Raw genomic sequence first — 70,704 nt, forward strand, 5'->3', positions numbered from 1 at the left:
TAACAGTTTGATTTGTTTCAGGTATTTTCTAAAATCAAGCTTTATTGTTCTCGACTTTAGTTCACAGCTACCTGACTTTTTCAGTCGAGTTTCAAGATAAAGACTTTACATCACCCACTCTATCTATCTATCTATCTATCTATCTATCTATCCGAGCAGTTTAACCCATTTTTGTCACTAAGTATATCTCATGCATCATGTTATCCTTTTGTGTGTGCTGATTGCACATTTACACGTCATCAGTCCCAGTCAGATTCAAGCTGTACCAACATTTCCATCTCTGTAGCTCAACGTTATCATCTCTAAAGCACAACGTTTCCATCTCTGTAGTCGCAACGTTCCCATGTCTATAGCACAGTAAGAACATCATTTAATTTCACAGCCCCCACAAACTATTCACAGCAAGATAGCTTATCTAACGGCTTGAACCAACAAGAGTTGTTGGGTCCATCAAAGGAGTGTCCTGGGGCCACTCTTTCTTTAATGGCTTCAGGGGTGCCTGTTCAGACCTTTTTTTTCTTCAAGCATATGCTGTTATTGTCTCTCATAGAGATTTAGCAGTTAACCAAGATAGTAGAGGTCCTGGGTAAGATTTGTATGCACTTCATTTAGTGGAGAATATCTCAACTGTTATAGACTAATATGACCCCATTGAACAACGGGGGATGTGTGCCAAAGTCTCTACCCCGGACGAAAGTCCTGAAAATGACCACAACAGGTGACACTAATCACACTACAGGTGAATTGGACTTTTTCTTCCCTTTATAGATATCCTCATACATTTCTACCAGATTAATCTTCATATTAAGAGAAATACTTTTTGTATTGCACTGTCTAAAAAATAAAATATGCAAATTAGGCAATATCTCATTAAATATGCGTACATATAAACCCTTGAAGCTCCAGATTTTCTGAGGTGATCACAATGTTCACAATGACCATGATTATAAGGTCATAGAAGAGCGTAAGCATTCTGATTTGATATAAAGAAAATGGCTAAAAAACAGTCAACCTATTACATACAGGAATTGCCAGTTATTTATTAACCTAAACTTTAAAGGAACACGCCGACTTATTGGGACTTTAGCTTATTCCCCGTATCCCCCAGAGTTAGATAAGTCCATACATACCCTTCTCATCTCTGTGCGTGTTCTAACTCTTTCTGACGGCTCCACTGGTAGCTTAGCCTAGCACGGATCCTGAAGGTAATCGGTTCCAACTAGCCTACTGCTCCGAATAAGTGACAAAATAACACCAACATGTTCCTATTTACATGTTGTGATTTGTATAGTCACAGCGTGCACAAATAACAAGGTCACATGAGACACATCCATCTTCTAACCGTATATAAACTGGGAACTATATTCTCAGAAAGGCGAAGCACTTCTACTCTACTACTTTGTGTGCCTATTATTCCACATAACAGTCAATTGGAGAAATCTTGGCCTCCAAGAGCTCTGGCTCATCCGAAACGCAGCAGTGAAAAGATCAGTATTACTACTTCATGTCTGCATAGCGCTGGGAGACGAGCTCACACAGTGTCTTCCAGCATACATGCGCTGACTGGGTGCGATACAACCAGCAAAATATCAACCAAACTTGCAGCTCTGAACACTGTCCGCAAACCAGACAACTCTTCTCTGATTCTCAGTTTCAACTGTCCACAGCTAACAGAGAGTGCAATACAAATGGCGGAAACATTCTTGGTCAAATGTCTCAAACCATCAGCGGACATGGTGATATTTGACGACCTGCGCATTGCTGCGTTCGATAGTAATGCCCTTAAGATGGACTTTGAAAGGACCGCTTGCACCTCAACTAATGCAAGAAAACATATACAAAGAGCCTATTATCAACAGCAGCTTTGGGTCCAAGCACCATTTACAGACGCCACCTCGATCTTAAATGCAGATGCTTATGGTTTTGTAAGAAAGGGCAGTTTATTAGTCCCTGAGATTGTAATCTCAAAACCTGAAGGTTTGCCAGATCCCTGCTCGTGTGGCAAGTGTGCACACAAGAATGGGTGTTCCTGTCAGGTAGCTGGTATTCGTTGTTGCAAGTACTGCAAATGCAAGGGAGGCAATAGTTGTAAAAATCCTATCACTGAATGAGCTCTCATCATCATCATCCCCATACCTGGACTCTGTGTTGCAAGTTTTACCTTGCAACACAGGGAATAAACCTGCTGTTTTGTATTTTTCACTTTAAGTTAACATTCCAATGATAGCAAGGTTGGATATAAAATGTCTGTATATTAATCAAATGCTTGTTTTCTTTCTTTTAAAAAAGTCCCTTGTTTGTATACAATTGTATTTATAATTTTTCCATTCAATACAGCACAAAACAGGCCCCCCCCCCCCCCCCCACACACACACACACACACACACACACTGGATCTACAGAAACACAATTATAAATATCAAACCAGAATTCTTACACTTAGCCTACACTACATGGTCATTCTAAACATTGTGATCACCTCAGAAAATCTGTAGCTTCAAGAGTTTATATGTACGCATATTTAATGAGATATTGCCTACTTTGCATATTCTATTTAATTTTTAAGACAAAGTGTAATACAAAAAGTATTTCTCTTAATATGAAGACTAAACTGGTAGAAATGTATGAGGATATCTATAAAGGGAAAAAAGTCCCATTCACCTGTAGTGTGATTAGTGTCACCTGTTGTGGTCATTTTTGTGGGTAGAGACTTTGGCACACATCCCACGTTGTTCAATGGGGTCATATTAGTCTATAACAGCATACAAATCTTTCCCAGGACCTAGACTAAAAGGGAAAATAACATAAATTATGAAAGAACTGCCAAAATTATTGGGTCATATTGAGCTGTAAGGAGAAATGCCTTAGTTCATTTTAGCTCTGTAGAATCTGAGCTGCTGTATTGATCTGAGGTTTTAAAGGAAGTCCAAATCTAAATTTCAGTCAGTCTTTACTTTCAACCTCAGCAGCATAGCCTACAAAGAATAACTTAATGTAGTTTTCCACTTTTCAGGAATGGTATCATTAAAAGAGTGTAACTGTAACCAGTGGTGTAGTCTCCCTGGAGAAGTGAGTAGCAGTAGCCTAGTATATAACTAAGGAGAAATCCTCCTTTATTTGAATGGGTATAGGTCTGATGGTGATTATACTGTAAATTGACAAAAAAAAAAGATGTGGATATACTCCATTTTTGTCCGTGTGATCAGAAGAACTACTCCCTATAACTATATTTAACGTATTCCTCAGCAGAGGAGCTGTTCACAGCGAGCAGCTCTGATAGGAAGTCTGGCTAAACTCGGCCATCTTCAGTGTGTTTGCTGCCACCAGAAAAACTCCAGTTTATTACAAACTCATCGACAGCAGATGGTTGTTTTAACGTCGAGTCCCTGAACAAACATGTGGGCCAGCTGGAAAACGGCTTTAAATTAAACTGTGATGCGATTTAAATCATTTTAGAGGAGAAATGAGTGGGAAAAGCCGCTGAGCAGTTCTGTTCACGGCGGTGAGGAGGTGAGGTTTGGAGGCTCCACAGACTAAATGCAGAGAGCACCAGAGCTCTGCGGGACTTCAACATGAAGAGACACGAGTCCGGTATCGGCCCCGACACTGTCACACTGCAGCACGTCTCCCACATTTAGTTTGGAGGCTTTTATCAGCGAAGAGAAAACACAAAGTGGCATCCAGACTGCACAGAGGAGCCACCGACTGGGATGGACTGAGTCTCCACGGTTCTCATGGTGTGTTTAAGTGCACCGTCCTGCTCTGTACTTTTCATCAGTCCAGTAAGACTCTGTGTTAAAGTGAGTAGGAACAGAAGCTTGAGTAGAAAATGGCAGAAGTAGCTCCAGCCGCCTCGCCGGCCAAAGTAGCCAAGAAGAAGGTTTCCAAACCGAAGAAGGTCGGCCCCAGCGTCAGCGAGCTCATCGTTCAAACTGTGGCCGCTTCCAAGGAGCGGAGCGGCGTGTCTGCGGCCGCCCTCAAGAAGGCTCTGGCCGCCGGAGGCTGCGATGTGGACAAGAACAAGGCCCGCGTCAAGACCGCCATCAAGAGCCTGGTGGCGAAGGGGACTCTGGTCCAGACCAAGGGGACCGGGGCCTCCGGATCCTTCAAGATGAACAAGAAGGCTGTTGACACCAAGGCTAAGAAGCCGGTCAAGAAAGCCGCTCCTAAAGCCAAGAAGCCCGCAGCGGCCAAGAAGCCCAAAGCAGCGGCAGCTAAGAAGCCCGCAGCCGCCAAGAAGTCCCCGAAGAAGGCCAAGAAACCCGCAGCGGTCAAGAAAGCAGCCAAGAGCCCCAAGAAGGCCACAAAGAGCCCCAAAAAGGCGACCAAGAGCCCCAAGAAAGTGGTCAAAAAGGCCCCTGCAGCCAAGAAAGCCCCCGCGAAGAAGGCTGCCAAGCCCAAAGTGAAGAAGGCAGCACCCAAGAAGAAGTGAGCTGTAGTCCGTCTCATCAACAAACGGCTCTTTTAAGAGCCACCACATCATCCTCAGAGAGCATTTTCCTTTTTAATCGTCATTAACAGCACGCTTTATTAGATCAGGAGTAAACACAATGGTTATAATTTATTGAAATTATCAAACCTGGCCTACTTAAACGAGAAAGTTCTTTACCCTTTAAAACCCAAATATAAATATATTATTAAATATAAATATCACTTGTTTCAAAATCCCAGAGAAAGTGAGCATCAACTGTGGAAGTGCAATCAAATCTAAAAGTTAAACTGGTTTCACACATGACTGTAAAAAATTATCGTTTTATTGAAAGTTCTGGTAAACCAGTAAGGAAAACAAATCTTTAGTCAATCAAAAATTCAGTTTAAACTTAATTTTAAACCAAAACAACTAATATTTACTTCTATCCAGTGTATTTGCACAATTTTGATAATCCAGTAAAGAACACACATATTGCTACAAATTTAAAATCAATTTTATTAAAAACTGATACAGGATTGTCTTTTGGATAATTCAATTCATGTCTCCATACTCATTTATACACTAACTTCTTCATATTTTAAGAGTAGTACTTTAACAGGGTAAAAAAAACAACCTAATTTACATTTTTCCCCCCTTTTACATTATGGATAGAGCTCTTTTCATAAAGTGTATATATTACAGTATATGACTCTTATTTAAATCTCATGTACTGTATATGACCTCATGCTGATTGCATTTATTTCAGTTCATCCTATTATAGATACCCTGAACATCCTTCAAATTACTTTATTTAATGTTAAACGTTGGTGTATGGGTGATAATAGGAAGACCCTTTTAGATAAAGTGGGTGGCTCTTAAAAGAGCCGTTGGTTTAGAGAATTACAGCAGCGGGATGTTTACTTGGAGCTGGTGTACTTGGTGACGGCCTTGGTGCCCTCAGACACGGCGTGCTTGGCCAGCTCCCCGGGCAGCAGCAGCCTCACGGCGGTCTGGATCTCCCTGGAAGTGATGGTGGAGCGCTTGTTATAGTGAGCCAGACGGGAGGACTCACCGGCGATTCGCTCAAAGATGTCGCTCACAAACGAGTTCATGATGCCCATAGCCTTGGAGGAGATGCCGGTGTCGGGGTGGACCTGCTTCAGCACCTTGTACACGTAGATGGCGTAGCTCTCCTTCCTGGTCTTTCTCTTCTTCTTGCCGGTCTTGCTGACAGCCTTAGAGACGGCTTTCTTGGAGCCCTTCTTGGGCGCTTTGACGGAGGGTTCAGGCATGATTAGTTTTGATAGATTTTCTAAGTCGAATATAGCGACGCAGCGCAGAACGTTCAATTTGTATCCACTCGATGCAAATGTGACTGTGCTGTTGCTCGCACAGGATTGGTTGTCTCCTGAGTACGGGACTGAGCATGCGCTGAACAAGAAGCCGTTCCTGTGAGCAGATGTATTTACATATTTAAGAGAAGTAATGTGTTTGGTGATTGATGCATTAAGAGAATGTGCTCGTGTGTGTTCATAAGAAATATCACTACAGCATTAGTCTCGCTTTGCTACACCATTAACACGGTTGTGAACTATACATATAGATCATTTTCTAAAAAGCACTTGACTACTGTTAATACATTTAATAAAAAATAGGCTATTAGTGATGAGTTACTTTGTTTAAAAACCTGTTCAACATAATTGTATTATAACCTCTTTTATGGACGGTTATGCTAAATGATGAAAAGTGATGCCATGACTTGGATAGGCTAAATAAAAAAGCCTGTCCAGATGAATCAGTAATTTATATCAATATTTGTATTGATTTTGAAATCAAATGGGAACTAAATGCAGGTGCTGCTCAGTAAACTCTGAAGTCCAGTGGACACTCCTGAAGGCATCAAGCAGCTAACTGTGTTTATTGAGATCTGGTTTTGAGGGATATTATGAACTAATTTAGACTTTGTTTGGCTATTGTTGCAATGAACAGTGATGACAATTGGCCCCCCAAGTCATTATTTTATGACAGTTATCAAATACTTCAATAAAACAACCTCATATTAAAAAAAAAAAGTGATTCATTAACCAACAAGAACAGGAAGTTTTCTTGCTCTATGGTCAATGTGGATTATATTTCGAGAAGGCTAAATCGGAACAGAAACTAAAGTTTAACAAAAGCCTAAACAAACAGTAAAATGAACAATATTTGCCTAAGATGAAGTGGAGTAGAAATCTTTATTCAGTTAATTTAAAATAGTAGGCTTGTCTTTCTAAATGGCAACAGGCCTGTAGGATTTTTAGATATATTGTACTCGTTTGGTTATGGTGATGTTTCTTAAGTAGCCTAGGCTTAATGAGTTTCTCCTCTGTATGGTTTTAAAACAATAGCACATATTTTTCTTTCAGCGACACATGAGAAACATCTCTTTATCAGGAGAGTGTGTGGCTCTTAAAAGAGCCTTTTTGTGTCTGGGTTCCAGCAGTCAGCGAGTCTCCAGTTTTACTTCTTGGCGGGCTTCTCGGTCTTCTTGGGCAGCAGGACGGCCTGGATGTTGGGCAGCACGCCGCCCTGAGCGATGGTCACTCCGCCCAGCAGCTTGTTGAGCTCCTCGTCGTTGCGGACAGCCAGCTGCAGGTGACGGGGGATGATACGGGTCTTCTTGTTGTCACGGGCAGCGTTTCCAGCCAGTTCCAGGATCTCAGCGGTCAGGTACTCTAGTACAGCCGCCAGGTAGACGGGGGCGCCGGCACCCACACGCTGAGCGTAGTTCCCTTTGCGGAGCAGCCTGTGAACACGGCCGACTGGGAACTGAAGCCCGGCACGGGAGGAGCGGGTCTTTGCCTTAGCTCTGGCTTTTCCTCCGGTTTTTCCTCGACCACTCATTTTCAGATGCTCTCGTAAGTCTCGACTCAGAGAAATGTTTTCACAACGGCTGAAACCCTCCTTTTATGTCCGCGGAGCGCGGGAGCCGACCAGTTCCAGCCAGACCAACCAGAAAAGAGGCTTCCAGCAGAGCAGCAGAGGGCGGCCCGCTCTGACATTTTTGGCGGACTTTATCAAAACATTGTTCGCCAATGAGCAGCGGAGATTCGGGCGGTGGGTCGCTCCTTGAGGCGGTGCTGAGCTCCAGAGGAGCCCCTCACCAATCAGGAGCCGGAGGTCTGAAGCGGTCTCTCATAGCTCACATCCGGTCCCACAGTTTAAGAGCCGCGTGCTTCTGCGTTCGACTTCATATTTCTCCTGATCGCAGAAAGGAAAAGCCATGGCAAGAACCAAGCAGACCGCTCGTAAATCTACTGGAGGCAAAGCGCCCAGGAAGCAGCTGGCCACCAAGGCTGCCCGTAAGAGCGCCCCGGCCACCGGCGGCGTGAAGAAGCCTCACCGTTACAGGCCTGGTACCGTGGCTCTGAGAGAGATCCGTCGTTACCAGAAATCCACAGAGCTGCTGATCCGCAAGCTGCCCTTCCAGCGCCTGGTCAGAGAAATCGCTCAGGACTTCAAGACCGACCTGCGCTTCCAGAGCTCCGCCGTCATGGCTCTGCAGGAGGCCAGCGAGGCTTACCTGGTCGGTCTGTTCGAGGACACCAATCTGTGCGCCATCCACGCCAAGAGGGTCACCATCATGCCCAAAGACATCCAGCTGGCCCGTCGCATCCGCGGGGAGAGGGCTTAAACTGCTGCTGCTCTACACACCACAACGGCTCTTTTAAGAGCCACCAAATCATCCTAAAAGAGCATTTCTTTTTTGTTCTGTTTCTGTTGTAAAGACGAAACGCACAATCGTGTACTATGAAATATTGACACATGTAAGCTGAAGTCAAAGAAAATAGAAAACCCCAAAGCTATTTAACTGCAAACTCAAGGGGTCTTGTTTCACTTTTATCAATCAATATTTTAAAGGAAAACGCTGTTCTCTTCTACAGTCCAAATAATATGTAGGCTTTTATCTCCAAACATGTTATAGCTTATTTAATAGTCTAAATGTTTCCTAACAAGCACATAACACGATGGAAAGATCACGGAAACAATTGTATCATTTTATTAGTTTTGATATCAGTTCATGGTTTAATAAAAGGTCGAAATAGGGTTTAAAAAGTCGAACATAAGGTCAATTATTTTATTTATTTTTTATGATATCAACTAGTGTGTTAGTTCTGTGAAATGATTGAAGATAAAGAGGCGACTGTGACAACCATGCTGTTGTGAAAATAGACGTTATGGATCAAAGTGGCATTCGCTTTTGTCTGTTAAAAGAAAAGGAAAAAAAAAGAACATTTTGTCATTGGGAAAGATAAATTGTACTTTCTTGATCATGCACGCTACATAACATTACCTTTTAATAACTGCTAAACAACATAGGCCTTTCAGCTTCACCTCTGAAGGAAGTGTTTGCTGCAGCAGCTGTGAATGTAAATGCAGAGCTCCATCTACAGGCGCAGATGTGTCATTACAACCACAATTAGAAACCGCAGTGGTTAGTGAAGGCTGATTGGAGCATAAATACACCTGTATAGTATAATTATATACCTGTAACTTTTGGTGAGACAGTATCAGACAAAACCTCCAACACGAAGACAAAGAAACACTCAGATCAACTCTGTGAGAAGGGGACTGAAAAGCTCTCCTCAGAAGAGAAAAATGTCATTTGAAGTTAAATCCGTCATTAAAGGGTAATTTGTGGGTTTGTGTGTGTAAGTGACTGATGAGAACAACAATCTCTGAGCATTAAGGAACATCGCTGCAGTTGGCAGCAGCGAAACAACCTACATTTGTACATTTGTACACCTTCAATTTATGTTTTTACCACTGACATGCTCAGATTGTTGTTCCAAGTGTCTGACAACATTATGGAAAGGATCCCTACAGAGATCGACCTTTTTGTTAAAGAGTAAAATCCTTTTTTTAAACAGAAAAACATCCCCTAAATTGCTATCGCCAAACCCACCAGACTCCATTTAAATAAACAGTAATTGTATCATCGTAAAACACACTTCAGTCAAAGTCGACAGAAACAAACTACAACTATCAAAAGCCGTCTTGGTTCGTCTTTCCACTGTTCCAACAATCACCACAAGGTAGTAAAGTGAACTAAAGCTAGCTGTACTACTAATTTGTTATCTCTGTTAAAGAGTTAAGTACATAATATCACTAATACCAATAATAATAATAATAATAATAATATGTTAAGATAGGAAGAAGGAGAGAAATTCAGACCAGAACAATGATGAGTTCAAAATATGTACAGATTATATATAGATAATAAAACATCAACATTAGAAAGTTATACAGTAAACCAGTGTGTTTTATTGTGATGTAATGCAAAACAATAGTGGTGTTTTCTTATCATTCAAATCAAAGTTACACAGATTATTTGGAATGTGTATTTATGTATGGATTAGGATGCAAAATACATTTTAGTAAGCATAATGTTCAGTTGAACACTTTCATCAGCAAAACAGTCCCGCTGCAATTTCCTCTCCTCAAAACCAACACATTCTCACTCCAGTTGCGTAAAATACGGACACCTGGTCAGGTTATCAACGCTAAAAGTCTCCCTTAGCATCATATCTAAACGCGCTTTATCTAAACGTGCTTGGTCGGGACTATTGGCATCACTTTTGACGCTCTGGGTCAGGATGTACGTTTAACTGACATGCGGCACAAGAACAGGCAGCTAGGTTTAGGAAAAGATCGTGGGTGGTCTTATAACAGGTACGTTTCCGTGACACGCGGGACATGAATCCCGTTCTCCTGGGTGAAAGTCCTGTGTAGTTTGACCCATCCACCCCCCCAACCAACTTCCCTACGCGGAATTTCGGTCTATCATACTACCATGGATGTATTAAGAGAACTGGATACAGTGTTCGGCAGGAAGCCCCGTACGTTCCAATGAGAGTGCTCAAAAGCGCATAGAGCAAACATGGAGCTCGGCTCTTCCGTATTGTTGGCCCATAACGCTGGTTGGCTCACGATGGGCATGCGCACTAGCAACAATTTGTTTGCGTTGTCGTAGCAACCGGTAGCAACATGCGCGTTCATGAGCTTCTCTGTCGTGTCTCTTACAAGTGGCGAACTCATGAACTTGCCGTTTTCATTGTCTAAAATATTCACTAACGTTAAACACTGTTTTCGTTGTTCCCTATCGTTTACATGCTTAGCTAAATATAGATATAGATAGATGTATTTAGCTAGACAACCAAGGAGATTAATAATTATGTTGTGCTACTAGCTAGCTACCTACTAACTAGCGCTAGCTAGTGCTACTAGCTAGCTACCTACTAACTAGTGCTAGCTAGCTGTTAGCCTGCAGTTTCGTGAACAAAGCTCATCCATGGCTTCAGCTCTCATCCACGTTACAAGCTTTACAGCATACAGCCCTCGGATGTATCATAAGAGAGAACCAAGGCGATGTAATCACTATGTCTGTAGTAACGTTATGTAGGCATATAGCTAGCTATGTACAGGTCTTAATACAGCCATGCTAGCTACCCCTGATGTTAGCAACTAGCTAGCTAGCCGATAGCCCGCCAGTTTGGGAAACGCTAATGACGTTACATCCACATAGCTAACAGGCTTTACAGCAGCTACATACATCCCTGGGATGTATCATGACTTCATAAGATAATACCATGGACGTATTCATAGAACACATGGTGAATTACAACCATTAGCTATATCCATTTTTACAGCTAGCTACATGAGCTCGGGAGAACAGTCATGTGAGCGGGCGGGCGCAGTCCCGCGGCTCTGCTCGCGTCCACTATGCGCATTCATCATGCCAAATTTAATAATTCTGAATTCGCTACTAGTGAATGTTAAAAATGTTAAAAACGTAACGTTTTAAACATGGACCCTTTCAGTGTTCGGGCTGGTAAGTTGATATACCCAGAAACAAATTATCCGCTGAAATATAGACGTTTCTTTCGCCATGCAAAGTCTATGTGAAAAGTGTTTCTGGGCCATGGGGTGCAGTACCACCGATATCCGCTAAGCCCATGGTGGCTTTTAGACTCGCCGCTCTTCCTGGGGGCTTGCATACTACTCGCTACCGTTGTCGCTCTTAATACTACGTCATCTTAAAGTGCAGCTGCTGCGCTGCACGGTGCGCTCCATACACGCGCTGAAGGGGGCTTTTTGCGTTGTATCTGACGCTGAGAGGCGCTGCCCAAGTGTCCGTATTTTACGAGTTGGGAGTGAGAATGGGTTGTCATAACACACAACACCATTTAACTTGTGTTAATGTAGATGCATTGATTTGTTTTTTTTCTAATTTTGCAGCAGTCAGTGACTCCCTACAGGCAGGCGTGGCAGGCAGACGTAGGCCTGGGCAAACAGGTTGATGTTCAGCGGGTTGCCATCCAGACGGATATCCTCCAGGTTACGGCGGATGAAGTTGCGATCATGACTGTTACAAAAGGTGTCCTCATGCAGAGACTGAATGTTGTTATTCTGATTGGGGAACAAGGACATTTCTGTTGAAGTTTTCACAAGGAAAGTGTATTAAAGTGCATTAAACATTACACTAAAACTAAACACTTTACATAGCATGCCCTAATTAAAAATACAAAATTACAGTTTAAGTGCACAGGATTAGAGGATAATGGGATGACTGCCACCTAGGGCTGTCAAAATATGCAATAAATCAATTAATCGCATGATAAATAAAAATGAGCTCGATCATTTTTAAATGGAAATTATCGCGGCCGGAAAAATGGCCATTTTATTTATTGTTTTTGGTTGTGTTTGGTTTTTATTCAAGTGCATTTTTTGTTAACAGAGACTGAGAATCCATTTTATTTATTGTTTTTGGTTGTTTTGTTCATTTCTTGTGGATATTTAAAATGTCTTCCAGTTCCAGTGTTAAATATTCTTTAGAAATAAAAGTTTATTGATCTTTGAAAAGGTGTACCTGCATTATTATGTCATTATCATTATATTAGATGAAAATGGTCTCAGAATGTTTATCGCAATCATTTCTGGGACAATTTATTGTCCAGCAAAATGTGTTATCGTGACAGGCCTACTGCCACCTCGACCAAAGGCAGAATCAGGGAATTATTTGGTATCCTGTCTAATTGTTCTACTATTTTTGCCTCGTTTGAAATCTGCAATCATTTTGGCATGGCTTATAAAATGAAGATACGTAGTCATGTATATGCAACAGAATACATTTGTCATTTACTAGTAACTCAATCAAAGAGGCTTTGTTAATGTATTCTTGAATTTTATATTACACTAGCAAGGATGCAAAGCTCTCGAACGGTAATTCCCCAAAACTAGATGCTAAAGCAAAGAATGGACATTTATTTACCATTTTGTCCTTATACACTGTAGTCTTTATGTGGCGATTTACTATATCAGTTCCATGGATTGTGTTTATGTTACTAGTTCATTCTTTTAATAAAAAAAAAACAAAAAACTTACAAGCGGACAAATACTTCCCGGTCTGAAGGAAGTGAAGTGAAGCTAATGCGCAAGTGCCATAGACATGCATTCTAACTCATTTCCAGCAGGGGGCGACTCCATTGGTTGCTAAAAGAAGTCCGTTTCTATAGAAGTCTATGAGAAAATGAACCTGCTTCTCACTTGATTTGATATGAGAGTTTGAGCTGACTCAGGTTGGCCTTGGACCAGCTCTTAGTTAAGCTGTTATAGTTTTACACTGCTGGGTAACTTCCTTTGACACAATGAGCTCCCTTCTTCTCTCTCTTTCCATCTGTGTGCACTCATGCCCCAGACATGCTTGTTACTAACTTAGCTCTGGGGAGTTTATTCCCCGGAGTCCTTATATTTTGTTTTCTCGCCTCACAGTTTTCCTTGGATTAGTGTGGCACCCAAATCATGATTGCAGCTGCCGCTGTGGTCCTGCTTGGCGCCCTGCTATGCCCTGCTACACCCTGTAACGCCCTGCAGTGCCCTGCTATGCCATGAACTACAACAACTACTGTTTCTAGTCATAGTTCCATTTTCTTTATTGTGACTATAATTGCCACTGTTCATCAAACCCCCAACCGGCACCATCAGACAACCGCCCACCAAGCCTGGGTCTGTCCGAGGTTTCTGCCTAAAAGGAAGTTTATCCTCGCCACTGTCGCACTTAATGCTTGATCTTAGGTGAATTATTGGAATTGTTGTGTCTTTGTAAATTATAGAGTGTGGTCTAGACCTACTCTATCTGTAAAGTGTCTTGAGATAACTCTTGTTATGATTCGATACTGTAAATAAAATTGAATTGAACTGAATTGAGTTACTGCCACGTGGTTGTCACTTCAGGGTTCAAGGTTGTTAGATGACAAAACGTGTTTCATGCTTCTTGCTTTCGCGGCGGTGTTGACGACGATTTAACGAAACTGCAGCCTGGTGCGACATGCGGCCAGGCATGCAATCAAAGGAGCCCTTTTACCACGCTTTGACCGACTGACCCTGCACACCATCCACAGGAAGAAAAAGGGAGAAAACACTCCTTTTCTTCTCTATGTCTTTCTTATCAACACATTCCTGAATAAAACAAATTAGGAAACACATCATAGTGTAGCCACTCCTCTGATGTATCTCTGTCTCGCTGTGCATGTAACCACGCAGACACCACAAAGCAATGATTGGCTACAGAAGAGAAGAAGTTCATTCTTGGAGCCGCTCCGACCACTTCAGTATGAACGAGAGGACGGTTTGTGGCGATCATGTGTGCCATCCACACCGCCCTGAGCGAACCGAAAACAAATAGGATGAAACACGTTTAAATCGTCCTTTGATTCTGTAGCCAGGCTAGGTCTGGGTAGGCTGGGCTGGGGGATTTCTTTTCTATATATTTCTATGTCTGTGACTATGTTTTACAGTGTTGCAGTAGCTGTTGCTGTTAATACTGTTCTTAATTGATGTGACCTGGCTGCAAACTACCCTTTGGAGGCCTGATAAAGAAGAGGAATGACATGAATGTGCTTCTACCTGCAGGTGTAACACTCTCAAGCCCAGTGGTAGTGGTGTAGGAATGTAATCCAGGTTATTGTTGGACATATAGAGGAATTCCAGCTGGCTCATATCCTGCATGGGGAGAAAAGAAACACTCCCATAACACAGAAATACATGAAACTATCCACAAGAGGGAGCCCCACACCCACTGAATATGAACTATCTAGACCGAACAACCTATTAAATTTACTGAGTAAGATTTAATACATTTTTCATGTTTTTCATTGTTTTTTAAAAGGGGGGTCAGAGAAAGCAGTTGGATCCCACCATAATTCACCAGGGGGTTGCTGGAAAACTACTGGAACATCCATCCACGGTCTAAAATGTATTTTACGTTCTAACTATCCACAGATACTAAGATGTATTATGCTGTTTGATAGCGCAGGATTACAAATTATTGCCTGCAGCTGTATAGGTGTAGAAACTGCTGTTATTGGACTTTGTAAACCTTGCCATAAAAGTATAATATGTAACGGATTTTCCCAAAGATATTGTTAGGCAAATACATAAGTAATACCTCTTAATCATCCTTTATGACCCATTACAAGTGTGTGGTAGTGTTTATCTGAAGCAGGAAGTGACTCCACTGGTTGTAAAAAGAAAAAAACAAGATGTTGACAGCCAAATTGTCAAACTCAAGGCTTCAAAACAGTAGTCCACAAACCAATGGGAAGCTGCTACGTCCACTGTTTTTACGGTCTATGATGTGCAGAGACCCTGCCCTCTGCCTGTGTTTTCTCTTGGTCAGTCAGGACGTTTATGGGTGGTAACAAAGAGCCTTTGGGCCCCACCTATATTTCGACGACGTTTCATTTACTGGATTGTTCCAGTGCCGCTGGAGGTTCCGCCGGATGTCCCTCATTTTTGGCCGGATGTCCATTACTTTCTGCTCTCTTTGTGTTGGCGTTCTAAACTCTGGTGGATTTCTGAGGACTATGGTTAACTGCTCCTCGGATCTCTGCAGGGTAAATCCAGACAGCTAGCTAGACTATCTGTCCAATCTGAGTTTTCTGGTGCACGACTAAAACAACTCTTGAACGTACATGTTTCACCAAAACAAGTTCCTTCCAGAGGCTATTTTGCAGCGGCACCGTTGCTGTGTCCAGCGCTTAGCGCATCCCAAGACAACTGTGATTGGTTTAAAGAAATGCCAATAAACCAGAGCACGTTTTGCTCCTAACTCGAAATGTTGTGTGGACTAGCCAGACCTTCCTCCGCAGCGCTGTGGACATAGGTCTGGCAACGCGAGACTACTCCCAGCCAACAACAGCGTTCTCAATCCCGACCGCCACTTTGCCCCTCAGCGTTTCATACCGACACACAAGTGTAACTGACACAGACACGCAGACACAGACAGGCTGAAGCTCTGCATTCACTCATAATCCAATATTGTGTCACTTCCCGTAGAGGTGTGAGTGTGTTTATTTGTGCTTTAGAACATAAACATTGTAAAAAAAAAAATCATAAAATAACGTTTTATTCCTCTGACTCACTGCTTTTTCAGCGCTCCCTCTTTTTATTCATTGACTAGCTGGCTCAGCCACTGCTGCTCTCTCTCTCTCTCTCTCTCTCTCTCTCTCTCTCTCTCTCTCTCTCTCTCTGGCCGTTGGAGGAGGGGCCAACTTTGAACTTAGGGGATACTCACTACATATTATTGCTTTTAAATGCATATACATATACTACACATATGCATACACATGTTGGTGAACAATAGTATAAGTTGACCTTGTTCTAAGAAGTTTTTGTCAAATCATTAGTTATTTTCTCAAACCTGACAAAGCTCCTCCAGGACCACAAATCATGAACTGAACCGTTTTCAAGGGCTGAGTGACATAGTACGAATAAACCAATCTTGATGTGTAAAACAAGTTTGTATTTTAAGCATATATGCAGGATATTTACCTTGAATCCCTCAGAATGTACCCCACGACTGATCAACCTGTTGTTACGTAGATCAATGTGTTTCATGGTGACTGGCAGCTCGGGCATGACCTGCAGGTTGTTGTCAGCCAACAGTAACTCCTTGAGCTGCGGCAGAGAGCGAAACACATCCTCATCCATCCCTGAGATCTGGTTCCCTGTTAGATCAATGGACTGGAGTTTATCTGTAACAAACAACAACAGGACATCCTATTGTCTTTTACATGTCATTTATCTCAGAGTTTATAATAGCTGTGTCCAAAGGGAATCCTCACTGAGGTTGATAAAGTCTGTGTTCTTGACATGTCGGATCTTGTTAAAGCGGCCATACAAATGCGTGGTATCTTTGGGCAGGGGTGGGATCTGATCCAGGCCCATGTCATCACAGTACACACTCCCACGAATACACACACACAGTAGGCAGGTAGGCATACCTGCACACAGAGAGGGCGGAGTTTTAATACGTATGCAGAACAGGCACACAATTAGACACACAAATTTATATAAATACTTCTGATTTTTCAACTTTTGTGACAATAAATATAGACCCAGTTGATGCTTTGACCTACCCAGGCCGGTCTCAGGGCCAAAAAGACCTGGTCCCTTGAAGTCCAGGGTGACGGGAGCTGGAGGCAGGGTGGGCAGGGTCAACTCCTCCTCGTAGTGTTCAGCTGTGGGCTGGTTGGCTGGTGGAGGGGTTTCTGGTGCCACGGTGCCCACCTCAATCTGTCCTCCCAGGGCAGCCAGGAAGAGAGAGACCGTTCAAATAGTTTTATTACTGTGTAGATATAAATAATGTTGCTTTTACACCTGAGCCGTTTGGTCCGTTATAACTGAACCCTGGAGCGTTTCGTCGGATAGTCCTGTTTGTTTGGGGCGGTGTAAAAGCTCCTTCGAACTCTAGTTCGGACCAAACAACTGAAATCTGGTACGCTTGAAAACGGGGGTCTCTGTTCGCTTCCAAGTGCTCTAGAGTTCGTTTCACTTCAGGTAAGAATGTGATCTGACCCAAATATAGGATCTGAACCAAAAAAAGCATTTACTAGCCTGCAATTTCAACCTTGCACACAATTTCTGGACTTATATGAGGAATGATAACCTTCAAATATATAACCTGATATGACCACACATCGCTCGTCTGTCAAAGTTCAAGATCTGAGGATGTGAACTCCCGTCTTTAAGCCTTGGTAAGAAATTAAACTGAAAGAACCTGCATTCCTTACTACTCGTAATATAAAATATATAATGTATTGGCCCGAATATAAGACGTCTGAAATACGGGATCTAGACTTTCAAATGTCAATATACATTCACAACAGCAGATGGAGTCGCATATTTCTGTCTGAACTAGAGAGTAGAAGCCAAGCCTGACCAGAACACGACAGGCATTCTGTTTTCATGTCCAAACCAGACCCGAGGTCAAAGCAGTTAATGTAAATGAGTAAGGAGTTTGTGTGACCTTGCGTTCAGACCAAAAAAAGCAATCCGGCGATTTTCCACAGGGTTGTGCGGCGGTGGGAGTGTCACTGAAAAGGCCCATTTGTGTGACGTCCTGTTGTGTTCTTTAACCCCCCCAATGTAGCACAAGTGGACTTTATATTTCACAATGACTGTTATCCGTCAGATCGTTTATAGACCTAGACATTTACCAACCACACTTGAAGGCAGCTTCATTTCACGGAGAAAGAGAGAAAGAATAGAGACGGAGGGATTGAGTTGATTGAGAGGGAACAGTCAGCTGTTACACAAACTCCTGGGCAGTTCAGTGCTTGGGTTTTGTGTTTTAAAACCTTTCTTGTGACAGTGATAAAGGCAGTGATGTTTCCTGTTTACCGTACAGGATTCTCCTGCTGCCTCAAATCGGACTGACAAGTCTGATCGCGGGTTACATGATTGGCCACCGTACATTGCGGTTGTGTTTCTCCAAAAGTTGACTCTGTCTCAACTTTAGGCCACAGGCCGCTGCGTTTTTTCTCTTCTACCCCCTACGGCAAACCCCACAGTTGCTTAAACGCAGTACCCCCATTCAAATATATGGAAAGACCTGCTTCGGGACGCATACACCTACATACACAAGATTTGGTCTTCAAAAAGTATTTTTCCAAAATTGAGTCTTGAAAAACAAGGGGTCCTCTTAAAATCAGGGTCATCTTATATTCGGGTTGATACGATAATAGTGTTTTATCCCTTCCCTCCTCCTCACCTCTTGGTCCAAGTCGTCATAATCATAACTGTCTCCATAAATGTTGGCATCCAGGTTCTCCCAGTCCATTTCACTGGTCAGGTCGTAGTTTTCGAGGTCAAAAGCCTCATCATCTGGCTCACCTGGAGGGGCTGCCATGCTAGGGTGGGGGCCCAGGAAGACCAGGACCATGGCAAAGGCCATCATCAGAGACTGCAAAGACATCCTCAACTCAAACACGGGGACAGCCTGCTAACATCAAAAGAGGATAATGAATCATATGTTCAGTTACTGTGTCTCAAACAGGGCCGTAGCTAATATAGAGAAGACTGAGGATATGTTCATGGCATTTTTAGTATATCTAGGCCAGCAAAATAAATAAATCGTTGTATAAAAAATGAAATAGAAAAATTCTGAGTGTCTTTCATTTTGGTGTCCGGTCAGAATTTGCTGAGAGGGTTTTTTTTGTTTGGGGGACTCATGACTTGGGTATCGTCTCAATTTGATCGATTCCGATTCTGCTTATCAAAACGTATCTTATTGAATCTCAATTCCCATTCTTTGAGGTCATGTGCTTATTTCGCAGAAAAAATACGTATTTATATGTAACAGGCTGTTGAACCACGCAGAATGTGACCTCAAGATGCTCTGTACCTGACTCACAGTAACCTTTTGTCGGCTAAACTAAATTGCAATGGCCGTTGAAATGGCTGTAACCTCACAGTGCTCTTTCCCTGGCTCACACAATTTCGTAGGATATCATACGAATTATTGTGCATAAGTTTTGGTACGATATCATACAAACCCATTCATGAGAATGCGCTGCATGGAATTGTAGATGTTCAGGGACATGTATATACAGATCAAGATCATGTGATATCGTCAAAAGTTTCAGAAGATTTACTAAATGAAAACATTTCTTTTTTTTGTTACTGAAGAAAATGGTCTGAATTTGATGATCACGAGGCAAGGTATAAAGTTAGGTGGAGCAGCTCACACACTACTTTTAACTCACACAGACAACTTTTTTAGCTGGGACACACTACTTTTTAGCTCACATACACACATTTTGCGAGAAAAAAGTAGTGTGTGTGTGAGGTGAAAGTGGAGTATGTGCTTGCATTCCTGATATATGGCCCTTAGCAACTCATAGCTGCTAACCTCCATATTAGCACCGATCTTCCGCAGCCCGGGCAGCACGGTCTTCCATCATCGCCATGTTTGTGTACTCCAAAGTCACGTCGTGCAAGATTTCCTGTTTTGAGATTCGGGACTCTGGTTGTTAATGTAGTCTGTTAGTGTGTGGTGTGCTGTTCTGGCCAAATCATTGCTCTCCACACACTATACACTACGTTTCCAGATGAACAAACATTATTAAAAAATGTTCTCTCCCTCACTTCTTCTTTTTATCTTATCTATAGGAACAAAAATGTTAAATATATCATTGTCATGTCTGGGGTCATCTGTTAAGATTTGAAAAATATTTTAGTGTGGCCCGACACAAGATTGTTTAAGAGTTTGAATAGCAGTCCTGCCCGGGTCCTTTCCCTGATTAGTGAGCCAAAGAAGCATTGTTGGCTGTTTGGTCAGAATGCCAAAGGAATGTTTGCTTTGAAAGCTGACAGGACTGTGTTAATGTTGGCCTGCTGGGACACTCCTACAGACGTTAGTGCTGGGTTTGAAAAGACAGCTTTTACTTATATCCTTATGTATTTGTTTGTTTAAGCGGGACAGTGCACAGCTTCTTAGCTGTACCAGAGTTAGCTAAAAAGTCATTTACATCTATAGTCCTTGGGCAGGAAACAGAATAACATCTTGAATGATTACACGCCAGTTATTCTCATGCTACAGATTAGAGCACACAGGTCCATAACTGCTATGTATTTATATATGAATTGTAGTCATTAGGACCACTGACACTCACCCTACAGACTAGAACAGCACATAAAGTACTTAAAATGTTCCATATTGTATATACAAATATAAGTTACATGAGTGAACTAGAGCATGCAATACACAGTTCTGTCATTTAAGTATAATGTGTATTAAAACCTGTGAAAATAGAGCAGTTCTTAACCTCACACTGTACTCTAAGCTCTCTGCACACAGAAAGAATTAAGAATTCCAGCAGGGATTATATCAGCTACTGCAAGTGAGACAAAGATCGGAAATGAAGCAGGATTAATCGTTTTCATACAGGAACCACGTATTAACAATCGCAGCAAATGATCATCACTGTCATTGTGTCTGAAGTAACTCAGAACTTCTAAACATAAAACATGATCTTGACCCACCTGAATAACACCGAGAAACACATTAACATGCAATAATTGCAGATAACTTACTGCTTAGTTTCCGCTGTACGCTCCTGCAGACTCCACAACCTTCAGTTCTTCTAATCCTGTTGCTATTATTTGCTGCTTCATCCCCTGGGTGCTCTCAGACTGGTCCCAGAGTCCCGGCGGGCCCCTGTTGTTCACTCGGTTTCAGAGCAGCCTGTGGACAATGCGTCATTATACGGGGAGAGAAGGGGGGATGATGTGGCAGAAAAACGGGGGGGGGGTTGCAGGTCATTTCAGTCAACGTGTACTCAGCTGTCACCAGTGCCCCCTTCAAGACACACACACACAGGTTTGTGGCACTATCTTTGTTGGGACCCCTCATTGACATAATGCATTCCCTAGCCCCTTACCCTAACCTTAACCATCACAACTAAATGCCTAACCTTAACCCTTACCCTCACCCTAACCATAACCTAATTCTAACCCTAATCCTAAAACCAAGTCTTAACCCTCAAACAGACCTTTAAAGTTGTGGGGTCCAGCATTTTGGCCCCACAAAGCTGTCGGTACCCCACAAGTATACTGGACTCCCGGTTTTTGGACCCCACAAATATAGTTAAACAAGCCCACACACACACACACACACACACACACACACACACACACACACACACACACGTAACTGTCCAGCAGCATCTTCACATCTTACTAATCAAGGTTTTAAAAGGTGTAAAGTTATAGTTTGTTTGTAAAATAAAACAGTCCGTGATCTGTTTGCATTCACTGTTTCCGTCTTTTTTCTTTTACCTGTGTTGCTCCAATTCTTTTTTCTCGTTTTATAATAATTACTGTAACAAAGAAGAAAAACTCAAGGCAAACAGAATAAAAGAGATAAATATAGTATAGTATAGTATACAAAAATATAAAGTTGTTTTTTTTCTGGGTAATTCAAACAAATTCAGGAAAAAAGCCAAACTGTAAAGTTTACATTATTATCTTTAAAGGTCCCATGGAATGAACATTTCACTTTATTAGGTTTTTTAACATTAATATGAGTTATGGTCCCCCAGTGGCTAGAAATGGTGATAGGTGTAAACAGAGCCCTGGGTATCCTGCTCTGCCTTTGAGAAAATGAAAGCTCAGATGGGCCGATCTGGAATCTTCCCTTTATGATGTCATAAGGAGCAAGGTTACCTCCCCTTTCTCTGCTTTGCCCGCCCAGAGAATTTGGCCCACCCATGAGAGAGAGAGAGACATCATGGCTTGAAAACAAACAAAGTGGCAGTTGGTCAAGGCCCCCCCCCCCCCCAGATACAGTATTAGGGGACCACTAAGGCCTATATAAAAGCATCTAAAAAGCAGCATGTCATAGGACCTTTAAAGAACGTTATCCGTCTTTGAAGTGCAGTACTGAATGACAGTCTTGTACCTTTGCCTTTTTGCCGTTTTCAAAATGTTATTTTGCGCCGAATCAAATGTTTTATGGTCATGATTCATCTTGTAGCTGATTGGCTTGGTTCCTGAAACGCCAATGGAGATATTAAACGGAGAAAATCACTTCCAGAACCAGAGCCGTTCAAGAAGTGGGCGCTCACTGTTGAGCTCTATGAGAGTGTAGTTCAGAATTATGTATTTGAGTTTTTTTAAGCACAGGTAGAGCACACCACAATGAACACTGAAGAACAGACAGTGAAACAATTCAAGTTATGTATTGTTTGATATTTATTGCTATTATGCACACACATACTTGAATATAATGTTTCTACATGAAATATTTAAAAAGAAAATTGCTACTATTAGCATCTTAAGAACCACATATTTTCTGCAGGAGTTGGTGGTAATCGAAGAGCTAAAGAAGAGTAAATCTTGGGCAGAAACACAGCTCCAAATGAATGTTAATGCTAATGTTGCTTTGGATTTTTTGCATGTGATTATATTTGTAAAAAAAAGATTTTTAATTCAATGCAGCTTTCGTTCAACGGATCAAACACCAGCGACAACAGAATTTACTTTAAAAGTATAAAGTAAGATTTCCATTCTTCAATTATTCGGATATTTCGTTTAAAATAAATACCTTTCAATTAACTCTCCTGTTTTTATAGACGTGACAAAATAAGGGTAAGAAAAACAAAGGACAAAAAAGTAAAGGTAAGTCTTTCTGTGACAGGCAGTGTTTTCTTTTATACTTTATTTTTAAGTTTACCACTGATGTAATAAAGTACAAAGAAGAAAAAACAAGTCAATATCGATAGTTAAACCTACATTGTGTAATTATTTGAGTTGATTCTTAGGAAAAACCCCTTTGTTCTTTCACAAATATGTGCTCATTCATGTGTAATTACTTCCAACTAATTAAAGTATTCTTGTACGCGTAGAATCTGACATTCAGAATCATTCAGAATACATTGGAGCGACTCGCTCGAATGATGGCAGCCATGTAGCGCCTCCATCTTTAAAATACATTAGCCAAAGAGGGACATACCTCCATCTTTAAAATACATTAGCCAAAGAGGGACATACCTCCATCTTTAAAATACATTAGCCAAAGAGGGACATACCTCTGCATTTCGCCCTCTTACACCTATTAGCACCGTGACGAATGCAAGGGGGAGATTACGCGCCAGGGAAGCGAAAAAGAGACTTAAAATGACAACGCGACAGGCAAAGCAACAAGACCAAAGTTAATATTGGAGTGGCTAGAACAGCTGCGTGTAAACGATGGAGATACTAAGATCATTTCGGGTTCAGCCACCGTAGGAGGAAGGGCTAGAAAATATTCAGTTGATTGTCATATACAATTTCACCACTAGATGGGAGAAATTCTTACACAATGTAGCTTTAAATAACTTGTTACGGGTTACTTTTACATTATTCCCAAAAGAGGAAAGAGACCAACAGAGTAAGTCCCAGCAGGACAGCACAGAACAGATAAAGTCCTTATAGAGTCCGTGTTAATCTCAGTCCATCCAGAACAGGCAGTATTTTTAATGCTCTACACTGGTTGCAAATGGTGTTTTGGCAGGGTTGGCAGCCTTGGCAACCCCTTTCATCACCGTCTCTTCTTTGGATCTGTTGAGAAGCTCCTGCCATCTCCATTTTGCCAAAGGTCATGGCTCTGAAGAATTCTGACGGACGTCAACGGTCACAGGCCGATTCTTCCAAAACTACTGTTATTGATAAAGGCTGAGAAAACAAAAGGCAGAAGAATGAAACAGTCATGAAATCTCAGTTTCAGTAAAAACATGCAGACCAGAAAATTTGAGTAAATCACCATTACAATAACGAACAGTGTTGGCTTCATGTGACGTCCTGGTGGCTGAGTGGTTAACTACAATCACATAGCTGCAATGTCCGTGTTCTACAGACCCAATCACAATGTTTGTTTACAATAACTTCCGGGTAGGAAAGTCCTGCGTCCCCCATACATACAATTTAACGGCGCTGAGCAAACAGGGGCCAAAAACAACTGGATACACTCTCATCTCCTTCATCTAAAATGCATGTTTGACACTTTCATATGTCACTTTTCACTAACGTTAGCTTAGAGAGCTAATTTACCTGTTGGGCCACAGACTAAAGAAAAAGACACCAAACCAGCAGTCATTCCGACCAGCAGTGAGATGTTGCTGTTCGTAACGCTAGATTTGGTTTATCAAAGACGCTAGCAAAGCAACACAGTTTAATGTGGAGTGACTGTCAGACTCCGTTTGAAAAATAGCCTTCTAAATACTAGTCAGCAACCGGTCATATGGTAATTTAGGAGGCAATGTGGCCTTGTGTGCTCTGATTAATTTGGCATGCAGATAAAGTAAAAGTAGTAAGAAACTTAAAGTGTAAAGCCCATTTCAGACCAATGATTCGTGACGAGTTGAAATTTGCAGCTACTTGTAACGCTCCGGACTGCAACGTTCAGAAACCTGCCAGTTCACAAAATGCGACGAGACGGTCATCTCCGTAGCAATGACTCTCTGTACTTCCGTTCTAACGTCAGACTTTTCATGCTTTTTTTGTAGCTGGATATCATTTCTAGCATCTTTAAATATGAACGAGAATAGTGAGAATGAGATGCTTGCTACAGATGCATTTCTAGAAGTGATGAAACGATTAAAAAGTTCGCTGCTTTGTTCGAATGCCTCTCCCGCTCTTCAGTCACTCTCTAGCTCGCTTGACCACACACCGTGCTTGTGGAGCCCAAAACTTTGCCATTTCAACCAGTTGACAGTTTGTAACATGGAAATAAAATGGATTATGGATGATTTTTTGTCTATAGTTTGGTTTCGCCTCGTCGCAAATCTTTGGTCTGAACTGGGCGTAGCCAAACATAAGCATGAGCACACAGACCTGTGACTGGCGTGGCTGTTGGTGATATTGTTGTTGACTCCTTCTGCCATCTGCAGTGGGCGCTGGCTAGCGGCCTGGGTACCATCGGCTATCTCACTCTCCACAGAAAAAGGGTCCGAGTGGTTTCCAAAAAGACTACCTTGTCTCTGTTTAAGAGAAGAAAGCACAGCTATTGGGGTCTAAATGTACATCAAATATGTCAAAAACATTACACATCAGTATTGGGACTGTCAGTGATAAATAAATTTGCATCACATAGGGCTGGACGATCAATCGAAAACCGAATTGAAACCAACGTTTAGAACCTTTAACCTACGTAATTTTCCCATGTCGGTTGTTTCGGTTTTTAATTAATTACATTTTAATTAATTCTGTTAAAACATTCCCCGCTGTGTGTGTTCATGTACTTTCCGCTTAAAAACATGTTACATATACAGCCACGTTTGATCACGTGACCCCTGCCAACTCAGACTACATATAAATTGCTACGTTTTGGTCTAAAAACGAATATCTTTTGCTACGTTTACACCTCACATTCACACTGCTGTGGCTTTTCAGAGCCCTAAACCTGAGAAATTTGAAAACACTTCTGACCCTGTTTTGGTTTGGAATCTGCGAGGTTGTGTTGCAGCCTCAACGACCGCAAACGGAGACCTTTGGCAACACCGACACTTAAGCCAATGTTTTGCCGCCTGATTGGGTCTTCTGAGACTAAGCTACTAACGTTGCCATGGCAACTACCAGCAATGGGTGGAGTATACGTGCAGCCTCGTGTTTACTCTGGCACGTGCATGCCCAGTATACCAGAATGTTGATAGTTGTAGTTTGAACAAATATTTGTTCTTCTACTGGAGCTAAAAACACTTGTTTGCAGGATGATCGCTTCTGGCTCAAAACTCCACTTGAAAACCGAAACGTAGCAATGTAAATGTAGCCTGAGAAAAACGCATTCCCATAGTTCGGACACATTTTGGCTTCATTAAAGACGACACAAAGTAGTAAGGTTAGCCGACGAAAGGTAACTCTGAGCTGGTCGATCACCGTGAGGTCGCGACCATTTCAGCGGTCTTTACAGTTAAGTTTAACCAAAAAAACATGACCGTCATGCGGCGACGGCGGTTAAGACACCAAATGACGAGGATGATTAGGAACACCCGTTTCCTGGGTGAAAGTCTTCTTAACTTTTCCCTGGACATGAACTCATAGTCTGCCCTTTTACCCTGTAGATGCCCTCCCCAGCTTCATCAATAGCTTGGTCCATCTCATCTTCTGTCACAAGGTCTCCTGAGATGGCCCTGTGGAGCTCTGGAACGCCCTCCTCCTCGATGTTCCTCAACCCTGCCTGATGGACAGGGAGAAGCATATGGTCAGGGAAAAAAACAAGAACGAAATCCATTCAGGCCTGCAACGCATGTGTGCATGTTTGAGACCATCATCTGCAGCTCAATCATTTTATTATTTTTCTGCATCTCTCTCTTCCAACCATTGGGTCTCTGTAAATTAAAGAGTGTGGTCTAGACCTACTCTATATGTAAAGTGTACTAAGATAACTTCTAACTAACAAACACCAAATTGTGTATACCATCCCTTTATTTTCTCTCCCATCATACTACATAAAGCTGTTGGTATTTATTTGGATATTTAAATGTCTTAAATTACTTCTTTTTTTTTTTACAGTTTTACACTGAAACATCACTTCTATGCACATTTAATGAACAGTAAATTCTGTATTCTAGAGCATTATCATGTACTACACACATGCTGGTATTATCCTTACTATTGAATTAATCAAGATCTCTTTTCATGTCTCTAGAAAAGCTGTCGTAAAAGCAGTGTAATTCCGCCTTCATAGCTGACCGGATAGCCTTTATCGCGGCATACATAGCACCGATATTAGCTTGCAGGCTACCCATGGCATTGTGTTTTTGTTTTTTCTCTGTTGGGGGGGGCCTTGTAATAATTTGCCTTTAGGTTATTTTCCCCTTCCATCATTGTATTTAAATAAAACAGAAAAAAAACATCCTAATTTCAAGGATAATAGTCAACCAGTCTGAGTTCTCACTTTCTGCTTCCATTCGCCCTGATGCCATAACCGGAAGTCCTCTGAATTGATCAAGATCAAAGAATGATTAACTACACCTCACATACCATTAACTACTTACCTGTATCTCATGGGTGGCACTTTTCTTGGTGGGCCGGAAGCCATAGTACTCTTCCTGTCTCTTCTTCAATTTCCTGAAATAATCCTGAATTAGGAAAGTGGCATAGAACTTTCCCACTGTCACCTCATCATCTGTTTGAACACAAAAACACATGTAAATTGTGGAAAAGCCATCCTATTAAAATCCCCTGTACAGTGGCCATTTCAGAACACCTATATACACATATCAGGCTTTACATTATTATAGGTGTGTACTATGTGACAGAAAGCAAAGTGAATTGTATATGTGGCACAGTTGCATTTACCGTGGAAAATGGAAAGAAGTAAATAGACAGAAATTTGAAAATGCAATGAGGCATCTGTGCAAGTAGAAAATGTTCTGAGTGAAAAATATGCACTTATCTCAAAGTTTCATAATGAAAAGCTTACCTCCTATAGGTGGGATGACTTGATCCAGAAGTTTCATACTGGTGCGCTTCCAGATCTTCTTGATAATTCCCCTCAGCTCCTCATTGGCTTGTTCAAAATTACCTGAAATGAAAGAAGGATAATAAGACAAAAGGGCGTTACTGAAATTCAAGACATTTAAAAATTAGATTGGTAAAATCCCTTAATAACCAGTGTTAATGTAACAAAGCTACTAGTTTAACTGTATTTTCCAGTAGCGGTCACGTAGCGCAACTTTGAAAATCATGTTTCCAGTGGTGTAGGGTTAGGAACCGAAACCTGGTTCCAAATCAGAAAAGATTCCATGGTAAACACAATCTTTTTAAATTTTGGTTCCAACTACACTGTCACAGAATGACCAGGAGTCAGACTGGTGGTAAGTAAAACAGGCTTTATTCACAAATTCCAACAAGAGGAATGGTTAGCTGGCAGAACACAACACAGAACTTAGCTGGGGTGGTTAGAGTCTTAGGGAGGCAGCAGATGTCGAGTGGTAGACAGCAGGCAGTATCTTCAGGTAGGCAATGGTAACGCCGCAGGAGAGAGTCTAGGTGTCTTGTAGCGATGAGACCAGACAAAGTGTGAATGTGCGTGTGCCATATATAAAGATGGAGACTAATGAGGTGCAGGTGGTGAACTGAAGATGTGGCCTGATGAAGTGCAGGTGTGAGTAATCAGTACTGAGGAGATAGTGAACGGATGGGAGTAGTGAATGATGGGGAATGTGAACGAGTGGGAGGAGTGAGTGCTGGTGACGGTGGGACCCTGACATACACATGGCATTTCTTTTTGGATTGGACGGCGATACATTCTGTTTTGTTTAGGCAGTATGGGCAAGATGAATATAAGTTGTGAGCACATGAGTCAGCCACGTGCCATGGACCGCAGCTCCGATCGCCAACAGCTGTTTGCTGTCAGCGCAGCCGACAGCCGCCGTCTCTCACACTCGCACACACTCGCTACACAGTACACACACAGTCACACATATCATTCCAGCCTGATCTCACAGAATTCCGTGAAATGAACACGGCCCCTTAACTCAAAATCGGTGGCAGTTTCACAGAATCGCCAAAAATTCCGTAATGGGCCCACGGAAGAATTCCGTGAAATGAACACGGCCCCTTTAGTTAAGGAAACGGTCGTGGATGGGTTTATGTTTCCATGACACGCGGGACAACAACGGGACGGTTGGGTTTAGGAAAAGAAGAACGGGATGGTTGGGTTTAGGAAAACAATAACGGGACAATAACGGGATGGTTGGGTTTAGTAAAAGAAGAAAGCGATGGTTGGGTTTAGGAAACGTGACACGCGGGACACAATCCTCGGTGTCCTGGGTGAAAGTCCTGTGTTGTTTGACCCATCCACCCCCCCAACCAACCTCCCTATGTGGCTTTTCGGGCTTTCATAGTACTCGCTACCGTAGTCACTCTTAATGCTACGTCATCTTCTCATTGACTTTACATTGGCATTGTTTTCCATGGTGGCCACACGGTATTTTCCCACATTCCGTGCCACCACCACGTAATGTGGTGTTAACAGTTCGTGATCATTTCACGGAATTCTGGGAGACCAGGCTCAAACATACCACTTGGATCATTCTCAACCCAGTGGTATGTTTTTTCCAAGATGCAATGAATGTTCTTTTGACCGATCATGCATGAAACTACGTGACCTTCTGGAAATGAGTTTGTATACATTTTAAAACCATATTCACATAAATGACTACACACAAACATTGTTGATAACACAAACCTTCTGTCTTTATTTTCAGTGCTGTTCTAACCAGGGCAAACAGTGTGGCGTTAAAGGTGACTGTTCCATCACTGTTGAGAGGCATGTTCATGGAGACCAACCTCTGGAGAAACAAAACACAAACATGCAACATAATGTAAAAATCATTTCTGGTTTTATAAATGAATTACAAGAAAGAAAAAATCTATGCTTTTTTAGGGTTCTTTTGTTCAGTTTTCAGATCATTTTCCCTTTTAAATTTTTTGTAAAACATTCTCTCATTGGTTGATATCAAGTTTTTATGTTGTTCCGCAAAATTCAAATGCAGAAGAATTAAATATTTAAACATTTACACCACAATGAAAAATAATTGAAAAAACAACAACAAAACATATCAAGGTTTGTACCACGCACTGTTTTGTTTTTTGTAAGCTACCTAGCTAGTCTCTGGCCAAATAAACAGATGCTGACTAGAAGCAAGTTAGAAAGTATTTAAATACATTTATGTTGGTAAAACTATACAAGACATTGCATAATCTCATCTGGCTTGAAACACAAAGGCCTGCCTACTGATTTCATTCAATTCACTATAAACAACTGAACTGGAAGAACCACATAGAGGCCAGGTGGATTCTAAGTCTCTTATTTGATATCTCCTTGCTCCTTGAAACGAAAGTCGTTCTTGTCCACCTTTGTGAAGGCCGTCTCAAAGCTCTTATGCCTGCTGCGTGGATGGAGGATGGATCTCTGAGGAGCTATGAGTGAGGATACACTAGAGCATCCTTCCCGGAAGCCGTGCAGCTATTAAAGCCATTGCTAACTCTGACCATACAGCTAACAAATTCCCGTGACGCTTCAGAGGAAATGACGTCTCATCCTTCTAAAAACAAATTTCCTTGTTTCCTCTCTCCTCGCATTATATCCTCCATCTCTCCCATTCTTCCTCGGTGGGACGGACTAAGATGCGAGGTAGGGAAGCAAGTGAAGGAAACGGGGATGCAATTTAAGGACCTGGGACGTACCCATAGTCCTAACTCGCCATTATCTAGCTGAAGAGCAAAATACTTGAATACATTAGGATTACCATGTGACACCACACATCAGCCTGAAGTTTTCTCTCACCTTGCAGGCGATACGATGAGGACAAAACTTGCCAAAACCCAGAGGAGGAGGGATTCTTCGTAGGAGTGTCACCACATCAAGGTGCTTAATACGCCCCCTGTTCGAAAGAATACAAAATAATGAATTTGGAATACTTAGGTTAAAAAAAAAGTATGTAAATATACATATACATTTTTCTGCGATTCCTCTTATTTAAGAGAAGAGAGAATAAGATACACACACATACACACACACACTTACGTAGCCTCAGGATCATACTCTGCCCATATTTTCTTGAACTCATCCAAGTGCTGTGGCCCAAGGATAGACCAATCTCGTGTCAAGTAGTCAAAGTTATCCATAATGACAGCCACAAATAGGTTGATGATCTGTGAACGATAGAGGCAATACGTATATGTAAGTATGATTCACGTCATGTCATTCATGTGCTGTTTAAATGATTCCTTTTAATATCTCCTTCCAATGAAAGAAAAAAACACACAACCCAGGAGCAGTGACGTACAGTATAGAAACACTACGATGTTCCAATCATAGACTGTATATAAAGATGAACGACGTGTCTCCACTTCCTCCCACTGTACAAAAGTAAATTTTGGAGCCAGAGTCTGCGCAGTAATTCTCGGGCAGTGAAGCCGCGTTATTGAAGTCCCGCCCATACACCTGCCCGACCAAGTACGAGTCAATCACAGCTGTCAATCATGACGTTTTAGCCCATTTTTATAGCATCAAATTACTAATAAAAACCAAACTGATCAGAAAAATTAATACTATTATCTATCGACGTGAATTGGAAACAAATCTTCCCGGATCCCCCTAAGTTTGGGAGGAGCCCCAAATGTTTACGTCTGGCTCCGCCCCTGGCTAGAATGTAATAGGAGTGTATACGTTAATCTTTCAGATCTTTATTTGATAGTAGATCGATTAAATTTTACGTGTTCGATCACAATCTTAACAACCAACCAACTGATCGATGATTAATCGTTACCATCCCTAGTTTGGTCTCTGGAGACACTGTACTGTTTTCCCTGTCAGGCACAAATTACACATTAGGTCGATCTTGAGCGTGAGTGAAATGCGAGCCATCACACAGGTGGTGCAGACAGCTGAATTTTTGAACATGTGAAGGTTATGTTGTTATGAAGCTGAAATGGGAAATTGAAGTTTTAGGATGCTCTTTAATGTGTGTTGAAAGCATGTGAATGTGTGTTGTTTTACCAGAAAGGCACAGAGCATGTAGAAACTCATGAAGTAGATGATGGCAAAGTTGGATCCACAGGTGTACTCTTCCCCAGGTAAGTAGTCCGACTTGGGATCACATTTCTTCCCGTACATACACGCTAACATCACTTCATGCCATGCCTCCCCTGTAGCACATCTGCACAACAAAGAAAAGTACTTTATCTAAGGCAGTGCTCTCTTGATTGGGATCGTGCAACAAGGCAGGCCTGCTTTGTGCTCTTGTTTCCTACATCTTGCTTTTTAGCAACCTCATATATAGTCTGGATCAACGCAATATGTCCAGGATAACTGCCTGATGTCCCTCACCTCTGTGTGGCTCCCTGTGTGTTGCCATTCTCAAAATCCCTTTGCTTCAGGAAACAACAACAACCTTTGAGGTAGCAAGCTACACGCTGAAAATGGCAAGTTTTTAAGAAAATTTGGACCGTGCAACAAGGCAGGTCTGCATGGTTCTTTCGGGGAATGATTGTAAAGACTTACAAATAATATGTTTACGGCATTTACTCTCTAGAGGGGAGGTTTTGGGACCGATTGGTGGGTTTGCTGTGGACGAAGTACAAACGGAGATACACTGCTTTGTACATGGGAACCAATAAAAGGTTTAATTCAATAACAAGTTATTTACCTATTTTCAACAGATGTTTTCTGAACGTAGCTGTGCTGTTAGAGTTGTTTGATGGATTTTTCTGTAGCCTTAACAGAGGAAGACAGACCACCAACCTGAATAACAGCAGCACAGCCTGTAGGAATGTCTGGAAGTTGTTGTTTCTGTTGACGTATGTGCCGTCGACCAATGCAATTTTACCAAATATCTGCAGAAAAAAGAAGGTTATGTTAGGGTGACCTTGTTTGCACTGGGTGGTCTTAGCCCCCACGTGATCCATTACAATCATGACATGTACAAACTTGGAGGGTATAATCCTGCTTATACCATGGCATTTTGCCAAGAAATTGTTATATTTAATTAAAAAAAACAACTAATTTTGATCTCACTTTTCTGTTCATAAAATAATCATTAAAAATACAATATACATGAAATACAGTTCCTGAGCCTCTGAATTTCTGTTGTTTGCCTTGCTTGTAAACATCTAACTAAACAGGAAGAGTTTCACCATGCTGCTCGGAGTTTTGAAATCCTGACGGGGAAATAGAAATTAACTGATTGCTTACACTCTCATGAACAGAACAGAATGCTGCTTTCTGCTACACAATAATTTTACCACCATTTCTCTTTTCTTAAATTAAAGAGTGTGGTCTTTTCTTTCTCTGTCTAACGTTAATTTGACATCCAGATTCACAGAACCATTAGTCTGGATCAACGGAAGTACACAGTTACTGTACTGTTTGAACAGTTAACTTCATATAATATTGTATGTGGCATTTTCTTTTGCTGGGTGCAAATTTTCCACCAAAACAAGTTCCTTCCCGAGACTATTTTGCAGAGCCACCGTCGCTGCGTCCGGAGCTTAGCGCTGGCCAAGACAACTGTGATTGGTTTAAAGACATGCATTTTTTCTCCTATCCTAGAATGTATGTGTGGTGTAGCCAGAACCTACTCCACAACGCTGTCGAGACAGGTCTGGCAATGCAAGACTAACAAATATCAACAGATTTTAAATTACACTTGCATGGTTCATAATGACAAGCTATTTATCCTTTCCGATGTTGTCTGTCTGATCAAGTCTGTTCTGTCATACAATGATCTGGAAAAAGTCATCCATGCCTTCATAACCTCCCGCCTAGACTATTGTAATTCTCTCTACTTTGGTCTCCCTCTGACTCTGGTGGCACGGCTTCAGATGGTTCAAAATGCAGCAGCTAGGCTGCTCACGAACACAAAAAAGCGTGAACACATTAAACCTGTCCTAGCCTCCTTGCACTGGCTTCCAGTCCAGTCTAGGATACAATTTAAAATACTGTTGATGGTTTTTAAATCTCTTCACGCCCTGGCCCCCAGCTACATAGCAGATATCATTCATCCCCATGTAGCTCACAGGTCTCTCAGATCCTCCAGCCAAGGCCTCCTCCATGTCCCACGGCCCCGGCTTAAGCAAAAAGGTGACAGAGCCTTTTCTGTTGCTGGCCCTCAGCTGTGGAACCGACTGCCACCTGACATCAGAAATGCCTCTTCAATTGTGATATTCAAAGCCAGGCTCAAAACTCACCTTTTTACATTGGCCTTCCCGGTATCTTAATTGTCTTATCCTGCTATGTTTGTAAATAAGTGTTTGTCTTTTGATGTCGTTTTAGCCTAAATCACTGATTTGCAAGTGTATTTTATTTTTATTTTATGACCCTGTGGCTAATGCGCTATGTACAGCACTTTGGTCAGCGCGAGCTGTTTTTAAATGTGCTATAGAAATAAACTTTACTTACTTACTTACTTACTTTAGCTTAGCCTCACTGTTACTGTTAATACTCAGTGGCCATAATATAAATATCAATGGGTGGTGTGTGTGTGTGTGTGTGTGTGTGTGTGTGTGTGTGTGTGTGTGTGTGTGTGCGTGCGTGCGTGCGTGCGTGCGTGTGTGTGTGTGTGTGTGTGTGTGTGTGTGTGTGTGTGTGTGTACCTGCATTCCAACCACAGCGTATATAAAGAACAGCATGAGAATGAGCAGGGCCACATATGGAAGAGCCTGAAACACAACAACCAATGACGCTGTCAGACAGACATAGTTATTCTAAACCACAGGCTGATTTTTGCTGAGAGATAATACTAACCTGAAGGGATTTGATGAAGGTCCACAGAAGATTCCGTATCCCCTCAGAGCGATTCAAAAGTTTCACTAGACGCATGACACGAAACAGTCTGAAGAATGTGACTGATACGCTCATGTTCTCAGAAGACTTGTCAGAGAGAGGACACATTGGTCATTACATTGTGCCAACTCCGGAATTCCACCAAACTCAAATCCAAGAAAAGTTAAAGCAACTCACCGCAATTGCTTGCATGGGATCCACTGCCTGCAGAAACAAATATATTGTTTTTCTACTGCTGCACTCTGACAAATGGCTTTAACAAACACGTTTTTCATCCGGTTTTCTTGAACTGTTGTAATGCTCAGCTTCACCAAACTTTGTTAGTGTTAACACAACCACATCTGATCATTTCATAAAGGAAACTCTTGCATGAGAAGCAGAACAAGTGTGAGCTTGTTCAAACTAAATAAGATATTCTTTTGAGCATGGGTGTTATTAGTGCTGAACAAAAGCTAGACAGAATTATGTTCAGTGCCCAGTCAAGTGAAGAATAACTTAATTAAAGCATAATTCTGCCCAATGGTTTCATTTCAGTCGAATCCTTGTTCAGGCAAATTTCATGCAACATGTAAATGTCATGAAGTGAAAAAAAACTGAAGCAAGTGAATAGTTACAGTGCAGCCGTGGAGACAGTAAAGTCCTCCAGAGGAGGCCAGTGCTGCCTGTGGGAGGGAAACACAAGTCAAGAAGTGATGTCAGAGAAGAAAGAAAGAGAGCTTGCTGTTGTAAAGGTGTCTGTGGCAAAAAATAAATGACAATGAGAGATGAAGGCATGAACAGGGAAAGCAGAGAAGGACAACATTTAACGTCACCATTCATAAAACAAAAGATGAACATGTATGCACTATATACTGCATGGATTCTCAAGTTTATCTGGATGTATTCTGAAGACTTTCAACAAATATGTACAGTTTATGGTTACGATTCGAGTAAATTAGGCAAATGCAATGCCCCCAAATCTATGTGTGTTTAAATATGTGAAAGTTATGTGTAATGTGTGTGTGTGTGTGTGTGTGTGTGTGGGTGTGTGTGTGTGTGTGTGTGTATGTGTGTGAGAGAGAGTGAGAGAGAGACAGAAAGAGAAAAGAGAGAGAGAGCAGGGCAATGGTACTCACATCAATTTCACTCAACATCACGTCCACGACACTTCCAATGACGATGACAAAGTCAAAGACGTTCCATGGGTCTCCAAAATAACCCTTTGAAAAAAACGAGAGAAGTATGGATGTCACTCGCCATGATACTTCACTTGTCATGATGCATGTATGCATGCATGCATGTCCATTTGTGACTTCAGGTTAATAAAGAAATTAAAACATTTTTAAAGGCAGAAAACACATACACTGTTTTAGCAGTACTGCACGAATCATGATAATGTGAAGAGGTACACTTAAAAAGTATGCATGTGTATGTGGTTTGAATACCTTTTTGTGTTTGTGTGTGTGAGGTTTGTTGTCACTGTAAATGTGCATTTTATGGATCACAGCAGTTTAACTTTTTTGGTAAATTTACTATCACTAAAACACTGTTTACCTGATCAACACATTCTCACTACCAACTCGTCAAATACTGATGCTTGTGAACCCCCTATTGCCGTCATTTTTTACCGCATAGGGTAAAACCACTTAAGGTTAGGAATAGATTATGGGTGGGGTTACGAAATGTACATTTAACTGGCACGCGGAACAAGAATGGGACACAAACGCCGGTCTCCTCGGTCCCCCGCCCCAACCTGCCTCTATATGTCGTCGCTCTTCATACTGCGTCATCTTACAGCGCAGGGGTCGAGCTACTGCTATGCCCAGTGTGTTCCATACAGACACTAGGGTGTTTTGTGCGTCGGTGTCTGACACTGAGAACCACTGACCGAAGCGTCAGTATTTGACGGGTTGAGAGTGAAAACGGGTTAGCGTGATGTATTTGGAAAATGTAATAATACGTTCAATTTTAACAAACCTTTGCTTTGAAGGCCATGAGTTTAAGGATCATCTCCACAGTGAAGAGCACAGTGAAAATCACGTTCAACATGTCAGACAGGTGAGTGACATGAGCCGACTGATTACAGTGCTGTGGGTTAAAGAAGGACAGATTGAAAAAAATATTTTGCCACACCAGAATTTTTTATCCTCCACTATCAGACAGACAGACAGATAGATAGATAGATAGATAGATAGATAGATAGATAGATAGATAGATAGATAGATAGATAGATAGATAGAATGACAGATACTGTGGTATATGTATGTGACGTGTGTTTTGTTCATACCTGCATTCCAAGACACATGGTGTTGAGCATAATAAGGAGGAACATGAGGTACTCAAAGTAGCAGGAGGTGACGATGTACCACACCTGATACTGGTAGGGGTTCTTGGGAATATAACATCGCAGTGGTCGGGCCTTAAGAGCATACTGCACACATTGGCGCTGGAGGGGTTAAATAGAAGGGGGAGAGAGATGCAGGGCTTAGACAAAGTAAACGTGACAAATCAGGATGATGGGTTTTTTAAGGCTGATAGCAACAACAGACAGTTGAGACTAAAACAAAATCTAGCAATGATATATTAGATGAAACTATTTTTTTACATGAATAATACTTTTTGGCAAGGGTCTCTTAAATTTGGTTAGGGTTAGCTTTAGGTTAAAGTTTATGTTTTGGCATTGGCAAGGGCATGAAGTTTAACAAACAAATTTAGATATTTTCTTATATTGAGAGAGACTGTCCTCCCTCAAAAAAACGCTCCCATAGAGTTTGTTCAAGCAGGGATTAAGACTTCTATTTACATTTCTAGTGGCTGCACCCTCTAGTGGCCATAGTAATTATGATGGGAGTAAAGCAGGAAGTAAGTATAAGAGCGCCAAATGTCTGTGTGAGAAGGTATGTTTGGGTGGATGATAAATAAAAACAAACACAAGACTTTTTACCCAAATGTCACGTTCAGCGTCACGTGCATAATCGGAAGTGAACGTTTGATTTGAACCTAAACCACTAACCACTAACTATGTTAATGTTACATTCTCTGCATTAGATAATATGTCGTATTTCCTGCCACCACTAGGGGCGCTAGCTCATGAATATCTCCTGTGGGTTCCATTAGAGGGTAGGAATAAACCACCCATATCGTCGTATGGTTTGGAGGACTTTTTGAATTGAGATTATATCAATGTGTCTCTGCCCACAATTTAAAAAAACTAGATTAAATGTAGGTGCCTCATTCAGGCAATTTGGAAGAGCTCAGTCCTGACCTCAATTGTGACCTCATTTTCATTTCCAGTCATTATTAACATACCTGGTTTTTGTCCAGCTCACAGTTCTTATACTCCTGCTCTCCTTGCTCCTGGAAGGTGACGATGACGAAGCCCACAAAAATATTCATCATGAAGAAGGCGATAAGGATGAGGTAGATGATAAAGAAGATTGAGATGGCCACTCGGTTGTTGTACACTGGGCCCTTATCCTCTAAGTTTGAATCAATGGCTTTATATAGTAACCTATGTAAATAATAAAAAAAGTCACACACAAATCCAAACACATGCAATATACAGACAGAAAAAAGAATATTCACCCAATCAATAAAAAGGGGATTGTGGCTGTACCATTGATTAAACTATATGAATGTTTAGGTTGTCAATGCTGAAATTAATAGAAACCAATAGATAATTAGCACAGAAGAGATCACAACTCACTTTGGCCATCCTTCAAAGGTAGAAATGGTGAAGAGAGCCAACATGCCATTGAAGATGTTGTCAAAGTTTAGTTCTGAGTTGGTCCATTCCCTCTTACGGACCTCCATTTCATGAAGTGCTCCCTCCTGGTACTTTATATACCAGCCTCTGAGCCACAAAGTGGAAGGGAAAGACAGACAGACAGACAGCACTACAGTCAAGATCATCTGGGGGTGCTTTCATACCTGTGGGTCGGTTCATTTGGTCCAAACCAAGGGCATAACATTTTTTGGAATTTGCACTGCGATGTTGTCAGGAAGCCTATTCACTGAATATTCCGCCATCAGAGATTGCATTCTATTGCTGACAGGTGTTTCAAAATATCTGGGAACTTTTCCGGAGCTCTGAATGGCAGAGGATAGCTACAGATTTATTTATTTAAGATGTATTGGTGGTATTTACCTCAAAAGCACATTAAGCTAAAAGCAAGGTGACTTCTTCGGACTTGCGAGTGCTGTCAAATGGATCGTAGCCTATGCGGTTTGCTCACATAGCCTAGTGGTGTGGTGGTGAAGTGCAGTCATGCTGCGTTCATGAGCGTAGGGTAGGCTCAGGTCTACGTCCCGTAGTAGCCTATATTTTATATTTTAATTTAACGTCTTTAATGGTAAGAGACCGCACAGGGATGGATAATGAGCGTTGTTTAAGATTAAATTACAATGCCACATATGGCATACACCTTCAGATATGAGAGACCCCCTCAGATTTTTGACTTTGTTGCTTTAGGGTTTTAGGGTTAAATGGCTAGAGGTGCCCAGGGCAAAAACTAAACTAGGAGAAACGCAGCATTACTGTTCTAATAAACACAACAACATCCTTACTTGCATGTTTCCTCAGTCATTTTGTCAGGATCTGTGCAGGCATAGAACTGGCCCTGAGAAGGCAACAAAAGAGTATTTATGAGAAGGCAGTAGACAAAGGTTTACATTACCAAAATACAGAGCTAAGCAACATTTTTGCCATTTTATTTCTTTGTTTTCTCACTTTGAAAAGTTGGACTCCAATGCAGGCAAACATGAAGTCCAGTAGCATGGTGACCAGCACAATATTTCCAATGGTCTTTACAGCAACAAACACACACTGGACGACATGCTACAAAGACAGAGATAATACAGATGATGAATCAGGTCAATGTTATGGCCATTTATAACTGCAGTTTATTGATAGACATCTTATACCTTGAGTCCCTTGGCTCTGTTGATGGCCCTTAGGGGCCGGAGTACCCTTAACACCCTGAGAATCTTCACCACCGAGATGGCACTGGATCTAGATTATACAAACACAGGCACATCGCATTAACCGATTTAACCGTTTTCACTCCATGGTCATTTTTTGTCGTTAAGTCTAAAGGTATTTTCAGACGGGAAGTGATTGACGCGCCTAGTAATTTATTTCCAATAAGAGGCAAGCGGGCAATCGCTTGACAGGCAGCGCGACAAGCGGCCACAATCCCATGAAACTGTCGCAATAGAGTTGCAAGAGTTGAATTGTCTTTAACTTTTCCCTACCCGACACGCAGTGCAAATCAATGCTGTTTGTGAGTTCCCTGAAAATGAGTTATAATAACAATTATTAGGACATCAACAGTGGGGCTTTCGCATGTCAGAGCATCGACATAAGACTGGATGTATTGGGTAACGTTACATATAGTTTTAACCTAAATTAGGCTATAAAGCTACTAATATGCTAACTTTATCATCTATCAACAAAAACTGTGTCTGTGGTTAGCAAAGACTATGATTTGGCACTATATGTTATAAATCAACCTGTGATTATGGATAAGTGATACCACAGTCAACTAATGTTGACTGTGGTATGTTGACAGTTGTACAGGCGTAGTGCACAGAAATGCCATGGTTACCACCAACCACGCACAGAGCGTCTGGCATTTACTCGCGGCGCATTGTCTGCTATTAACATGAGGAGCGCAGTGAGACCCCGCAGATCCAACGTGTATGCAGCCGAAGTATCGCTTACTGTCTAAAAAGACCTAATGGTGTGATAACACATGGCATTGCTTTATCAAATCCAGAAGTCAACAAGAAAAAGAGCTCTTTGCATGAGAGAGGTAAGTCAATAGGAAGTAATGAGGTACATTTTTTAGACTCCACTTACTCCATGCCCATTGAGAGGAGAGATACACTGACCACCAGAAGATCCAAGATATTGAAAGAGTTCCGACAGAAAGACCCTTTGTGAAGAATGGCACCATATGTTGTCATCTGAAAATGAATACTTGTTGTCCATTATGAACACCACAACTGTACTAAGAACAAGTTTCTGTGGTAGGTATAACTTATAGCTTATAGACATCAACAAAAAGCCAAAACAAAAAAGCAGAATCACAAACAAAACATAAGCATTGCATCTAATTGCATCTCATAAGGTTGTCTAAATGTTCAGAGAATTTGGGGCTTACATTTTAACTAAATTGTTTGTTTTCAACCTGAATCCTATTTTTTCATGCTGTGGTGTCTAAGTGACTGATGTGAACAAAAATCTATGAAGTTGGTCAAATTTTGAGTGAGAAAATTGTGACCAGCAGCCACAAACTGGGCTGCAATATAACCCTATTGGGCATATGTGCAATCAATTTCCATTCACTAAAAGTGTTTTGCCACTGACAGGCTCAGGTTATTCAGGGAAACAGCCCCGAAATCACCATCGCCAGTCTCCATTTGTCACCCATATATATCAACAATATCAACTGTGGTACCTGTAATTACCTTGAGCACAATTTCTGCTGTGAACACCGAAGTGAAGACTATATCAGCATAGGCCAACACCTAAAAATGTCACATTATTTGTAAAATCATTAATAATATAACATATATACTAAATGCTTACAATGTGAATGAAAACTGAAATGTTTCAATTGCAACTTTTAAATTACAATGGGACTGGCATGCACTTGTCACCTGGTTCCTGAAGGACATGGGATCGATGGGATCCTCAGCAGCTAAAGAAATTGATGACAGTAGGATGAAGAGGAGGATGATGTTGGTGAAAGTAGTAGCATTGATAATACGATGGCAGAGCTTCCGGAACCTGAAATGGTTAAAAGACATGTTCATGACAACGTGAGAAAAAGTACTTGTGATATTTCTCGGACAGGCAGGGACACTTTACAAAAAGTTAATCTGGAACCATAAGGCTGCGTTTACATAGACTGCGGTGGTCCTCAGACGGTCCAGCAAAAACACAGGTCTTTCCATTAATTTTGAATGGAGGTAGCGCCTTTAGGTGCTGAAAAAAAACGCAGCGGCTAGCGGCGAAATCTTACGACAGATTTAACTTTTGGAGAAACGCAACCCGACGCCTGTACAGTAAACGAGAAAACATCACTGCCTCTGTCACTACCATTTGGGGGTTAAATAACAAGACAGGACATCACACAAATGGGCCATTTTTTAACAACCTAAAAACTGTATGTGATAGGTATAAGTAAAAGATAAGTATTACAAACATGCAGTTTGGCCTGGCTCGCATGAAGCAGTCAATTAATCTGATATAGCTGTAATAATATGCTTGTAATATGTAAATTTGTGTCAAATATTATATTAAATATTGATGACATTTATTATATTTATAATTTTCTGCTTTTTTGGCAATATCTATATTTATGTCATTGTAATCCTGAGCCCCACCCCACTTTCATTACATGTATTATCACTACATTTTCATTACCATCAATCCCCAACAATCACCGTTATCATACTTGTTCTGAGGTCCAAAGATGAAGAACGAGCTGGCTTCTGGCATCGGCACTGCTTCCTCCTTCAACTGCAGATCTGCCATTGGACGAGGTCTAGGGCTTTCTGGGATATTAGGGTCCTCCTCCTCATCATCACCTAGCCAACAGAAAGAGTGATGGATTAGCAGAAGACTTTTGTACCTCTGAGTTTGGATTAGTATGATTACAAATTCAGTATGGAGCCATTGGGATTTACCAGGAAAGTCTGCTGGAGGGAATGGGTCTTTGATCTCATTGACATTAGACTCAAACTCGTCGATTTTGAGCTGCAGATTTGAAAATGAAATAGTTGAAAGGTAAGAAAGGGGAACAGATATATTGGCTGATGAATGCTCTTGGATGTCTCACCTTGGCAGTTGTAGGGATGCCCTCTACACCCTTGGCCCTTTGCTCAGCCAACTTCTTTGCCAGATTGGCTTTCTCCTCTGATGCCTTGTCAGGCATGTTGGCCCTATAAATCAACAGAGTGGTTGATTCAACTGGTTGATTGCAATGCAATATTTTACTTAAATCATCATGTTGTTCTGAGTATAACAACTTTATGTTACATATTGTAATTTTACACCATATTGTACACAATCATTGTAGGAATGATATGAGATGGCTTTACAACAGGGTTCAAGCAGCTTTTAGGCCTTTTTCTATTGTTTGCTAGCAGATGTAATTGACGAGGAGGCACCTTCCCTAATACAAGTCCATAGAGAGCGATTCATTTTCCCCTGCAGTGGGGGCAGGACTTACATTCACTCTGTCTCTATAGTTAAGATTGTAGTAAGTAAACTTGGGGTGGCAGTAGCTCAGTTGGGGTGGCAGTAGCTCAGTAGGGGTGGCAGTAGCTCAATTTGGGGTGGCAGTAGCTCAGTCCGTAGGGACTTGGATTGGGAACCGGAGGGTCGCTGGTTCAAGTCCCACTACGGACCAAAGTACAGCGCGTGGATTGGTAGCTGGAGAGATGCCAGTTCACCTCCTGGGCACTGCCAGGTGCTCTTGAGCAAGGCACCGTACCCCCCCAACCACTCAGGGCTGGTCCATCACTGGCAGCCCACTCACTCTGACATCTCTCCATTAGTGCATGAATAGGTCCTGAGCATGTGTGTGTGTATTTCAGGCCTGTGTGTAGTGATTTCTAACAAACAGAGTGTAAATTGTAATTTCCCCACTGGGGATCAATAAACAGTATAAATATAAAAAAAAGTACAGAACATGAAAAGATAGGTTTTGATGAACTAAATATGTTTTATTTTTAACATTTAGGAAGACTTACCTGAGTGCTTTCTTGCGTTTTTTCTCCTCTGCTTTTTCTTTCTGTGCCAAAGTCAAAGACTCAGCCTCTGCCAAATTATCAACGGCAATGGCCAGGAAGACATTTAGAAGGATGACTGAATGACAGGGGAGTCAAAGATTATGACAGTGATTTGACCTGAACTGCGGTTGTTATGGTTGGAGTTTAATCTTGGTTAAATACACTGACACTCACTCTTTAAGGATACAATTTCCACAGACAAAGAGGATGATGAAGTAGATGCTGACTAGAATACCCGGCATGCTGGGTCCTCCATGAGCCATGATGCCATCGTACATGACAGCATTCCAGTCCTCACCTGTCAGGATCTAAAACACATATAATTTAACAATACTACAACAAAATACAAGTTTTTCACCAACAATACCGTGACCTTTCAAAGCTGCAGCTCGGGTCTCTTCGTACAACAGTGAATAATTAAGTTTTTCATTCCCAACTCGTCAAATACTGATGCTTTGTCAGTGGCTGTCAGCATCAGATACCAATGCAAAAGGCACCCTTTAGCGACAACGGTAGCGAGTAGTATGAAAGAACGAAATTCTGCGTAAGGAGGCAGGATGGGAACAACGGAGGACTTTCACCCAAGAGACCGGGTTCTTGTGCCGCATGTCAGTTAAACGTGCATTTTTAACCTACCCACAATCTTTCCCTAACCCTAACTAAGTGGCTTTACCCTGCACATTGAAAAATGACGCCAAAAGACTTTTTGCAGCACTGGGAATGAAAATGTGTTGGCATTTCAGGAGAAACCTTTAAATGCCTCCAGCAGGGTTGCTGTCGGAAGTTAAACTGCAGCACAGAATATAAGCTAACATTAGCATCACATTAGCCGCATTAATTTCTATCATAAGGAAAACAATCAGAGAAAGAAGTTAATTTACTGCATAATTAAGATATATATATTTTTAATATTTCAACTCTATTTTTGAGATTTTACATTTATTTCATCAATTCATGATTAGTGGCCCTGATTGTACCTGGAACACAGTGATGAGGGCCTGAGGGAAGCTGTCAAAGGTGCTGCGGGGTTTGGGTTGGTTAGGAAAGTTGAACTTCCCTCCAAACACCTGCATACCCAGCAGGGAGAAGATGACAATGAAAAGGAAGAGGAGCAGCAACAAGCAGGCAATGGAACGGACCGAGTTCAAGAGGGAAGCCACCAGATTACTGAGAGATGTCCAGTATCTAGGGCACACAACATCAAATGAATAGGTCATCAGTTATTCTGCCAGTTGTATTTAATCATAAAATGTGGCTACAACAAAGGATTTGTAACTTACATATAAATATTAGGGGTATCACGATTTTCCAAATCCCTGATTCGATTTGACTTTCAATTTTAACGTCACGATTTGATTTGACTTTCAATTAAAAGGTTATTTTTAGAAAATGGTTGGCAAAATTAATAATCTCAAAATGAACAAAGTGCAATTTAATGCACCATTAGTTTAAAGAGGTGCACATGAACGCACTATGAATTCCCGTCATAGCCCGCATGCTTTACCTTCATTGTTTGTTTCCATAACTCACTTATAGGGAAAAGAAAATGTTGCCACACCTGTGACTTTAGGGAAGCCGGAGGATTTTCCAGTTCTGCTGTTTCTCTGTTATCTCCAACTCTGGTAGTGGCCATGGTGTCGGGAAAATAGCAGCTGCAGGCTACTACTTAGCTAATGTTAACCTGTGTGTTTTTTTTCTTATTCAGACGTCCGCAAGTAGGTGGGGATGGCCGAGCCTGCTCTTAAAGCTATTGTGCGCAACTGTTTTATACTAATAAACGTCCGTTACATTTAAGCCATTGCAAAATGAGTTGATACATAGCTAATTAAGCCTATCAGCTCCACAAAACTCTCTCTGTATTTCTCAGTATGGCTATGTTTTCAAAATTATGTAGTCCAGTGACATTCGCGTGCAGAAGCTCGAGTGATGCGTTTTACGTCACCGCTGAGAAAGGACAACAGCAGTATTCAGCTTTGGAAATGAAGAGGACATAGACATTACAAGGTAATTACCTCTTCTGAAGAGTCCATCATCCCTCCTTGATTTGACGGGGTAAACACTACTAGCAACAGCGTGGAAGAGGAGTGGGGATGGTGCTAGATCACCGAAGGCTTGCGTCATGTGGATGCGGCAGCAGTGTTGTCATTACTTAGAATTCCTCATGGGGGCGACAGAAACTACGCACTATAGCTTTAAATTCAAAAGCTCATTTTGATCGATTTTCAATTTAAAATCAAAATCGTGACACCTCTAACAAATATATATGTCACCTGGTGACTTTGAGCAGGCGAAGCAGGCGTATGCAGCGCAGCACAGAAATGCCCATGATTGACATGATGCCCATGTGGACAAGGATGAGCTCCATAATGCCAGTGGACACCACAAAGCAGTCAAAGCGATTGAATAGTGAGATGAAGTAAGAAGGTAAGCCTAGAGCATACATCTTCATAAACATCTCCAGGGCAAACATAGACAGCAGAAGCTTATTGGCAGTGTCTGTTGATGGTTGGGGCCAACAGTATGAAGAGGAAGGCAAGAGACATAATGAGAGAAAGAAAAAGACAAACAAATATAGTTATTTATAGTTTGTCAGTAATCAACAGCAAGGAAAATATGGAGTTTGGAGCATGCCACATAAATAGTTTTATACATTTTTAATTATAATTAACATCCTTCAATTTCTGTTTTCAGCCTTGTCTTGTTTAGCCTAAAGACACATTTTTACTCAATGGACTTTTTAACGCACTAATCTGTTATGTCAATCTGTTATCATATCTATAATTGTGTATTTGTTAATTGCTGCTTGTTGTTGTCATTGGTATGTTCTTTTTGTGTTTTCTTTGTACTTTTTCATTTTTACATTTCAATGTTCTTTTATACAGCACCGTAGTGCTTTTTTGTACAGCACTTTGGTCATTTTAAGCTTTGTAACCTTTGAGTATCAAAACATTAAAACTGAGGCAACGAAAAAGTGAACTACTGTTGGAGTTGGTTCTTTGGCTTTTTAGTTGATTTAAATCCAGCAGCAAAATCCCTTACTGAATCAATTTAGGTTCCACTTACAAACAATATTTATAAATTACCACAGTTATAAGTAACCAAAACACAAAAACCCAACTGAGGTCAGCTGATCAGCTTTTGTTGACTGGGAAGGTAGAAACACTAACTGTCATGTACCTAACACAAGATAAAATGCATGTTGGCATGTAAGGTGTGTAATGCTCTGACCTTGCCAGTTGGTAAGGCTCTGAGACTGTTTGTGGTGTTCGGTTGCGATGGCCAGCGTATTGAGGAAGACGAATATGATCACCCACCAGTAGAACAGTTTGGACTTTACATAAAATCTGCATTTACGACGTAACCAACGATTCCACTTACGAGCCAGCTTACTGCACAGAAGAGGTAGAAAGACAAGTTGAAAACGACCCATAAAAAATTACATAAAGTGAACTGTTCCATACTGTAAAGAGTACTACAGTAAAATGCACTACTGACTAGTAATAGATGATCAGCTGCATTGTGTCCATTTTGCCGACACTTCCGGTCTCTGATCCTCCATTTTCTGTGATAAGCAGGCCTGATGAGAAACACAAACACACACACACACACACACACACACACACACACACACACACACACACACACACACACACACACACACACTCAGCTTTGTTCTTTTATAGAAGCATATTTATACACCAACTACATGCAGATACACCATTGTACAATTAAACATATTTTAGAGCATTAAAGCACTACTTTGCTAAATCCCAAAAAATAACTGCTGTAAAAATCTATTTTTTTTCCCGATTAATAATCAAACTATCAAGAAATGGTTACCTTGTTTTTTGAGAAACAAAAGGCACTAACACTTTATAATAATAACGATATATGAATTATCATGAATTCCTGCATGAAAAAGCATTAAATTCATTCATGGCCTCTGAATAGTGTAGTGTAGGGGGGGTCCTTCACCACACTCATGTAGTGTAGTGAAGCTCAACCACACAACGTGGCACCACATAAAAATTATATTGACATTGACATTAGGACTGTGCAATTAATCAAATTTTAATCAAGATTACGATTTTGGCTCTTAGCTTGTTAAAGTTATTGCCAACGTTACCAGTTAGCTAACATTAGCCTGTTAAATGTTAACAGTAACATTACAGTTAACAGCTAACAAGTCAGCAGTCAAAGTTTACATTTACAGTAAGTGAGCTAACAATAATGTTACGTTTAGAGTCAAAACTCTGCAACAGCTCAAATCATGTCACTGATGTTAACCACTTACTTACTTTCCAATTAAGTTTAATAACTGTGATTTCAATATTGGCCAAAATAGTCATGATTATGATTTTGTCCATAATCTTATTGAAATGTATAGTGAAGTCAATCTACTAGTCATTTCTGACAGCTGCAAAAACATTCCAGGCAGTTCATTGGCATTTTATTCTATTCTCTTATTTATTCACCAGCTATTGTATTCTGTGTCTTGTGTCTTACCCTGTCCCTCCTGGTCATTGTCCATGACCTCAGCCTGAGTGATCCACTCCATATAGCCCTTGAGGTCCTCATCTAGCTGCTGGGTTTCCCTCAGTTTCTGAAACTCTCCACGGGACTTGGCCTTTTCTCGCTCTTTTGTGAACTCACTAGTGGGAAACAAGACAACCAATCTCAACTAAAAAGACAGAACACACGTAGAAGCAATGTGAAGTGCAGACACTAAAGATGGCTAAAGAAATAAATTGGTAGTAGTTAGGTTTAGGGTATTCATACCCACTGAGCACACCCAGAACCAGGTTAAGCACGAAGAAGGAGCCAACCAAGATGAGTGTGGTGAAAAAGATCCATGGCCATTCCATTCCTATTGCATCATTTACCTGTCAGACAAAGCACACCTGTATGTATTTATTAAATAAATAGGTAACTACATTTTGTAATAACTTTTGTAATAATTGGTGAATGATTGGTGGAACTCGCTGTTACCATGGAAATTTTAACCGCACCAGCAAATGGCTAGCGAGCTGCTACCATTGAAGTCTATGATCGTTTTTGTATACAGTCTTGTACCTTTGCCTTTTTTGTTGTTTTCAAAATGTTATTTTGCACCCAATGACATTTTTTATGGTCATGATTCATCTTGTAGATGGCTGGCTTGGCTCCAGGTTTCAAACTCATTAGTATTTAATGAAACGTCAACAGAGATATGCTCTGTAGCTTACCCAGTATAGGATGTCGGTCCAACCTTGTGTGGTGATACACTGGTAGACAGTCAGCATAGAAAAGCCTAGGTTGTCAAAGTGGGTGATTCCTTGATTTGGGCCTGGCCACCCAGCTCGACACTCTGTGCCATTGATGGTACACCGCCGACCATTTCCTGCTTGGGCACATGGAGCTGGCTTCTCATTCTCCACTGTAGCAATGATATCTGAAGGCCAGGGGAGGGTTATGGTTAGGTTGATCTTTGTGTGCATGTATTGTACACATGGTACTGTAGCACCTATCTGACTTTTCCCCTCCCAATGCCAACTCCACCTAAATTCAGTATTGGTACAGAGTACAAATCTCCTACCAGTGCTTTTTACTTCTAAAATGAAAATGTATAAACTTCACCATGATGGAACTGAATGGGATCACTTTTCTATCTATCTATCTATCTATCTATCTATTCCATGAAACTTACTTGTTAATCATAAGCGAGTATGTTCATACACTCTCTTTTTAGGATTCTGCACATTTTCTACTATATTTATGTAATTGCATTATTACAATTATAATATCTGACCAAGCCTTCAATCCTCTTCTACTGTCAGATAGTACATTTGTGACATACATTTGTTCCCAAAGTGCCAATGCTGCAATCTGTCCACACTAATGACTCACATTAGAAATGCTTTCCATTACGCAGGGGTACGTGCCAAGGGCACCGATTTCCACACTACTCTTCCCGCTTGCAATAGAACTACTTGCAGCATCTGTCCGTCAGTGACAAGCGTTACGGAGCAATATTACACAGAAGATTTTCCAATACGCTGATGATCTCCTTCTGTATGTTGCTAGCCCAGTGTCCTCACTACCTCATACACCTTGTCTAATCTGAAACAATTTGGATAGTTTACAGGCTACAAACTGAATCTGCAAAAATTAAACTTTATCCTTAAATTCAGGGGCACTCAGTGTTCTGGTCTCAGCCTTCCCATACAAAAGAGGAAAGTATTTAGGTGAAGTTTTCAAATGCTGTACTAAACTGCTGTAAACTAAACTTCATCCCAGTAATGGACCAGTGCAAGCAGAAACCACATTTGACACGGCAAGTCCTTGGGTATCCAGCAATACACGTGCCAAGTGTGAAGTAGATCGGATAAACAGTTCTCGAGATATGCAAAGGACAGACAGCCAGACACACACACACACACACACACACACACACACACACACACACACACACACACACACACACACACACACACACACACACACACACACACACACACACACACACACACACACACACACACACATTTATAGTTAGATTACTGCCATATATAACCCTGTTGTGCTGCATACTGTACTTGTGCCTGTGTAGTAGCAGGTCTTGTGCATTTTGCACTTGAAGAGCTCCAATCCCATAATGGAGTAAATGGTGACCATGAAAAGGACCAGTAGGGTAATGTGAAAAAGAGGCAGCATGGACTTCAAGATGGAGTTCATCACCACTTGAAGGCCTGAGGGGGAAAACATAAATATATCAAATCAGTATTTGTAAAAAAAAAAAAAAATCATGTACCACAACACAATAGGTTTTCACCAAGCAAGCAATCAATCCCCTACAGTTAATAACTGTAGTGAAATAAAACATTGCCTCTGGCTGCCACATGACTGTAGAACATTGACATAAACCTTTATTCCTACTATGAATAAAATAACAACAAAAACAAAAATGAACTTTATTTGTTACAGCATGATGAAATTATATTGTTTAATTGTGCAAAGTCTCTGATTCAACGCCAGAGCAGTTACTCACTCGGGACTCCAGAGACCAGTCTAAGTGGTCGGAGAACTCTGAATGCCCGCAGAGCTTTCATGTCAAAGCCTCCACCTTTTTCTCCTACTGGAGCCTCCACTCCACTGATATGGTTAATGGCATCCACAACCACAGTGAACAAGCTGAAGAGATAAAAACAGAAAACATGATTTTTTTTTTTTCTCTGATATCAAGATATCAGATGGTTGCCAACACAGTTGCTTTGGACATTCATAGTTCCCAGAATACACTGTAAGAAGCAGGGAACATCTTCCCTGACTATTTGCAAAATCCAAAGAGAATGGAACCAAGTCCTCCATCAAACCCAGGGACCCTCTTGGCATGAGCAGACAGAAACACTGAGCCTTCATGCTCCTAACACCACTCTTTTGCAAAGTAATGAGACAACATAAACATTGCCTATATTAATATGGCCATTCAGAACATTAACATACTGAACTAAAGAACTAAGTGGGCTCAACACAACTTATCAACTTACCCAACGGATACACAAACAAAATCCAAAATGTTCCAGCAGTTTCTTAAGTATGCATCTGCATGAAAAAGAAATCCATAGGCAACAATCTTCAGAAAACACTCTATCGAGAAGATGATGAGGAAGATGTACTCCAGGCTTTCCTGTAAAACAACAACAGTGGCTTTTGTTTGAATCTGTGTTACTCGTATATTGGCGTCAAATAACTTATAGTAGTGTTATTTCATGCGTAGGGTTTTGTTATAATTTATTGACAACATTATGATATATTTATACAAATAAAACATGTCAAACTGTGATAGGATAAAGCTATAAAGTTCTTGAGTTATTTCCATTGTTGTACTAGGACTTAAACTGTTGGTTGAGTAGTGAAATCACCTCCCCTACTTATATTTCTTCATGAGAGTTTAATGTTGCACGTCACACAAATCTACTCCTGTCTATTCATGTCATTTACAAACTCACACTCCAATGATGTATTGCCTCTCCCATTCCAGAAGAAGCTATTTTAAATGCATACCACACAGGCCGTGCCCTTCAGGAGATTTAAACTGATATATGAGCCTAACATTGTCCTTGGATCCTTGTCCTTAGTCTGGAGGCGTCAACTTTGCCCATCACCTTCTGCTCTCTGTGCGTTGTTCCGGGAAACAACAACGAAATGTAACATGTAGTTACATTTCTGGGGAGGTATACACATAAGGCTGCACGTAAGGTAACGTGTAGTTACATTTCTGGGGAGGTATACACGTAAGGCTACAGCGTAGGGTCTGTATCTACACGTACGGACCTACTTACTTACCTACGGCATAGATTCAACGCAGAACCATAAATCAAGTTTAAGAGGGAGGCATTCTAGATACTGGCCACTTAAAGCCCAAGAGAGTTAAATCATTAATAAAGGCATATTCGCACAGTGTTAGTATTACCTCGTGACCTCTAGTCATTTGTAATAATTACGGAGATTGTCTGTGATCTTATCCCAGTGCGAATCATTCATGTCTGTAATTTGTAAAGTAAAAATTCCCCCGCAAAAGACCTGCATGCCTCCAGGTAACCAACCCTTGGGGTACAGATAAGTCAGTAAATTTGAGTAAAATCACAGGCTACGCTTATCCCGTGCTAATGCGCCACACAAAACTCAGATTTAGGGGGCTAATTTCTAATTCACACAAGGTCCCCAGATGATACTAATCCCGGGCGAATAGGGCTTTAGACTTGAAGCCATGTCTGTAAAGTTGAAGCAGCGGGTGCTTGCACCACTGTCCCACTGAGATCCAAGTTAATGCAGCAACTAGATCACAACTCGTCCCAGACGATTAGGAAATCATTGCAGACCAGAGGCCTGTACTACGAAGCAAGATTTGGCGTTAACGAGGTAACTTCAGGTTCAACCCAGGGTTTTGTGTATCACGACGGTGGATCACTTTTTACCAGGTTAAATCTCTGTGGTAACTTATGCTGAACACCTAACCAGCTCAGGAGCAGGTTATGTTGAAGATTAGAGATCAACCAGTGTAAAAGCACCGCCTACTGACCAATTAATACTCGATTGATAACGGCGTCACCGTTCTTAGAAGATCCGGTGGAGCTCGGTGCGCGGAGAGAGAGAGGTACGCTCAGAAAAGTTAAAACAGTTAGAGACCGACAACCACGTTAACATTCCCTGATGGGTATTTTTATGAAAGATATAGATTTTCAGCGGAGGGAATTACGTATAGGCTATTTGTCGGCTTCTTGAGCCATGTGTTGCAAATGCCACACATTGGTTTGAATTATGTTTTTATATTTTTTATTTTCTCTCACGATCGCCTACCACTGCCAGGGTTGCAACTGAAATAAAAGCCTAAAGCAACGACAGTTTATGGAAAGCACAAGTGTAATTATGGTCAGATCTTGTGCCTGACTGATGAGGAAATGATATTGATTAGCGTTGTGATTTACGCATAACAGCATCGGCTTTTTTTTGCCAGCTTTCCTTCCTGCGTTTTGCCTGTAAAACCGTGACTGTTTTCTTCATATTTATGTAGAATTATAGTTTGCTCTTCTTATGTAAAATATGCGGTTCTGGTAGATGTTTGCGATTGGTCATGCTGTGCAAACACCGCCTCTTTTATGTGAACGTGCGCATCGCTGGATTGGGAAACCCTGGGTTGATTGAAGTAGTTGTTAACCAGCGTCATGACACAGGTTATGCGGGACCGCGGTTGTTAGGTTAGCTGAAGCCGGGTCACTGAAATCAATCCAGGGCATGTTGATCTGGATTCGTAGTGCAGGCCTCTGGACAAGGTTTGTGTTTATCTAACAAATGTTTGTTCTTCAAGAATATTGAAGAATATATGCAGTGTTATCCTAAAAAAATGATGTATGGAGTAATATAAAAGTAATCCCTCTCTATCATCTCTTACGACCCTCTAGAAGTGGGTGGTGGTGCCTGGAAACTTTTCATTTTATTTTGCTGAGTGCGGGACGTTTATGGGCTTCAGCAAAGAGTCGTTAGCCACCCAACTTCTAACCCATGAAACTTGGCTCAAGTGCTAAGAAACAAATTGTTTGAAGTAGGGATGCTAATTTAGATTTTATTTTCTAACCATCACACAATACCACCCACCCCCTCCTATCAGTTACTGCCATCAGGTTGACGTTACAAAGTCCTGTTTTTTTTTTCATCCCCACTGCCATCACCACACTGAACAGTCACACTTAGCATAGGCAACATCTCTGTCTGTTTAGCATTTTGCACTGTTGGTATTGTCAGTGTTTTTGCACTGTTTCTTCATGTATCCAATGTGTTTCTTATATGCATTTTATTATTTGTATTTTTATATATTATTTGTTGAAACCTTTTTAAAAACGTACAATAAATGAACAATGATATATGGGCTGTCCTCAAGGCAGCCCAGGGTACCAACTTTGGGAACCACTGGCCTAAACTACAGCATATTTTAATAACAAACACAGGCATGCTGACGCACCAAGTTGCTGTTTGTGTTGTTGCTGTCTTCCTCAGGCATGGGCAAGTACACAGCCAGGGCCACACAGTTGGCAAAGATGGCCACGAGGATTATGATTTCAAAAGGTCTGAAAGAGATTAATAGGAAGTTTCCATGCCAACTAGATGTCCCCACATCATGATAATTAAACAACACTTTGACACACTTACACATACACCTACAGCTGTGCTACAAATAGAACAACAAACATCTAAAGGCCAGTTCAGACCAAAGACTGGCGAGGAGACAAATCCGTTTTAGAACGTTGCAGTGAAAAATTGCATTTCAATTGGCCCATCTCAGCTCGACTCCAGTCAACAGAAAAGTCAGCTATAAACAATCGAAATAAAATGATCCATAATCCATTTTGTTTCTATGTTACAAACGGTCAACTGGTCGAAATGACAGAGTTTTGGGCAACACACAGTATATGGTCGAGTAAGCGAGTGACTGAAGAGAGAGAGCGTAATCGGAAAAATAAAATGTTTTCGCCAATTCATCCCTACTAGAAATGTAACTGTAGCAAGCATCTCACTATCACTATACTAATACAGCTACAAAAAAAAGCCTGAAAATTTGAAGTCAGAAGTACGGGACTCATTGCTATAGAGGTGATACAACATCTTAAGCGTCTGGTCTAAACTGGCAGGTTTCAGAACGTTGCAAGTAGTTTCGTGAATTTGCGAATCTTTGGTCTGAACTGGCCTTACCATTTAACTATTACTGAAATTAAATATGGTCTGCGGTAGCAACAATCACATAACATGTTTGATCCAGCCGCCCCTTTGACTAAGGCCCTTTTACTACTGCAGGATACTTCCACTCCACAATACTGATGCATGCCCTGCGGAAGGGATTCCTCAGTGTCAAGAAGAGGAGAGAGCGTGCAGGCCTCGGGTTGCCTCCTGTGGCCATCAGCTTCTTTAGCTTCTCCTTTTGTTTTCTCTTCAGAGTTTCCTCATCCATGATGTAGGACGACAATGGTGGACTGCTGCTGTCTGCCATTGTGGCTTCAAGAGTTTGTTGAACCAATTGTACTTTAAATTGAAGGTGGTATTCCAAAAGGTCTGTCAAAGACTTCAAAATCCTGTTGACTAAGTCTGTCCATTCATCCGTAACCCTTCTCAACTTGTCTCAATCATCTCTGTCACACTGGCTCTCTCTGATGGTTTGACTGATCTCCCTCTCTTTCTCTGTCTCTCTCTGTGGAATGGCAGCTGTCCCCTCTACTTGTAAGGGATTGGTTTACTCAACAGCTGTTTGGTCAAGAGAATAAATATAGACAATGAGCATGGCTGTTGTGGCACGGGGTGAAAAAAGAGGCATTTGCACAGATATAGTCTGGGTATAGGATATGTTTTAAAAGTGAATGTGCCCTAGACAGGGAGGGGTAAAAGTACAGGGCATGACAAAAATAAAATAATTTATAAGAGTGATAACACGGTACTGAATGGTAATCTGTCATCAGCCCTTGACAAGGAGGGGGGGGGGGGTGTTGTTATCTCTCATAGTGCCTAGACCTTGCCACATGCTTCTGGGATTGCCCTCTTGGAATTGTAGTTCCACTTTCTTTCTGTTGTCCATTTTGGCCTCCTTTACTGCTCTTCTCACATTGTAAGCTGCTGCTTTATGATTATCCATGTAGGTTTCCAGACTGCAGCCCTAAGTTGTTGCAGTGAGTGTGTTTATGGCATCCCGGATGGTTATGGTAACGCGCTCCCTCAGCTACAGCCAGAACCTGGAGCGCTACACAGGGGCGGAGCCAGACGTTGGAAACATTCGGGGCTCAGCCCAGAGAAGGGAGATGTTTTTTTTCTATTTACGGCATTATATTTGATAATAGAATGCCTACAAATCTGTACATCATTTGGGGGGAAACATGATAGTTGTCAAAGAAAAAAAACATCTAATTGTTCTCCAATTGCCTAGCCTAGAAATCTAGATGCACCCTAGCGGCAGCACATTTAATTTGCAGCCAGGGGGGTCTAAAAGTTTAATCTATCAACTAGCTCCGCTACCTTCTTCCCTGCCTGGTTGTAGTGCTATTGTATTGCGTGCAGAGGGAATTTGAATTTATCCCCCCCCCTCGGATTGAGCCCTGTCAATGGTGAGTTCCCAGACCCAACATCTTGATGTTGGTCTGGCTTGTCAGGCTACCAATTGTCTTCATTATTCTGAAATCAGAACACAACAAATGTTGATGATGACTAATTGTCAATGCTGCCACCTACAAAGGGGCAAAACATGTCTGTTACTAATCTTGAAATACATTTTTGTTACACTACGCTGGAGTAGAGTTCACAGAATGAATGGCAGTATTTCCTCAGTAATAGAACTTTTGCTCTATTGATTTGTCAGAGAGATTGAAGGGAAATGACACAAAGTCAAAGCTATTTTACAACCCTAAAAGATCAGGGGCTTTAGAGATAGCATTCGGTGCTCGAGCCCCAGAAGCCCCCCCACCCCTCACTGCCCCTGGCGCTACAGGAGCTATGGCATGCCATGGATGGAGTGCTGCATGGCCAGGCTGCCAAAGAACTTGGGAAGGGAGAAGGCGCCCAAAGTCCTGACGTTCCTCTCCTGTGTGGGAATGATAATGAATGGAGACTACATCTCCTGTAAGGACCTGACACTGCTAATCAAGCACATGGGGATGTCCCAGGCAGAGCTCCAACGACTGCAAGATACAGCCTTCCCCAAAATCTGTTGGTGTGGCGTCTCCATGATGCCATTCCATTCATGATGATCCACCTTCCCAAACCGCCTAGCAAAAGGGTGTTCCACGAAAAGGACGTGGACGAGGCAGAGGGCAATGACGAGGACATTCCTCACAAAGCAGCTTTGTGGCTGCAAACTAAAAAAAAAAAACATTGGACAACACAATAATTGGCCTTTGTGGACCTTGATCCAGCCACAACTCAGAGAGAAGTGGCTGTGTGAGTGCAGTGACTACTTTGTGTCTACCAGAAGCCTTAAAGCTTTCCATCTTAAATACAATGCTGTGAATAAGTAAGTCATTTGGGTTAGATTTTGGTTAGGTTGGTTTGAAGATAATTAATAAAGCACAGTTCCTTCAGAGTAAGAGACAGGTGTAAGGCGTAAGGAGGGCAAAAAAATACCCCAAAAATGTGAAATACACATAATTTTGTCTATTTTGTTGTTTGAGAGCAAAAAATGTAAGAGACAGTTGTTGATAATGTCTGTTGGGTCATTTTTGTTGTTTTAAATCAAAGAAAAAAAACACTTGGTGGGAATGATGTTAAGGTGCACTGGCCCAGAGGTAACCTGGGCCAAACTAGACTAGACTTTTGTACATTTCATTACTTTTGTGTCATTTAATTGACGCTTTTATCCCCAGCTCTTATCTGCATTTTGACAGACTAAGATTGCAGCTACTGATACGTAAGACACATGCAGCTTTTTGTCGACAGTGTGGAGAATAAGCTGCATACTGTGATTCTGGATAAAAGTGAAGGCCTAATGAAAAAGGCTTAACATGGCGTAATAGTAGTTGTCTGTTAACTTGCATGGAGGCAAGTAGTTCTAGTGCCTAAACATAACCAAACTGCGACCGTTTCACAACGTTAACCCTTGTGTTGTCTTCCTGTTGACCATGCAACATTTTGTTGTTCTTTTTCTACACTTTCCTAGACGTTTTTGTCAATTTTATTAACATTTTTTGTCACTTTTTTTTCATTTTTTTGTCACTTTTGGGGCATTTCTTTAATTATGTTTTTGTAAATTTTTTAACAAGTTTTTGGTTGTTTTTTCCGATGTTTTTTTTCCACTTTTTTCCAATTTTTTTTACACGTTTTTGTCACCTTTTGCGATGTTTTTGGTGGGTTTTTTTTATCTTTTTTTAATTTTTTTTCTGTCGATTTTTTTTCCTGCATTTTTTTTTAGCTTTTTCCAACATTTGTCACTTTTTTCAACGTTCTTTTGTCGTAGTTCTGATATAGAAAGTTTTTGTAAACAGGTCAAATTTGACCCGAGGGCAATAAATGGCATGTGTGTTTATTGTTTTCTATCCTCAGGATTCTTTGACAGGAGCTGCAGAGGAGCCGAATGATCCAGATGTTGTTTTGATAAAGGAGGAAACCGTAGAAGAAGAGGCGAACGCCAAATATGCCACAGACGAGCTGCTTCTCACCCACGACGGTAAGAGAGGAAAAACACACAGGCTACAAAATAAAATTATAGATGATTGAAAAATGAGGGCGATGAAAGCAGATTTGAGGCAACTTTTACACCAACCGGGACTTTTTTAAAGACGTGTTTAAAATTGTGACTGTTAACATTACATTCTCTGCTTTAGATAAAATGTCGTATTTCCACCACTAATTTGGGCGCTAATTTATGAAATGCTCCGGTGGGTCTTATTAGAGCAGGGATCTTCAACAGGGGGTCCAGGACCCCTAGGGGGGTTTCACAGTCAATGCAGGGGGGCCACCAAATTATTGTAATTTTTTGAAAGTTTAAAAAAAAAAAAAAGTCTTAACATGAATCCAACATATTATTAGCAAATATAAATCCCCACTGCTTACTGGCATATAAGGTACTTTAGTCACTAAGGCCATCCACAGGTACAATTCATCCTAAGGATACACTGTGTCACATGTATGTTTAATGTTAAAGCAAGATTTACTATAAAATCATGGCAACAGTTATTAGGCTATTTGAATAGCTTTCTATGCCAAAACGTTTGCATAAAGGCTTCAGGCTGCCCTACACGTTACTGTAGGCCCAGTTTAATATGCAACTTCATTTTATACAATATATGTAGTAGGTGGTCCCTGCTCCATCTCTCTTTCAGTCAATGGGTCCTTAGCTTAAAAACATTGAAGACCCCTGTATTAGAGGATAGGAATAAACCACCCATATCCTCGTTTACGTTGACTTGTTGGACAGAGAGTCTTCAAATGAGAATACTGAATGTGGACTCAAGCCAACCACGTCTTAGCCAGCTGGCACTTATACTGACCGCGTTATTCAGTCCGTCTATACCCTGTTACATATCTGTGAGATACTAAAAAGTCTTCTGCCTCCATGCAAGTTAACAGACAACTCCTATTACGCCATATTAAGCCTTTTTCATTACTTCTTCACTCTTATCCAGAATCACAGTGTGCAGTTTATTCTCCACACTGCCAACAAAAAGCTGCATGTGTCTTACGTATCACTAGCTGCAATCTTAGTCTGTCAAAATGCAGATAAGAGCTGGGGCCCTGCCTCCCCCCTCTCTCAGGCTCTTTAAATAGACGTGCTTGGTCTGCGAGCTGCAGCTGCCTGTGTGTATCTGCCATGGTTTGACCCATATGAGCCTTTAAAGGCCAGTGCCAACACATATATTTTTTAGATTGAAGCTGCTTGTATGCTGAGTTTTAACTTTAAATCTTTCAATTTATGTGCCAAAAAAACAATATCAAGTATCCAGTGTCTCCTTCTGAGAGCCCGTTGAATCACTTATTTACACGAGTGGTTCCCAAACTTTTTCACGTCAAGGACCCCCAAACTGACACAAATTAGACCACAGACCCCCCTTTGATAAGACTTCATTTTCGGATGGTCCCCCATTTAATAGAATGTTTGCTTTTAGATGTATTATTACAGAAAGTGTATGAAACCCATGACCAAAATAGTCATGGATGGAATCATAGTGTAAATGAATGATTCCCCTTTTTGTTGGGGAACCCCCTCAATGACCACTTTGATCCCCTCCCTCTCCTCCTCTCTCTCTCTCTCTCTCTCTCTCTCTCTTTGGTTAGCTCCTTGCACTTCTTTCTCCCCCTGCCCTCTTCTGCCCTCTCTACCATTCCACTCCTCCCCCTCACTTGGTCTCCCTTCCTTTCTGCCTGTCTTCTGTTTATTCATTTATTTTTTCGTTTCAGGTCTTCTCCTGCGTTCTGCCCTGTCTTTTTCTACGTCTTGTCTTTTTTTAAAATTCACCTTAACTCTTTCCACGCAGACTTTCAGAACTTCTCTCAAATTCCCTCGAAAGCCGTTCCTTTGCCATGGCTGACAAAAGTCGTACACCAATGAGAAGAAAAGAGAAAGAAGAAAAAGAAAAAGAGTCAGCTGAAAAGACCAAGGATGTAAAGAAAGTGAAGAATCAAGGAGCGCAAGGAGAAGGGGCAGCGCATAATGGAGAGGGCCCGTCAGCTGAGGCGGCAGCCGCCAATGGTGCAGCAGCCAACGGTCAGAATGGAGATTTTCAGGTTGAGCCAATGGAACTACCTCCATTTGAAATCATCAAAGGGTAGGTCTATATCACCAAGTATGGTTCATGAAGCAGTTTAATAGACAGAGCTCAGACTGTGCATAGCTGAGGTATCCTATCCTCATTCTACATTTGTTTTATTTCCAAAGTTTTTGCTGATGATGCCTTTACTCTGTCTGAATCAGATTCTTTAATGAGCTGATCCCACATGCTTGCACTGAGAAGCACTTACAGTGAACTGTCTGGCATTTAAGAGTGAATTCCTTTTCATGCCCAATATGGTAACATTTTTTAATGTGTGACATACTAAACATGAGTTAAAATCAGCCAAGTACCTGAACCACTAACTTATAAAGTGACAAACCTACCTATCATAACATAACCTATGATCCAAGGGTTGTATGATCTGTGTGGTGCATTGTGCGGGTTGTTTTATTGCAGTTACCATAAAATGTCCAAATATAGATTCAGACCAACTGCTAACTTCACTTAGAATTGATTAAAAAAAACAGAACTAACTTACAGTAAACTACTGCCAATGCCATTGACTATTACTCGGGACTTGTATAAGGTACTTCAAAATAAAAGCATTACAAACTTCTCTTTACTAGAATGCTTTTACTAAGATTAGCAGCATCATTAGGTGCTTGTGTGACATCTTCTATGTGTCTCCCTCTATGTTGTGTATGTGGATCTGCACATGGGGAAACCAGTAGGAATTTACATGGGTATCTCAGGTTTTTGCTGAGCAAAATTTCAAAGTGGCTTGTTTGGTGCATATTTATCCATGTAGCTCTCAGTCTCGGCCCCCTAGCAGATGGTCTGACCGCATACGCGGAGTTTGCTGGGGGGGCAATTACCCTTTTCTGCCCCCCTGGTGGCTGAAAAGGGTAATTGCATTGTTTAAAAAATTAGTGGAATAATTAGATCTGGCATGACCAGATATAAATATCTTAAATAACACAAAACAACTAAATGGTGATAGGTAATACATCTGATTTCATATACTGCTTTAATACAAAAAATATTAGCTGGCTGACGATGGGAGCAGCAGGACGCAAAAAACGAAAGTTACTGTTGCGCTATGTCTGGACATCTTGCCGTGCCAACGTTGCAATAAAGGTTTCCTAAATGCCATGTATATAAATGTGATGTCAGCGCACTAATTGATTGCGGGTTTTGTGTAGATTTGGACTTTTATACATTTATTCCACTTCGTTTAAACAGCGAAGTGGAGAGGCCTCGTATGTGACGCTCATATCGGCCTTGCTGGATACACCGTGTCATTTACCTTTTTGTGGATCTACTGATCGCTGTGGATTACTTTTTTTTCGTGTCATTGGATTACGGCAAAATACAGATCTTTTTTCTCAACGTGTCTTAACGTTTTATGGTGTGACTGCGCTTGGTTTCTGCGTTTGGAGAGGCATCTCAACAGAATGTAGGTCCAACATTGATTGTTCACTGTTACATTTTAGTTAAGCGTCTGTCTATTGCGTTCCAAAACAGCCGTGCCGCGATTGGATTTCATAAGGGCGAATTATTTATTATTATATTTTTATTTAATTAAATTGTTACAATGTAACTTAAAAACTTTAAAAATAAACATATGTGTTTTGGAATATAATGTTCAGCTTCAGCAGCTTTACCTATGTGCTAAAATATCCAATGACGATAGTGACAAGTCCATAGCAACCAGTGTTGAATTGGTTATATCCCAGCGTCCTTTGCTGAATGGTCTCAATGTTTTATTGTTTTATTTCATGTGAATACTAGTTTACTAGAGGAGTAACTTAGTATCTGAAGTAATGCAGTAATGCATGAAGTGTGCATTTAGTTTCCATGCTTATTGTGTTTCCACAACAATGTTAGTGAGTAAATCTACTGAAATGGCCCCCACACCATAACAGAGGAGTGGGATGTGTAAGATGAGAATGCAGAGGTTAACTCCTGTTGTCATGGCTGTAAAAATCAAATGGTATCTGTACTTCTTTGTTAAGTGCAAACTTGCGCACAAGAGGAGGGTCATACCTCTTTTTCAGATCGTTTTGGAGGGTCATAGGAAAATTATTACTGATGAGGGGAGGGTCACATCTTTTTAGGTTAAAGGCCACAAAACTCCTCCGGTGGCCCTTTAATTAAATAACGAACAGTCCCTTATAAAAAATAAAAATAAAGCTATGATCGTATAGTGGAATGTTTTTTTTGACAAAAGCATGACAATACTAACCTGACGCGCCAGATGGTTTGGTACACAGATCTGTCCGCCATTGTTTTGAACAGTCGTGGCTGTTAAAAATACTGATTTTTAAAAGTTATTTACTGACTGAGAGAGAGAGAGAGAGATGAAGCCTGTACTGGTTAGTTACAGTGGTTCCCAAACTGGGGGGCGTGACCCCATGCTGCACTGTTAGAAAATCATGGACAAGTTTGTGAAAGGACTGTCTTGAAAATGCTTGAAAGTATTTGTATCTACAAAAGGGGGGGCCCTGCAGAAAAACGTTTGGGAACCACCATAAGAGCTGGGTCACATGACCACCAGTCTAATAATAATGCATTGGAATTCCAGTCTCAGCCATGTAGACGGTTTGAAATTAGCTCTGCCTGCTGCTGCAATCCTGCCCCCACCTTATCAACCTGACACCCCTCTCACCATCCTTCGTGTTCGCTCGACTCAAACAGAGACAGGTGCTGTGGTGATATCTAATCCTGCTGTAGATCCTGCTATCTATTTAAAGGTCCACACCAGGGTTTTTGCATGGTCAGCCGAGTGTAACAAGCTGACAGTGTTTGTTGTTGAGAATTATTTCCCAATTAATGCAAGCGGCACTGTTATTTTTTAATCTGTTTTGCATTGGGGCATTCATTAGCAAATATGAAAATCAACTCACAGCTCGACTTTTTGAGGTTTAATACCAGTGTATCCTTTGGGTTAGTCTCGCTTTGCCAGACCTTCCTCCACAGCGCTGCAGAGGAGGGTCTGGCTAGTCTACACGGCATTCCCGGATGGGAGAAAAACGTGCTCTGGTTCATTGGCATTTCTTTAAACCAATCACAATCGCCATGGGCGGTGCTAAGCTCCGCACGGAGCCGCTGCAAAATAGCCTCGGGAAGGAACTTGTTTTGGTGGAACGTGTACGTTCAAAAGTTTTTTTAGTCGTGCAACGGAAAACTCAGATTAGACAGATTGTCTAGCTAGCTTTCTGGATTTACCCTGCAGAGATCTGAGGAGCAGTTAACCATAGTCCTCACAAATCCACCGGAGTTTAAAATTCGGAATTTCCTGCGGCACCGGAACAATCCCGGAAGTGGAACGTTGTCTATATAGACTACCCCTAGGTTGACTGCATTAGCCTGGCGCATGGGTCGGATGGGACACAGGACTTATTTCAAAAGAAAATAAGACACTTTTAAAGCTGGCTTGCCTTTTACCCCCGTCATTTTCTTACAAGCAATGTAGCATTTAAAAGGTCAATTCCTTTAAACAGAGTCCGGCGTAGCACTCACTCCAAATAAAACATCACTTTGAGCAAACTTCACAGAATATTCTCAGGTCTATTCTCACAGCTAAAAACAACAACGAATACGTTAGCAAGTTATTGTGTCGTGTAGCCGTTATCTTCGCTTCACCTGTTCAACTGACTTAACAGTTTACATAACACATTCGACTGTCCTGCTGTTACAGATGTGAACTACATGTAACCACGGACAGTTGCCTCATTTATGGACCGCTCACGGCAGTGTTACGCTGAATGAATGTTGGGGAAACACAATGGATATTTGCTGTTATTTTTTGGCAGTAAAAAATAGGTTTTTCTGGCCTGGCGGGGTTCCCGTTGGCCTGTACAGTTGGTAAACACTGAATACGTTCAAAAATGATGATGATTTACAAATTCTTCCTAGTGGTACATTAAGGTGCTGAGGTCAAGATCAAACTCAGTTAATGTTTCACATGATTTACACAGAGACCTGGCTTCAGTGAGATTTCCCAGATATGTTGGTTCAGGTACAAGGTTTCTCAAATATTTGTTGAATAACTTTCAAGAGATGTAGACATAGAAGCATTTGTTGACACTCGATCAAGGAGATTCAGGATTAAGGATTGGAACCACTGTGTAGCGTTGTGTAATACCATCCCAACTCTGAGAATGTCTGTGTTAAGGATAGCTGTTTACCAAATACAGGCTTTCTCTAACCTTTAATACAAAGACAGTCTCACTCCCAGCGCCTCAAAAAGTGATGCTTGGTCAGATGTCTTTGGCGTTTGTACTGTGGGCGCGGTAAACACATATGCTGATCTTAATCATGAACCCAACACCTCAGCACACACCGAAAACAATGACAGCAAAACAATACTGCAGTAGAGCCTATCCTTAGGTGTGTGTGTGTGTGTGTGTGTGTGTGTGTGTGTGTTCTTGTTTAACTATATTCGTGGGGTCCAAAAACCAGGAATACAGTATACTTGTGGGGTCCTGACAACTTTGTGGGGCCAAAATGCTGGACCCCACAACTTTAAAGGGCTGTTTGAGGGTTAAGACTTGGTTTTAGGATAAGGGTTAGAATTAGGTTATGGTTAGGGTGAGGGTAAGGGTTAAGGTTAGGCATTTAGTGGTGATGGTTAAAGGGATATTTCACCGTTGGAAAGACGAATATATCTTTACAATAGGGGCTTTACGACCGGAGGGATTTTTGCAGTTCTTAGAACTAAATGTTCCTAGAACACTTTTTTTGTCGTGTTCCGACAGGAAAAATTTGGGGATTTTTAAGTTCCTCTGGCCTCAGTTTTTTAGCTCCTACTTCAGAGCAGGGTCTTTTCCCTTTTCCCTTTTCCTAGGTGTACTTGATTGGTCGAATTTATAAGTCACGCCCACTGCCAACTCGGAAACTTGCAGACAGAGCAACAACCAACAACGGGACATTTTTAACAATTTTCACCATCTTATTCATCATTAAATTCACTTCTGACAACGTTTTAGGCGAGAAATTAACTGTTTAGATTTCAAATATAGGCAGTCTTGCGAAAACTGATGCCGAATTGACAATTTGCTTCAAAGTTTTCGAAGTTCAGAAGCTCCATCAAGTGAGGCGACAGCCAGCAAGCGCCTGCCCCGGCCTCTAGCTCGTCAGTCATGCTCAGACACCTCGCTGTAAGCTGGAGGTCTCTCAGACCGCTCTCGTAAATAAGAGGCTTTTATTTCGCCGTTGACGGTTCGTTTGTTTAAATATCACAACACATGTCCATCATAAGATTAACGGGAACCTGTGGTTAACTGTCTTTTCGGAGTTAAACTCCACAAGCGTGTCCTGCGGCTCGCCGGGCGTCACACACAGTCACACACACACACGTCCACAGCGCAGCAGGCAGAGGCGGGGTCTGTTCTGAGTATAATAAAGCCCCGTCTGTGTTGAGCAAAACATTACGTGAATTACTACGAGAATGGACGTGCATTTAATATAGGAAAAGTGCACAAGTATTAGCATCATTTGTTGTTGTTGTATGTGGCGCTAAGGTCTAGTGACGATGCTATAAAGACCGTTGCCATGCTTGCGTCACTCCCTTACCCCTCCTACCAGTCCCTATGGCCAGTGGGAATGCAAACGGAAAAAAAGATTTTGGGGGAGAGTAGTTCTTAGAACTGCTTAGAAGTGTACTTTTCCTCTAAAAAGTACAAGTACTATCCGGTCGGAAAGCACCTATTGGGTCACTTATGTAGTAGAAATGTGAATTTTTTTTAGAAATTGGTGCCTTCTAGGCCGAGATAAGCCAGAAAATGTGTTTTTGGCACATATGGATGAAAGACACCAAATCCCAGAATGCACTTGCTTCGCTGCTTTAGAGTCCACGCCCAAGCCATGCCTACCGTTTACAGACAGACAGACAGTGAGGCAGTATTCAACTCAACTCAATTGTGTTTTATTGTCATTTCAACCATATACACAAAACAACGTTTCACCGTGGCTCAAGTGGTTACACATTTAAAATATAGAAAAACGACATTATAGAAAAACGACATACGAAACTACATTTAGTGCACACACATTATAGGCTCCGTAAAGTTCAGCAAACACATACTAGCATTAGCGCTTGGTGGGCTGTAAACACCGAGTATAAACACAGCCGTAAATTTGCGTATAATGTAGAATGGTCAGCGTTTAACAGTCACCAACTCCACCAGCGGTTAGCAGTTAGTTGGATACAAATCACCCCATTTCTGCACCAGTCCGTGTTAACACAGCCCACCTCCACTAGTCTTACCCGGCGACAAAGCAGCAGGCCTGGTAGCTAGATAGTTCCGTACACTGTTGTTCAGCCATGTTTCCACAACAACAAAAACACAGCAGTCTCTGAACTCGCGTTAGGAGTTTCGTTGAAGTTGGATGTAGTCCAGTTTGTTGTCTAATGAGCAGACACTTGCAAGCAGGATTGATGGAACAGGTGACCCGGCTGGCATTAGCTTTCCACCTAGCTAGCTCATAGCTCCAGCCCTCGTTCCGCGTTTCATCGCTGAGGATGTTCCCTTACTGGCTAGTGGCATAGAGCAACACTGCAGGCTGAGGTGCTGCTGAGGTGTTTCTACTGATACAGAGCTTAATGCTAAATCGGTGAAGTATCCCTTTAAGGTTAGGGTAAGGGGCTAGGGAATGCATTATGTCAATGACGGATCCCCACAAAGATAGTGCCACGCACTATGTGTGTGTGTGTGTGTGTGTGTGTGTGTGTGTGTGTGTGTGTGTGTGTGTGTGTGTGTGTGTGTGTGTGTGTGTGTGTGTTATAAGACAAGTTAGTATGAAGGGTTGCTGAATCAACCTGAAGATGACCTGAATGTGACCTAGGGTACCACTCGTCACAATTTAACAGAGTTTATAGTCTGGAAACTCCACCACAGTATGCACCCCTGACCTTAAACTCATATACTTAAGCTTAAGACCATGTTATCTACCTAGAATGCATCCAAGACTACCTCACATGTGGCAGACTGTGTTCAGCAATTTAAAAAAAGCCTAATCTACCAAAATGTTGTACTAGGGGACTCAGGGGAAGGAAATCTGGCTTTACTTTGTGTTTCAGAGAAAACGCTATTGTTTGTTAGACTGGTTGTCAATGGAAAAACGTTTTGACAACATCAGATATGAATGAAACAGTCCCATGTTGGTTTTGCTAACTAACATTCCAATGTTTCTTTCATTTATTCTGTTTTACACAGGGACCGGATTGATCCTTTTTCCTATAAGTTCCAGTTCAAGAACGTGGAATACTCCTCAGGCCGCAACAAGACCTTTCTGTGTTACCTGTTGGATAACGGGGTAGCTGATGGGCTACTAAGGGGCTGTCTGGAGGATGAGCACGCTGGGCTTCATGCTGAGGAGGCCTTCTTCACACAGTGCCTGCTGAACTATGACCCTGCACTCAAATACACAGTCACCTGGTACATACCTCTCTTAAACTGTCAGATGGTATGTGGCATAGAGAATGTGGCATATTACAAGAACTTGTTTTCAGTCTGGACAATATGTTCCTTGTTGTTTCCATGACAGTTTTGAATATTTTGTAACTTGCACTCTTATAGATGCTCTTAAATCCACACATAAACCTATACATTGTGTAGCCATTCATGCATATAATATATCCATGATATATTATGGGTCTGTTCAACACAGTCTTACTCCCAGCACATCAAAAAACGACTTGGCTTGGTCAGGGGCCTTTGGTGCAAAAAGTCTACACTAGCATCTCAGTCAGACAAAGGGGGCTTTCAACTAATTCTAAATGTAGTCCCATTGGGACAATATTTGTCGCTCTGGGTACCCCTTTGGTGTCATTTTTCATTGCGCTTCTTTTTGGAGCCAGTGGAGTCGCCCCCTGCTGGAAATGAGATAGAATGCAGGTTTAAGGCACTTCCGTATTGGCTTTACTTTTCAGACCTGGAAGCTTCGTCCATTATTTTTACAGTCTATGGTTCAACCAGGAGTGTGTCAAGTTCCTCATTTTGTCTTGGAGTGACTGCCTGTGACCAGCAGAGAGCTAAAAATACATGTAAATACACTTGTACACAATAATGAAAACATTCTTTGTCCATACATTAAATGCATCTTAATCTGATTATCCTTATAATGCGCTTATACAATGATAGTCAGATATTTGTGAAATTGTTTTGAAAAATTACATTTCTCTTCATTTTGCCACTTTCCTTTCAGGTATGTGTCTTCCAGTCCATGCTCTGCTTGTGCTCTAAAGATAGCTGAAATGTTGAAGGCCAAGAAAAACGTCAGGCTGAGCATCTTTGCTGCTCGGCTGTTTGAGTGGGAGGAACCAGAGATCCAGGCCGGACTCAAGGCCTTGCACGCTGCTGGATGTAAGCTAAGGGTGATGAAGCCTCTGGACTTCTCCTACACCTGGGACACATTTGTGGAGCACGAGGATGAACCTCTGAACCTGTGGGAGGACTGCAAAGATAACTATGAGTATTATCATGAGAAGCTGGCTGACATTCTACAGTGACCACAGTAAGTGTGAAAGGAAAACTCTTTAATAATGTAATGTGGAGACAGGCAAAGAGAGAGAGAGAGAGACGTATAACATGCAACAAAGGTCTCTGACAGACTATTCCAAACCAGAGTGCCAATTAGGTTTCACACCACCCCAAACAAACCGGATTATCCGACCAAATGCTCCAGGGTTCGGTTAAAACGGACCTAACTCCTAAGGTGTGAAAGCACCCTAAAGGGCGGTCCACACTAGAGCTGTAATCGGGCCTTAAAAGTTAGGCCTGAAAAGGACCGAGCCCGACAAGTACATTTTGATTGACAGCTTTTTAAAAGCCCGAACCCGTTTACAGCCCGACTGTAGCCTATAGGCCGTCTATCAGCAGTGATTAGAGTATCGGAGAATAGCGCGGACACGCGCTTCACACCGCAAGTGGGCACACGCACCACTCGGCGGAAAAGGGAGAGAAAAAAAAAAGAGGCAGAAAGCTCTTTTGTCTTTCGTCAAGAATAAGTCGTTTATACATTTTTTTAACATAATTTATTCATGACTAACGTAGGCTATAGGCCACTTGGAAGTTGGAACAAAGAAATAAAATAAGTCCTCCAGAGGCCAGCCTCCGTTTCACCTCCTCAGCATTCATTTTTGCGCAAATCGAAACGCATCACCTGACCGCTCATTTACCGCTTCTATCTTCAGCTCTAGTCCACACCAAGGACGATAACTATAACAATAACCATAGCTTAGAGACAAAAAATGTACATTGTACTGCACCAGATTTTTCCATACATTTTTCCAGTCATACACTAGGCTTTGACCTAGTCTAGGACTGATTGCTGATTTTTAACACAGTTAATCCAACACCGTTTCACGTCTTTCTGTAAGATCTGTGTCAACTGTTTGTAAAAAACAGTGTGAAAAAAGTGTGAAACCAAGAAAAAGTGTTAGAACATTTGCAAGAGAAGACTTCTGCTGTGCTAAGAAGGCGATGATGATGAAGATCAAGTGGAACCCAGTTTCATTAAGCAGCCTTATCAATTAGAAAAACTGTAATGAAGTGGGGCATTAACCAGTGTATTGTAGTGTATTGTAATGAATGTACTTTACATGGAAGTGTTTTTAACTCAAAACTCTCTCTCTTTCTCTCTGTTGACACAGGAATCCAGTTGGGAATGTGTCCGCAATCATCATCATCATCATTACTTGTACATCATCACTACAGATGATTCAGGTTGATACTGTTGTTGATTGAAAGTGATACATATTCATAGTCCATATGAATCTGTGAGAGTAGAATAGCTGTGTGTGTATGAGTCAGGGTGTTGACTTTTCTTTAGTGTGTTTGTGAATGCTGTAATCACACTTTATGTGCCATGGTGAAGGACCCTCCCCACAACTCCTGGAAGTAATCACGACATCTGGCTTCCACAATCTGGGATTGTCCTGGTCTCAGACATTGGGTCTTTACACTTGTATGTTTTTTTTTTTGCACATTTTTGCACACAGTGATTTTTATGGGGTGCTACAGTATTTCCACCTTGATTAGGTAAATCAACAACCCATTCTCATTCCCAACTCATTAAATACTGACGCAAAAATCACCCTTTAGTGTCTGAATGGGACGTACAGGGCAGAGCAGCAGCTTGAACGCGGTACTGTAAGATGATGCAATATAAAGAGCGACAACGGTAGCCAGTAGTATGAAAGACCTAACATCCACATAAGGAGGCAGGTTGGGGCGGTGGATGGGTCAAACAAGACAGGACTGGTGGCCGGTTAGCTCAGTTGGTAGAGCAGGAGCACATACGCAGAGGTTTATTCCTCAACGCAGAAGTTCAAGGGTTCGAATCTGACCTGTGACGGTTTTCCTGCATGTCTTCCCCCCCCTCTCTCTCCCCTTTCATATCTCAGCTTTCCTATCCAATAAAATCAGAAAAAATTAAGAAAAAACAAAACAAAAAAAAACACAGGACTGTCACCCAGGAGACCAGGATTCATGTCCCATTCTTGTTTCAAGTGTCACTGTAACGTACATTGTTTAAGTCCTCCCACGATCTTGCCCTAACCCTAACTAAGTAGTTTAACCCTGCACATTGAAAAATATCAATATCACCAAATCGGTCCCGAACCAGTGCGTCAA

The 70,704-nt window shown here is 41.5% G+C and overlaps 7 protein-coding genes and 1 long non-coding RNA gene across 9 annotated transcripts in view; 4 read left to right on the forward strand and 4 right to left on the reverse strand.

The window, feature by feature from the left end:
• The first annotated feature begins 3,516 nt into the window (after positions 1-3,516).
• Positions 3,517-9,507, forward strand: LOC116037190 (histone H1). The gene is made up of 2 exons (XM_031280974.2): positions 3,517-4,442; positions 9,496-9,507. The coding sequence occupies exon 1, from the start codon at positions 3,830-3,832 to the stop codon at positions 4,430-4,432; it is 603 nt and encodes a 200-aa protein (XP_031136834.1). The 5' UTR covers positions 3,517-3,829; the 3' UTR covers positions 4,433-4,442; positions 9,496-9,507.
• Positions 5,261-5,777, reverse strand: LOC116037282 (histone H2B-like). The gene has a single exon (XM_031281118.2). The coding sequence runs from the start codon at positions 5,701-5,703 to the stop codon at positions 5,329-5,331; it is 375 nt and encodes a 124-aa protein (XP_031136978.1). The 5' UTR covers positions 5,704-5,777; the 3' UTR covers positions 5,261-5,328.
• LOC116037248 (histone H2A-like) lies at positions 6,768-7,398 on the reverse strand. Its single transcript, XM_036002249.1, has one exon. The coding sequence runs from the start codon at positions 7,292-7,294 to the stop codon at positions 6,911-6,913; it is 384 nt and encodes a 127-aa protein (XP_035858142.1). The 5' UTR covers positions 7,295-7,398; the 3' UTR covers positions 6,768-6,910.
• LOC118495273 (histone H3) lies at positions 7,529-8,152 on the forward strand. Its single transcript, XM_036002248.1, has one exon. The coding sequence runs from the start codon at positions 7,674-7,676 to the stop codon at positions 8,082-8,084; it is 411 nt and encodes a 136-aa protein (XP_035858141.1). The 5' UTR covers positions 7,529-7,673; the 3' UTR covers positions 8,085-8,152.
• Positions 9,508-11,466: 1,959 nt separating the features above from the next.
• Positions 11,467-21,041, reverse strand: optc (opticin). Of its 2 annotated transcripts, none has more exons than XM_031280914.2 (7): positions 20,828-21,041; positions 18,504-18,734; positions 16,870-17,026; positions 16,576-16,734; positions 16,283-16,485; positions 14,357-14,452; positions 11,467-11,860 (listed from the first exon to the last, which is right to left on the reverse strand). In XM_031280914.2, the coding sequence occupies exons 2-7, from the start codon at positions 18,705-18,707 to the stop codon at positions 11,693-11,695; spliced, it is 987 nt and encodes a 328-aa protein (XP_031136774.1). In that variant the 5' UTR covers positions 18,708-18,734; positions 20,828-21,041; the 3' UTR covers positions 11,467-11,692. The 2 variants fall into 2 exon arrangements, with proteins under 2 accessions (XP_031136774.1, XP_031136784.1); XM_031280924.2 differs by having other exon boundaries at positions 18,504-18,731; positions 20,828-21,034.
• A 2,567-nt stretch (positions 21,042-23,608) lies between these two features.
• On the reverse strand, positions 23,609-54,867 carry LOC116036694 (dihydropyridine-sensitive L-type skeletal muscle calcium channel subunit alpha-1-like). Its single transcript, XM_031280271.2, has 42 exons — positions 54,680-54,867; positions 53,845-53,950; positions 50,873-51,012; positions 50,374-50,516; positions 49,922-50,074; positions 48,572-48,777; positions 48,126-48,229; positions 47,853-47,998; positions 46,842-46,923; positions 46,575-46,735; positions 45,617-45,842; positions 44,324-44,531; positions 43,534-43,654; positions 43,308-43,422; positions 42,392-42,494; positions 42,240-42,309; positions 42,008-42,140; positions 41,208-41,337; positions 41,016-41,075; positions 40,405-40,511; positions 39,468-39,555; positions 39,274-39,381; positions 39,111-39,163; positions 38,251-38,397; positions 37,854-38,055; positions 36,832-36,990; positions 36,522-36,632; positions 35,681-35,764; positions 35,180-35,227; positions 34,743-34,769; positions 34,527-34,652; positions 34,376-34,441; positions 32,526-32,617; positions 31,782-31,941; positions 30,807-30,934; positions 30,567-30,663; positions 29,466-29,568; positions 27,696-27,797; positions 27,268-27,398; positions 26,325-26,447; positions 25,106-25,251; positions 23,609-23,947 (listed from the first exon to the last, which is right to left on the reverse strand). The coding sequence occupies exons 1-42, from the start codon at positions 54,865-54,867 to the stop codon at positions 23,935-23,937; spliced, it is 5,016 nt and encodes a 1,671-aa protein (XP_031136131.2). The 3' UTR covers positions 23,609-23,934.
• Positions 54,868-59,648: 4,781 nt separating this feature from the next.
• On the forward strand, positions 59,649-70,211 carry LOC116037146 (C->U-editing enzyme APOBEC-2-like). The gene is made up of 4 exons (XM_031280951.2): positions 59,649-60,118; positions 67,285-67,506; positions 68,276-68,584; positions 69,723-70,211. Exons 1-3 carry the CDS (start codon positions 59,874-59,876, stop codon positions 68,577-68,579), a joined length of 771 nt encoding a protein of 256 aa, XP_031136811.1. The 5' UTR covers positions 59,649-59,873; the 3' UTR covers positions 68,580-68,584; positions 69,723-70,211.
• A 355-nt stretch (positions 70,212-70,566) lies between these two features.
• The window catches only part of LOC116037317, a 2,018-nt gene continuing 1,880 nt past the window's right edge, over positions 70,567-70,704 (forward strand). Inside the window, exon 1 of the long non-coding RNA XR_004101833.2 lies at positions 70,567-70,704. This exon is cut by the window's right edge and continues 1,341 nt beyond it. This is a non-coding gene — a long non-coding RNA (uncharacterized LOC116037317).

The sequence above is a fragment of the Sander lucioperca genome, chromosome 6, assembly GCF_008315115.2.
Source record: "Sander lucioperca isolate FBNREF2018 chromosome 6, SLUC_FBN_1.2, whole genome shotgun sequence".
Taxonomy (NCBI): domain Eukaryota; kingdom Metazoa; phylum Chordata; class Actinopteri; order Perciformes; family Percidae; genus Sander; species Sander lucioperca.

Bases quoted from the DNA above. Each gene is read 5' to 3' on its own strand.
- LOC116037190 (XM_031280974.2), top strand. From the start codon at position 3,830: ATGGCAGAAGTAGCTCCAGCCGCCTCGCCGGCCAAAGTAGCCAAGAAG.
- LOC116037248 (XM_036002249.1), bottom strand. From the start codon at position 7,294: ATGAGTGGTCGAGGAAAAACCGGAGGAAAAGCCAGAGCTAAGGCAAAG.
- optc (XM_031280914.2), bottom strand. From the start codon at position 18,707: ATGTCTTTGCAGTCTCTGATGATGGCCTTTGCCATGGTCCTGGTCTTC. The intron at 17,027-18,503 runs GTGAGGAGGAGG...CTGGGAGGACAG, and splicing joins ATGACGACTTGGACCAAGAG to ATTGAGGTGGGCACCGTGGC. The intron at 16,735-16,869 runs GTAGGTCAAAGC...CTCTGTGTGCAG, and splicing joins TGGCCCTGAGACCGGCCTGG to GTATGCCTACCTGCCTACTG.
- LOC116037146 (XM_031280951.2), top strand. From the start codon at position 59,874: ATGGCTGACAAAAGTCGTACACCAATGAGAAGAAAAGAGAAAGAAGAA. The intron at 60,119-67,284 runs GTAGGTCTATAT...TGTTTTACACAG, and splicing joins CCATTTGAAATCATCAAAGG to GGACCGGATTGATCCTTTTT. The intron at 67,507-68,275 runs GTACATACCTCT...CTTTCCTTTCAG, and splicing joins CTCAAATACACAGTCACCTG to GTATGTGTCTTCCAGTCCAT.
- LOC116036694 (XM_031280271.2), bottom strand. From the start codon at position 54,867: ATGGCAGACAGCAGCAGTCCACCATTGTCGTCCTACATCATGGATGAG. The intron at 42,141-42,239 runs GTAAATCCCAAT...TCTGTTGGCTAG, and splicing joins CCCTCCAGCAGACTTTCCTG to GTGATGATGAGGAGGAGGAC. The intron at 29,569-30,566 runs GTGAGAGAAAAC...TTGTTTCTCCAG, and splicing joins CTCATCGTATCGCCTGCAAG to AGGTTGGTCTCCATGAACAT.
- LOC118495273 (XM_036002248.1), top strand. From the start codon at position 7,674: ATGGCAAGAACCAAGCAGACCGCTCGTAAATCTACTGGAGGCAAAGCG.
- LOC116037282 (XM_031281118.2), bottom strand. From the start codon at position 5,703: ATGCCTGAACCCTCCGTCAAAGCGCCCAAGAAGGGCTCCAAGAAAGCC.